Source organism: Parus major, chromosome 1 (genome assembly GCF_001522545.3).
Source record: "Parus major isolate Abel chromosome 1, Parus_major1.1, whole genome shotgun sequence".
NCBI lineage: Eukaryota > Metazoa > Chordata > Aves > Passeriformes > Paridae > Parus > Parus major.
In genome coordinates this window covers 39,406,196-39,478,284 of record NC_031768.1, presented here as the reverse complement: position 1 = coordinate 39,478,284, position 72,089 = coordinate 39,406,196, and the positions used below count along the sequence as shown (strand labels likewise).

Sequence of the window (72,089 nt, the reverse complement as noted above, 5' to 3'; positions counted from 1 at the left end):
TAACATCATGGTGGTGAAGGTGGAAAGATTTTGCACCACCCCTGTTGGTGCAAGAATTTTCAGTGAAATTAGTAAGGAGATGATTTGAACAAACAAGAGGAAGCAACTTTTCATCCAACACACAGTGAAACCATAGAACACTGCACCTATGATTGCAATGAAGTAAAAATAAAATTAGTTAATTAATTGATTGATAATTGCTCAAATTATAGAAGGATAGATTGGTCATGGTTTTGAGACTGGGTTTTTTTTCCTCGTGTTTATCAGTATTAAAAGCAATGTCTAAGATGGAAAAACCCTGTAGCATCTGTACATGGAACTAGTACAAAATGAAGGAGTGTATTTTCCCCTGGGCTTTAAGAGCATCTCAGTTCCCACTTGAGTCCAGCCCTACTTTGGGAACAGCTCTGCAGTGGCACGAAAGAGGCATGGTGCCACTATAGGAAATGTAATCAGAGCTTCCCTTCCAGACTGACCGAGGCTGATGGCTGCTGGGCAGGACAGGCTGGTGTCTCACTATACTTCAACCTTTAGAGGCAGCCCTTTGCAGGCAGGTCAAAGCATATCTGGTGTCACACATATTTGTGGACTCCCTCTGCCATTCCTCAGGGTACAGCTGGCTCTCTCTGGGTCACTGTAGCCAGCTTCTGCCATATGCCCAGAAACTCTGCCAAAAAGGTAGGCACAGCTTAACTGGGTTTCCACCAGGCAGCTTTTCTTGGTGAATACACACAAGAGACAGCTGGGGTTTAAGGATTTACCAGGCATTAGTATGCTCCCCATGCTGACAAGACCCTTCAGGGAGCCTTTGCCACCCCAGCAGGCATCAGGCAGGTGGGGAAGGGTCAGTCCTGCTGCTCCATGCTGTGACCTACCATCTCCTCACTACAGTTCTCCTTTAGGATTTCATACCTTCCCATGTTGCTCAGTTTTGCCTCCTAAATTGCTCTCAACAGCCCTATCTCAGCCTGCAATTCTGCCTTCCTTATGTTCCATGATTTTACTTGCCGCTTGGCCACACCGCTGGGTGCCTGAGCTGGGGCTGCGCAGATGGGATGAACCCAAGCTGGATTCTGGGTTTAGGAGCTCTTGTGGAGGTGGAGGGGCCCAGCACAAGGTAAAACAATACACGTGCCATCTCCAGGCAGTCCTAACACAAATTTAGCCTCCCTGGGACACTAGTGGGTACTTCTGCAGTCAAAAATAGTAGGGATGACGCACACCCTGCTGCTCGTCCCCTCCCCAGCTGCACACCCATGACAGCCGACCTGTGACAAGGGGATATAAAGCTGTTCTGTTCAGCTCCAAGTAAAAAGTGGAGTCTCTTTGTGAGACAAAAATTTTTGTTTGTGGTTAGAGAAACTTCTCTTTATGAGAAGAAAATTCTTCTGTGACCTTTTCCTCATGTTTTTGCTCCCATGTGGCTTGCACAAAACTTGGTATCAGAGTTGCACAAAACTTGGTATCAGAGAATTGCCTGCAGCACAGATTCAGTTTCTTTTGTGACCAGGAGTCACTAGTAGGATGTCATGGAAACAGCTTGAGCTCTTAAAATGAAGACTTTATTTACATTAGAAAATCATTTACACTGAGTTCAGGATAGAGTGAAGTGAAGCTGATAAAATACCTTCTCAGAGCTCTGAGGAAACCCAGTTCCCCACATTATGTCCTGGTTATTAATAATTTGGAAAAAAAATTATCTAATTTTAATGAAATCAAAAGAAAGGTTTCAAAGCATGGCCTCAAGACATACATTGGGCACACTTGAGAGCTTGTGCCTCAGCAGTCAGTCCACGTGACCTTGGACCCTTGACCCACAGGCACATTGGGACCTGACACCTGCCACATCATTTCTCCCCATTTTCCCAAGTGATGCAGGATTCCCTGTTCTCTTTTCTTCCCCTCTCCCCTCACATCCTTTTTCCAAGGAAGGATCCAGCATCCCCTCCCCTGCCTGATATTTTAGCCTAGTTTTTGTACTTTCTGCTTGCAGCGGTGAGCTAATGGGGAAAGGGACACTTCCATAATTAGCAATTTTTAAGAGTGGGAGTAGATGCTTCTGGGACACTGTGACTCTTGTGCAGCAGAGTTCAAAATTATAATCAGGGTGACTGACAGAGGCACAGCGTGCTTGGGGACTGTGGAGGACAGTTAGTAGGACAGAGAATGCAGCGCATGCTGGCACCATCCCAGAGGAAGCTTCTTAACCAAGGATGTGTTTCATTAGGGTGGTATCAAGAAGACAGGGCTTGTCAGCATGGAACAGGAATACACACAGTCATGAAGAAGAGACTTTTTTTTTCCAGAAAAGCTTTAAATGCTCATCTTAGTTTATAATTTTTTTTCCTTATCCCAGATCTGTTTCAACACAGATAAGGCTAATTCTCCTTTGACAAATATATATCACCTTCATCTATATATCAGCTCCCTGGTCTAACTTGGAAATCAGTCTTGGCCTGAGCATGTTGTTAGACTAGATGGTTCTTCAGAGACTCTTTTCCAGCTGAAATTATTTTGTGATTTGATATTTTAAATAGCTAGAAAGCACTGTTGTAGCCAACCAGTTGGCTTTTAACACTGTTTTTTCACTCGTAGTGTCTCCATACAAATGATAAACGTAAGGCCAAGCAGTCAGAAAGCACTCTTCAGGCGTTTCACCATAGGCTTTGACAGCTCAGATCACTCCCTAGCAGTTATCCCGGCTGGGTCTGTCTAATAGGGGCAAAGGGCAGGATCAGGGGCTGTCATCTCCAAAGGGATGATGGCTGCCTCTCATTTGACCTATCTTCCTTTTATAACAGCTGCGAGTAACCTGAACTGTGTTTCAGCTCAGATACTTTCTCTTAGCTGCTTCAAAAAAAAACAGCAGGTAAAGAAGAAAAGAATCTTACAAAACAGCTAGAATACTCTATTTACCAGGATGCTTTTTTTTGCAGTGAGACATAATTAACTTTTAATACTACTTACAATTTTTGAAATTTATTCAGTTTGGTCAGTAATTCCAGTTTTGCACTCAAAGGAAGTGCCTTTAAGAGAACTGCTCTTAAAGGAAGAATGCAAAGTATTTTCAATATCTTAATGCCAGCCAACAAAGCACTGATACACATTGGTTTGGAAGCTATGGGGTGAGGTGCAAAATAATTGTCATGAAGAATAAGAAGAAATTCTAATTAAAAGTAAAATTGTAAAATACATCCAATCAAATGATGCAAATGACAGAGAAATAGAGTCATATATTTTACCTGAGACAGTGACTGTGACAGCAAGAGTGACAAAACAATTTTTCACATTTTGAAATAGCTCTGAGAGAAAAGCTTTGCAGCTTTATTTTAAAAGTATTCAGAGGTGCTCCTGGTGATTAGCTGCTTTGAAAATTTCAGTTATGACAATAAGCAGAGGTACCTTCAATTTTAATTTTACCCATTAAATAAGTGCACACAAGAACTAACTTAGAATAAGCAGAGCAAACAGATTCACGTGTACTTTGTGGATAGGTACATGTGATTTTTATCTTACTGAAGAGGATTTTACAACACAGAAAAAGAAAACATTCTTTGCAATGGAGTAGAATAATGTAAAACTGAGAGGAAATGGTTGATCTTGAAGGCTCTTAGAAGGATCTGCTAATTTCAACTCAAGTTCATGTTACCTTTTAAGCACTGATGAGGGCAATCCAACAGTATTCAATTTCAGAGTGGAAAAAAAAAGTGCAACTAATCCTGCAACGAATTCACCTCTCCTGTGACCTCAATAGGACTCCAGGCCTACAGGTTCCAAAAGAAGCAAGGAGCACAACACATTAACTAAGTATCAGCTTAACTTCAGAAAAAACACTAAATGTTGTGGTTACCAGTTCTGGACAACTGGTGCCCATGTACTGCTCTATCACTCTCCTTGTCACCTGGACAGAGTAGAGAGAATACAACGAAAGACTCGTGGGTCAAGATAAGGACTGGGAGAGATCATTCACCAATCATTGTCTTGGGTAAAACAGACTTGGGAAAATTTGTTTCATTTATTACCAGTCAAATCAGAGTGGGGTGATGAAAAATAAAACCACCTGCTGCAGCATGGGATCTTCCACAAGCTGTAGGTGGATCTCTGTTCCACTGTGGACTTTCTTGGCTGCCAGAGCACAGCTGCCTCACCATGGTCTTCACAACAAGCTGCAGGGGAATCTCTGCTCTACTGCCTGGAGCATCTCCTGGCCCTATTCACTCTCCTGTGGGACCTGCCTGCACGGAATAAATTGCAAAGGTAAAGACAACTGCCCATAAATAATTACCAATAATAATTACCTGCTGTCAGAGAGATCTTTATTTTGGCGAGCTGCTGTTGATACAAGAGGCAGAATGGTACCTCCTTAAACATCCTCTCAGTTGCTTCTTCTTTCTCAAAGAATTTAAGTGCCTCTGGAGATGGCAGTGGTTTTTCCACTAGACAAAAAGCATCCTTTCCCCCTTTTCATTGCTTAGATGAAGGAAAATATCTGTGACTCAAAGCCTATAATTTCATGCAGGTATATAGAAAGGGTAAGGACAGATTTGATTTATTAATGGTCTCTTGTCCTTTGCCCAGATATGCAGTAGGCGCCAAATTAATCTGCTTTCATTATATGCTTCTTCCAGGAGACTTACTTCATTGGAAGAAGGGGGAGGAGACTTGCAAAAAGTTCTTAGCATGCAACCACAACTACTGCATCTCAGTCCATGGAGAATACAGAAGAGCCTGGTTAGCAGGACGTCTTTCTTCCTTTCTGGCAAGTTACATCAAAAACTATGCTGGGAGAATTCTTTAACATTTTATCTGGTTATTTCAATTGAGTTAACTTTACCAGACCACTTTACAAACTGATGTCCAAACAGGCTTCTCTGCAGCATCTCATACAGAGACAAGCACTAGACACGGGCTCTCGGTGCTCTGCATGGAGTCTATGCACTGATTCCTGCAGCACTCCACTTGCAAGATCCATTGATTCCTGCAGTCTCTCTGCCAGATTTCTGAAATTTCTAGCACGGAGGCAAAGGTATGTGACTTCAGTCAGCAACTTCTCCAAATGCCCAGCCAAAGGTTCTGCCAAATCTCTCACACTCAGTTTCCCAGTCCACCAATTTTTCAAGACTATTGGTAGAATAAACAAGCAGGGAGGAAAGCAGTCCTCCTCCCAGCTCCCATACAATGTGACAGAGGATCTAGACCCATCCTACCTAAATGGCATAATTACACTGGAAATCTCATCATCCTAGGCTTTGACAACAGAAAGAAGAGAGGAACATCCTGGAATAATCGCAGAGCCAAGTGAACTGAACTGTCCTTGGGTGGCAGCTACTGCTCTTCTTTAAATAGATAGTAAGCCTGCAGTAACTAAACACCAAAGAGATGCCTTATGGGGAGATCTGCCATGGTAAGTACAGAAAGGGATTAGAAAGGAAGGAAAACACGGGCACTGCAGGACACAGATATGTGAGAGTTCTTGAATACATTCAGGATAGGACAGCAAAGCTGGTGAAAGGGTTGGAAGCCATGTCCTGCGAGGAAGACTTTGTACTTGTCTAGTTTGGAGAAAAGGAGGCTAAGGAGTGCTCTTTGCAACATCATTTGGAGGGAAATGGAGAGGGAGATGCTGATCTCTTCTCCCTGGAATCAGGCAATAGGATGTGTGGGAATGATTCAAAACTGTGTCAACAAAAGGTTTGGACGGGATATTAGGAAGCACTTCTCTACAGAGAGGGCAGTCAAACCATGAAAGAGGCTTCCTAGAGAGGTGGTTGATGCCCCAAGCCTGGCAGTATTTACAAGACATTTGGACATACCCTTAACAACATCCTTTAACTTCTTGTCAGCCCTTAAGTGTCAGGTAGTTGGACTAGATGATCAACACAGGTCCCTTCTATCTAAAACTGTTCTATTCTTTTTCTACCCTTACACCTGCCTGAATTGGCTTTTACTTTGATTTTTCAGATAGCATTTTGATAGTTAAGACCACTAATTTTCTTTTTGTAAAGAATTGGCCACCTCCAGCTCATTGATATTAAATTTGTGTTAGTGTGAATGTGTGGGTTTAATTACACTGTTTATCTAACCACAGCTTGTTGTCATCTTAACTCTAAAGTTTTTTCAAGCATGATGAAACTGCAAGCAATCCACACAAGCCAGTAAAACCATGCCAAATAAAACTATCACAGAATCACAGAATATCAAGTTTGGAAGAGACCTTCAAGATCATCATCCAATCATCAACCTAGCACCACCATTAAGAAATGCTGCCAAATAGAGAGATTTACACATTATATTGAGTGTATAAAATTGATACTTCATTTGGCAAATAAATCAACAATCAGACAATGCAAATAAAGTTAATCTGGCAGGTGATGTTCATATCCTCACCCCAGGAAATTTGAACACTTGCCACACCATCAGTTACCCACCATCACTAGCCCCCAAAAGAACCTCACATATATTTCATGCTATTTAATCTCAAAGCAGCACATACATTTCTCAGTGCAATTTGTACATGTGGCATGGATACGTGCATAGACTACAGTGTTTTACTGTAGTGATTTCCACTAGTGCAAATTCATTGTTTGTGGTTCATGCTGTAAGAGAGAAAAAAAAAACAAAAAAAAACCCAAAAAAACCAAACAAACCAAACAAACAAAAAAAAAAAAACCAAAAAAAAACCCAAAAAAAAAACCCAAAAAAACCCCCACAACATAAAAAAACCCCAAACTCCTGGCATCAGAAAAGTTTCCTTAAAAATTTTGGCTAAACTCAAAAGTAGTATTTCCTGTAAAGAATCTTTTTCATCAGGGAATCATTAACAAAAAATTATTTACCCATGTTTTTTCATCATTTAGAAGCCAAATTAATCAACCTCATATCTGTCTCACTTCTTAAAGATTCTTTTACTGATTCATTCCCAAACTTATTTCTGCTGTTTCTCTCCTCTGGGAGGCTCAGTTAAGTGAGGAAGTGAACCTTGCTTAAGCATCCTGAATATCTCAGGCCAGTTCTCCTGGGCAATCTTTCTCTGTTCCATTAACAGTGTCTCTGCTGTGCTGCCTGGCTGACATGTTCCATGATGTGCCAGTGGTCTGCTTCAGATGTGGCTCCATTTATCTGGTACAAGGCTGCCTCACTGAAGGCTCCTTTTTCCAGAGTCTTGATGTTGCATCTTTCTCCTCCTAGCAGGAAAGTTGTTCTTTCCCATCATGAGTCCCCCCTAACATGAACCTGTGCTGGCAGCTCTACCTGTGCAACGTACAGCATTTCCCACAAGTAAAAGAACATGGACTCTGTTGGCAAAGGCACATTCAGGATGGTTCAGGATTTCTCCATGTAAGTTCCCAACCCGCAGGGAAGGTACTTGTCATCAGGCCTGCCGTGCACTACAAACAAGTGAGCAGACTGCTGACAATCACAGGCATGTGAGGAAACTGGTGACATTGCTGGAGGGAAGAATAAGCCAGCTGTATGGACTCTGAGTGGCTTGGCATGGAAATAAATCTTACACAGCATAAGATCTCTGAAAACACAGATGAAGCATGGAGCTGCTCCTGCTGCAAATGCTGCATGTGTGAGAGAGGCAATGCTGACAGCCCTCAGAGCCTGATGATTTGAATCCAGATGGTTGGTAGTCCCAGAGGCTGTGCACATTTCTTAGAATCAGCTAACCCTCAAGATAATCACAACCATTTCCTTGCCTAAAACATCAAGATGTGCTCTTAGTCAAAGCAACCACACCTTGACTATAATGTCTGCAAAGCTTCCTGCTATCCCACAAATTAAACTGTGTTTTACCTGAGAAATTTAATTACTACCTGCCACAAGACTCTTCTAGTCCTTGGTGTAGCAGGAAAATAAGTATCTCTTCACTGCACCCTCACACTTTCCTAGATCTAACCATTGAAAAAATTCTTGAAACACAATTCACAAGCAAATGCTTTCATCAGACAACCCACTTGCTCTGCAGCAGGTAAGTCACTTCTGAGACATGCAGAAACACTACTCAATATAACTAAGGTAGAGCTGCTGGTTGGCTGAGCAATGCTACCTACTATGTAAGATGCTGTTGCATCAGCGTGCTGGTTTCTTGCCTATCATTGAGGACAAGAAGAGGTTCATTTCACTTCATAATCTGTTTTGGGGAAGGAGTGTTTCCTTCTGAGAAAGAACTGGGATACCCTCCAGTTGCTATATTCTGTAATTGATAGACAACCAACTCACCATGTTAACAGTTTTCACAATAATATCAAAATTTGCCATATTTGGTCCAGTTTAAAATCTTTTTAACCTAGCAGCCTCTCTGGAATTGAAAGTACATCTAGACATTTCATGGGAAATCAGAAGGTTGGAAGAAATACTCAAGATTCTATTGTAATGGTCTTAATACCTCCAGTTTAATATCTCAGGTATTTTATCTTCTATTCATAGATATTCCAGATGGGAATGTGGCAGATGCTTAATATTAAAGGATGATGTGCCCAGGGATAGGATATGTATTTTAACATTAGGACCAAAGCATGCAGGCAAGAAGGCAGAAGTGAGGACCTGCATATTCACAGACAGAACCCTAATGCAAGTTTTTACCTGCCACTTCCATCACTGAATGTTCCTAGGGGTATTTGATTACTATATTTTTATTCTGAATCTTTGTTAGTATTTTCCAAAACAGAATTATATCCTCCCAAGGAAACACATTTATTTATGACTGTGGTGCCAAAGGAGACCAAATATAGCAAGAGTTGTGAAGATTGTTCTCTTCCTGTCCCTATTTCCAAACAACCTACTTTCCAAGCTAGGCATGACTTGCCTAGGAAGACTTCTACAATTATAACTCATCTAAGACCTGGAACCTGGGCTACAGCAGACAAAAATTTGCTGAAATTTGCCCAGCATCCAAATAACAAGCGCATAAAACATAGAGATAAAGAATCACACATCCATTTTTTCCATAGATTTTCTCTTTATATTGTACAATATGCCTAAGGGAAAAACCTGAGGCAGAGTTTTTTGCTGGTCCAGTGTATCATTGATTTCCTCTGAGAATTTTTAAGAATGACAGAATGTGTCTGTCCCTGTATTTTTGAAGTATTTGCATCAGCAAGTTAAAAAAAAAGAAAAGAAAAGAAAAATTTTAAAAAAGTAGAAAAAAGTGATCTAAGGAAAACAGAAAACAAGGAAAAACCCTGCAGGAGCTTTTTCTACAAATTTATCATGCTTTCCTGCAGGTCTTTTTTTATTCCATTTTCTTACATTAATCTTAAAAAACCCAACAGATGTTCATCAGTTTTTTTCCCAACTATTTTATTAGGCCATTGCCATGGCTGGACTTTAGAACAATAGAAATGCTGTGAGGAAACAAAAAATCAATTGGACCTTATTTACCAAAACTAACAGAACTTAAATAACCTGATCCACAAAAAGCTTTCATTATATAAATGTGATCTTCCCTGAAAGATCTTAATTTACGTATACTGAGATTCTGTCAATATCAAGCAAATATTGCTCTCTTAAGGCTAATCAGAGGTGTGGTGATTTCTAAACCTTCTGTTTAGATGGCTGTTACTGTTTGCCAGTATTTATTACCTGCAATAGAGCTCACTTGAAAGAGATAAACCATCCATCAATAGGACATGCCCCTTCAGCAGTTATTTTATCAACTGCTTCAAGTATCATTCTTTTTCATTAACTGTCTCATCAAACATCTGTCTTTCATCTTTTTATAAAAAATCTGCCACAGCAAACTACCATTGACATGTCACCCCTTGCAAGGGTGACATTGTATTTTTTAGTTTGCATTACACTTTTCAATCTCCCCCATAGAAAGAAGACAAGCAAAGTATGTTTTACTGAACCATAGGAAAAAAGCCCAGTTCAGCATGCATTTTCAGACATCCAGCTCTTTAACACATTGGTTAAAAAAGAGCAAAGTCCTTTTTTTATTTACATTTATTTACATATTATATTAAAATATGTGTTAGAATACTAATATAATACTAACAAGAGAATACTACTGAAAGTGTGCTTCTACAGTTGCTGTAGAAACTGATCTTGATTTTTTTTGTGCTACATCAGTGAGAAGTAATAGAATTCAAATCAGTATCTTGGCACCTTAACATTTTAGGATAATTAAGATGTAAGGCACAACAAAAAGGTATTTTAAATACTTCTGTTAAAAAAATACATCAGAAAAGGTTTACAGATACAGCTGGAGGTAGAGAAGCTGTTAAAAAGGACAGAAACAATGTTTAGAATCACAGAATTAATAAAGGTTTGAAAAGACCTCCAAGATCATCAAGACGAACTTTTGGCTGAATATCACCTTGTCAACTGAACCATAGCACTAAGTCCCATGTCCAATTGTTTCTTGAACTCTTCCAGGGATGATAAATGTTTGTCTGAGCAGGCCATTTAAATGCTTGATGACCCTTTCAGTGAAGAAAATCTATCTGATGTCCAACCTGAACCTCCCCTGGCACTGGTTGAGGCCACATCCTCTTGTCCTGTCACTGGTTGCCTGGGAGAACAGATCCATCTCCACCTGGCTACACTCTCCTCTCAGGCAGTTGTAGAGAGGGATAAGGTTTCCCCTGCACCTCCTTTTCTCCAGGCTAAACACCCTCAGCCCCCTCAGCTGCTCCTCATAAGACTTCCTCTCAGGAGTCTTCCCCAGCTCCATTGCCCCTCTCTGGACACGCTCCAGCTCCTCAATGTCCTTCTTGCAGTGAGGGGCCCAGAACTGGGGTGTGGCCTCAGCAGTGCTGAGCACAGAGGGACAATCACTGCCCTGGTCCTGCTGGCCACACTAGTTTTGATACAAGCCAGGATGACATTTGCCTTCTTGAGCACACACTGGCTCGTATTCAGTGGTTGTTGATCAGCACACCCAGGTCCTTTTCCACCTGGCAGTTTTCCAGACATTCTGTCCCAGCCTGTAGCACTGTATGGAGTTGTTGTGACCCAAGTGCAGGACCCAGCACTTCACCTTATAGAACCTCTGACCTCTGACCTCAGCCCATCTGTCTAGATCCCTCTGCAGAGTCTTCCTACCCTCCTGCAAATTGGCATTCCTTCCTGACTTATTGAGGATACACTCCAGCCTCTCATCTAGTTTACCAATAAAGAATCTTTATGGACCCAATACTGAGCCCTGGGGAGCTCCACTGAGGGGTGATCTCCTGCCACATGGATCTAACTCCATTCACCACCACTCTCTGGTCCTGGCCATCCAGCCAGTTCTGAACCCAGCAAAGAGAGCACCCCTCCAAGCTGTGGGCTGCCAGCTTTTCCAGAGGAATGCTGTGGGAAACAGTACCAAAGGCTTTACTGAAGTCCAGGTAGGCAATATCCACAGTCTTTTCCTCATTCATAAAAAGGAGGTGATAAAAGGAGACCAAATTGGTCAAGCAGGACCTGTCTTTCTTTAACCCATGCTGGCTGGGCCTGATGCTCTGGCTGTGCTGTGCCTGCCAAGTGATCATATTCCAGGTGATCTGTTCCATGACCTTCCCAGGCACTGAGGTCAGAATGACTGGCCTGTAGTTCCCCACATCCTCCTTCTAACCCTTTCTTTATCCAAGCATCACATTGGCCAACCTCCTGTCACCTGGAGCTGCCTCAGTGAACCAGGACTGATGATAAATGGTTGAGTGGCTTGGTGAACTCCTCCACCAGCTCCCTCAGTGCCCCAGGATGGGTCCTGTCAGCCCCATGGAGCTGTGGGTGTCTCAGTGGCACAGCAGGTCACAAACTGCTTCCTCCTGGACTGCGGGGCTCTGCTCTGCTCCCTGTCCCTGACTGCCAGCTGAGGCAAGAAAGCTATTAAGTACCTCAGCCTTTTCCTCAGCCTTGGTTACAGTGTTCCCCTCTGCATCCAATAAAGGATGGAGATTTTCCTTGACCCAGCTAGAATACATTTCTTCCCCCATAAATTTCTTCCCTCATAAATGATCTAACTATTGTTTCAATTTTGATATAGAATCATAGAATCATAGAATATTAAGAGGTTGAAATGGACTTTAAAGATCATCTAGTCCCAGCCTCCCCTGCCATGGGCAGGCACACCTCCCGCTAGAACAGGCTTCTCAGGGCCTAATCCAGCTTGGCTTTGGATATCACAAGTGTTGGGCCATTCAAAACCTTCCTGGGCAGCCTGTTCCAGCATCTCACTGTCCTCACAGTAAAAAAATTCTAATATCTAACCTAAATTTCTGCTTTTTCAATTTTCAGCCATCACTCCGTGTCCCATCACGACAGTTCCAGACAGAGTCCCTCTTGGGCTTCCCCGTAGGCCCCCTTCAGATACTGGAAGGCTGCTCTGAGATCTTCACACAACCTTCTCTTCTCCAGGCTGAACAGCCCTGACTTCCTCAGCCTGTCTTCAGTAGGGGAGATGCTCCAGTCCTCTTATCCACTTCATGCCCTTCTCTGGACTTGCTCCAGCAGCTCCATGTCCTTCCTGTGTTGGTGGTACCGGTGCTGGATGCAGTGCTCCAGGGGGAGCCTCACAGGAGCAGAGCAGAAGGCAAGAATCACCTTCTTTGACCCACTGGCCACGCTGCTTTTGATGCAGCCCAGGATTTACTTGGCTTTCTGGGCTGTGAGCTCACACTGCTGGTTTATGGTGAGTTTCTCATCAACCACCACCCCCAAGTCTTTCTCTGCAGGGCTGCTCTCAATCACTTCTCCACTTTATCTTTGGCATAGAAAAGAATCACAGGCTCCAAACAAATAAATTCAGTGAGAGCACAATGAACAGAGATACCTGAATTACAGATAGCTTATGTAAGATTTATTTGATGAAAGACAGCTAGAGAAATGTAATGTTAGAAAGCCGTAAGAGACAAAAAGAAAAACAAAAGACTTCCTAGACTTCTAAGATAAGTTTGGTATTCAGGGCAATTAAAACTAAATTAAACTAGATTAAACTGAAACTCTTTGGAGCTCAATATATCTTGCCAACTGTTCTCAGTCTCTCTCCCTATTAAAAAAAAAATCAAATCTTCTTTTAATTAAACAATCTGACCTTCATTTTTCTTAGGGAACAACTTTCAGTTTCTTCAGGATAATGAAAAACAAATGAGTAGAACCTATGCCATTTTATGTCTAAAAACCCCAGGAGCTACAACCAAGAATGCAATTTAATACCTGGAAGATATCACAATTATTTGAGATGAGAGAACTACGTAACTTACAAATAAGAAGGTAAAGATGATGATATAAACTCAGCTGGTAAACTACTTTAGTTTAAACTACTGTTTAAATTTCTTTGAACTTTACAACCTGGACTAAACCTTGCCATGTTTGTATCAAACACTTTTAGTTTGATTTCATGCAGAGGTGTTAGGCATTTCCAAGAATGGAACTAAAGGACAGTATTTTCATTTTCTCACATCAAGAAATTTTCACAAGCTTTTCTTTGAGATGTACCTGGTTGAAAGGTCTTGAAATTTTATCTGACGAGTACTTTGATGACATAAAACGTCCCCGGAAAAAGTAACTTTAATTCAGCACACTCTCAAAATATTGCTCAACCTTCAAAAAAAAGTCACAATACATACATGCTGAATAGAGAATTGTTATTAACTTTTCCAAGAACATTTCAGCAAAATGTTGATTAAAGTGAGACTCCTGTGGGCCACTGTTGAGCTGGATTTTTATTCTGCAGGACCACATCTGAGCAGACTTTGCCCAGGTTAACACCTGGAAGCAATCTGTAGTACCTGAGAATTACAGGTTCAAATGCTCACTCACTGGAAAGCCAGGCCAGAGGGAAGACCATACATTTGCAAAGTTCTGTCTTAATGCTATATGATAGATGGCTTTATTGTCTTTTTTCTTTTTTTAAATAATAGTGTTGAATATTATTTAAATTTACAAAGCTAAGCACTTAGAGTTTGGAAAATACTTAGGTTTTCTGTGCAAAGACATTTTTTGGAAATCTTTTTCCATTACTGCAATTACTTACATGTGACCTCATATGACCAGGGAAGTCCAAGGAAAATTTTCCAAAAATACAGCCAAAGGATTTTTTTCCCCTTAATTTAGCTCGTTTGTAAAGATATGTAATACTTCATATAACTCTCAACAGCATAATTTGTGTTTGTAGAATCTATCACAGTAATTGCTGATTATCACTTCTAGCTTTTCCTTTTAAATGCATCCTCCCAGACTCCAAATTCTAGGTTAGAGCCTTTCCTGTGATAAGCACATTCAGTTTTCATCAAAGGGAATGGAAATGCCACATGCACAACTTGTAATCTGCACTTGCGCTTCCTACTTTGCTCTGATCACAAGAGGTGATGTTTGCATAGCAATGAGCATCTCCCCAAGCTGGGAAGCCATGCTTCTGTTGAGCAACCCTAAACTACGTTGGTGGTTTTGCCACACTATTATTTTACCAAATCAAACCTAATTTTCTACCTGTCTTGTCTCCGTATGTCCTTCCTTTTACTTACCAAAGATTATGACTTAATTTTTTTTTCCCTACAGATTACTTAACAGTTAATTTACAATGAGTCATATTTTCATGTTTTTCTTAGTCTCTTATTAAAACTGTCCCTATTAAATTTGCAGTTAACCTTTTCTTTAATCTAAAGATATGAAAGTGTTCTTTCAGAAAGTGTGTTGAAACAGGTTGACAGTAGGTAAGCTTTTATAAAGGTGTCACAAATGTGGGACATTATATGCAAAACTTTAGCAAGTGATTTATGAGTTAAACCATAAATAAATTAAATCTGACATTCAACTCATGTTTTGGCACACCAATCTTTGTAATTCGGAAACATACTTTGTTATAATTATGTACTTCCAGACAATGCTTCCTTCCAATGGATTTGCCAGTTATAAGCCAACTAATACGCCAAATCAATCGATGCTCTCTCTAATGCACAAACAAATTACAAATTTTATTCCAGCTGAAAGGGCTATTTTTCTACCAATAAAGCAAAATTAATTGTTGAATTGTGACTATTTAGCCATTTCTTTTCTTCCATACATATGGAAGCTGGAATTAGAAAGGAAGTTGTGCAACATCAAGGCAGAACCAGTTCTGGAGGGAGCAGGAACCTTGAATTTTGACAAGATGACCTAGATATAGCAGTATGGCATTTCCATAGTGGTTTCCATGATTTTACATTATTTCTGAATAATACTTGATGACATGTCAAACCAGCTGAGAGCAAGGAGGCTTTTACCATCTTAATACAGCAGACAGCTTTCAATTTTTTCAGTAGGAACAGCAAAATTTTTTGTGGGAGCTCAGCAGGTATTCTACAGCATCTTGTTCATTGCTTTCAGAAAAAATATGACTTTGCTATCGTTCTGTGTGCTCATAAATCATGCTATACAATAAAAAATGTTATTGAGTAACTAATAAAAAGTTCTGAAAATGGTTGAGAATCTGCCTATTTCCTTGCAGCTTGGCAACATGCTTGGAGCAGAGGGACTTGCCAAAGAAATAAATGTGGAACCAGACCTGCCAACATTCACTCATTCAAAACTACATTCTTTCATACTGAATTCATTTTAATGTCATCAAGTTTTTCCCTTTTGGGATAAAGGACATTTACCATGAATATTATGAGACATTGACAAAAATGTCACTGCTATTTATTCCCTGCAGACACTGAATTTGTGAGTGAGGAAATGGTATTTCACCTAATAGCCCACACAGTGGCAATGTACTCATTCTGGAGTAATTCTGTTCATATCTTGCTTTTAAAGGCAATACTCCCCTTCCATCTCAAGAAAAGCATCCTCCATAGACCTGCATCTGAAACACTGACAGGATCATTCATTTATTTCCTGTGGCTAACGCAGGGAGGGTCAGAAAGCTTCTTTAATCTGCTCAAAGGCTCTGTTCAGATCACCTTGTCAGATGGATGCTTTTGACAAACTGCCTTAATAAAAGCAACAATACCACTGAAGCCATCTACAAATCTTCAATAATAATTGAATTCTATAACATTGAATTCTATTCTAAGAAAGAAACTCTATGAATGTTCAATTTATTTTTTTTAATTTTTTTTTTTGGTACAAGCTAATCCCATGTTTTTATATTGGTCTTTCAGAGATCGGTTACATCTCTCCCTACCACTTCTTGCTGGTATTGACTACAATAAAATTATTTTTTCATAATTTATCCTTTTTTTTTCAATATAAACCCCACAGGTTTTGCACTCTTCTCAGCCTCTGTGCTGTCAATACATCAAATCATGCAGTTCTTTGAACACTGGGTTTATAAGTGTCAGAAAATTGCCTCCTAAATTAACAAAACCCCAGTATTGTCTGGAGCTCAAAGGCCTACATTCATGATGCATGCAAACTACTATCTTTTTAAGTGCATGTGCAGCTTTGTGAAGTTTGGCAGGTTGTAGAACTTGGCATTGCTCAGGCTGCTCAGTAAATTATCTGCCTTGTCTTCTGACACAGCAGGCACAGCCTCAGTGTAGTATTATCTGTAATCCACATAAAAGCCTTGTCTCCTTCCACTGTATCACTCTTTGGTAAAATAACCTGGGACAGAGCCCTGTTCAAGAAGTCACTTATCTCCACAGGTTATCCCAGCCCTGTACATTTCATTATTCTGCACTCTCTGGCAGTCCTGGCAAGGTTGGAGTGAACTTTTTTATCAGGTATACTTGTTCAGAAAATACTCCTAGACATATATACAAGTCATTCTGCTGTCTGGGAGTAGCAAAATTTCATGTCAGTTCCTCAGTCTGATGTCCTCCAAGGGATATCTGACTTCAGTGAGAAGATCTGGCAGGAGGGAAATATGGGATGCCTCTTTGCAGCTCTACAGGATGTTCAAAGCTTCTTCACAACAAAAGCTTTTCAAGTCTGCAGTGTTAGGACGTATGGTATAACCTGCACGGGAAGCTTTCCTGCTTTGTCATTAAGCTTATTAGCCATTTCAATGGCTTCAGAAAGTTCCCAACCAAGAATTCTGCATGTCATTACTGGTTGATGGCTATTCTAAGACTCCCAGCATCCTCCTCAGCCTAATAGACCCCTCAGCTTGTGACTAGATGTGGTTGTATCACCTCCCATCTCTGTCTTACCAACACAGAAGACCAATAAGAAGCCACAGGTCAGGGTTTCTTGGGGTAGAACTGAAAAAGCAGCATGTGTCTCAGCACCCTTTACAGCTGCAGGCATCCTATCCCCATGCTTTAGGCATGGGAACTGACCACTATGCCTTTTCTGAGCACCGAGCACAAGAAATGGATGAACAGATGAACAATTTCTGAAAACTATAGTCCACGACTGATAGTCATTACTGACAGGATTGTAATTCTTTGCCTCACCCCACATTTTGTACAGAGCAATTGTCACTGTTTGTTCTTTACAGATAGCTCGCTCTGCCAAGATAGCTTCAGAGAGCCCCCGCTAGAGCATAGCTTCCCACTGACATCAACTTACTCTGTTTGCTTGATTTTTGCTGGAAATCTGCCCTCATGCACTTTCTAACTCTTCTCTGGCCTCTGAGGCTGTCATGGTTGCACTTTTTTGTGATATGTAGAGTATATGGAATCCGTACAGACCATCAGTAGTCTCTTTAAATTCATGGTAGAGCTCATATGACAGAGCTGACCTGTTATTTTGCTTCACAAATTCATTTGAATTTATTTTGATATATCTTCTTTTCAGTATCTTTCTTTACCTTCATCTCATTCTTTGCTTCTGAATATTGAAACACATCAAACATGAAATATGTCAAACCCTTCACCTGTAAGTCAGCATCAGAAAGTATTTTACAAGAATCTGAGACACCCTTCCTCATTATGTTTGTCCTTTCACATCTCCTATTACTCTGTAAGAAACATTATAGCATTCCTCAAGTATAATAGTTTCCTATATCTCCCTCTCCTTATAATCTGTATGTATGTAGAGTTGTGAAGTTTAATAAATACTAAACTAAAGCTTCTGCTTTTCGAAGATTTGAATTTTCCATTTCAGAGTCCATCCAAGTTTTAAAACATCAATAAAATTCCATTGGATAAGCTACATTTCAACACATGTCTTGGGCATTAACTGTTTAGAAGAGGTCAAGGTAATTCTTCTCTTTTCTGCTATCATACTTACTCCTGTCTTTTGTTGTTGTTGTTGTTGTTTTAAACAGACTGCAGGAATCAGGCAATATCCAGCAATACCAACATTGCTGCTGGCTGCTTCCCACACTTCAAAACTGTCCCAAGTGGGAATGAGCACCTGATGTGGCAGACTCTGATCACATTGCATTACTGACAACTTTGTTTCCTTGGGATTCTTTCCAATATCTTAACTGCTTTTTACCTAGGTGAAGTTTTTAATCTGCTTTTCCCAAACTGTCAGCATTTGAAGTGGAATAGCATTAATCAACTGAGTTTACCAGCAGGTTCTTCTGAACCCAGTATAGATGCTCCCTTCTATGTTTTGCATACCAGGGTGGAATGTATTAAAATGTATTCCTAGAGCATTACACCATAAGTTTATTGATCATTACACACACAGAAGCAAAAACTCACACACACGTAGAGAGACACTCTTGCTTGGCTTGCTCTAATGAACTGCATCAGGTCACTCCTGCCTTCCCTACCTTCCCTTTCCAAGGGAGTTCTAGTGGAATCTGATGTTCCATCCCTGGTACTCCGAAGATAATTTAACAACTGTTTTTCAGGTCTTAGGCAAATTACACATACCTCACTCTTTCTCAAAGACAAATAGGCAATTTTTATATAACAACTCACTCCCTGCATCTACAGACGCAAGAACCAGCAGGAGTAAGAAAACAATTTTCCATATCCTGTGGTTTACATTCTCTCCCCAACCCCCTTCAGATATTGTATTCTTTAGATAACAATCCTACTACAGATTTATAGCGAAATCACCATTAAGACAAGTCAAGATGAAAGCAAATACATTTATTTGTTTATGCATGGAAAGCAGACAGCAGTGTTACTGAAGTTCATACAAACCCATTTACAGGTGATAAAAAGGCAGGAAAATCATGCCTATTTCAAGAACACATCCAAAAGGCCCTCCAGAACCTGTAACAACCTGTACACACCTAATCCACATAGCTGAGGTCTGAGGACATTTACAGGAGTGCACTTCACACTAGAAGTCATGCTTGGTTTTATATTGCATCTTCACTTACAGCCCTTCTGAGATTCTTGTCAGCTTAAAATCATTCTTTACCCCTGCCTGCAATTCTTTCTTGATGCAGTCAAGATCCTTCCTTCCTTCCTTCCTTCCTGCCTTCCTTCCTGCCTGCCTGCCTGCCTTCCTTCCATCGTTCCATCGTTCCATCCCTCCATCCCTCCATCCCTCCATCCTCCACCAGCTCACTGGCTGACCCCTCCTACTTTTAAAGCACTGGCATTCCCTGGGCACAGCCGAGGCACATTAGAAGGAGGTACTTGACCTGGCCAGTCACTGCCCCACAGCTACATCCCAAACAGCTTGTTGGTGCAGAACCCTCCACCAATGAGCAGGGTAATGCTCAAAGCCTCTTGCCAGGCCCATTATTGAAGCTGTGATATCCACTGTGATCGAAGGGAATACTCATTAAGTTTTATTCAACCCAATAAAAACTTGATGTGTTGGAGAGACGGGTAGAGAAGAACATTCTGAAATTCAACAAGGAAAAATACAAGGTCCTGCAGGTGGGGAAGAATAAACCTCAGGCTGGGGGCTGATCTGCTGAGAAACAGCTCTGCAAAGAAGGACCTGGCAGTGCTGGTGGACAACGAGCTGTCCATGAGCCAGTAGCGCCCTTGTGGACAGGAAGGCCAATGGTATCCTAGGGTGCATTAGGAAGAGAATGCCTTGGTGAGGCCACATCTGGAGTGCTGTGTCCAGTTCTGGCCTCCTCAGTACAGGAGAAATACGCAGCTCCTGGCATGGGTCCAGCAGAGGGGGATGAGAGGACTGGAGCAACTCTCTTACAAGGAAAGGCTGAGGGAGCTGGGCCTACTTGGTCTGGAGATGGCTGAGAGGAAACCTCATCAATGTCTATCAGTATCTGAAAAGAGGGTGCCAAGATGGAGCCAGGCTCTGCTCGGTGGTGCAGAGCGATGAACAAGAGACAACGGGCAGAGACTGATGCACAGGAAGTTCCACCTGAATATGATGGTGAACTTCGTTACTGTGCAAGTGATTGAGCCATGGAACAGACTGCCCAGAGAGACTGTGGATTATCTGTCACTGGAAATATTCAAGAACTGTCTCCACGCAATCCTGTGCCATGTGCTCTAGGACAGCCCTGCCTGAGCAGAGGGTTAGGACCAGACATCCCCGTGGTCCCTGCCAATCGGACCCATTCTGTGACTCACTGCTTCCCTGTGGCGGGACAGCTGCACGACGTCACCGAGCGCCCGGAGGCGTCGCCCCGCGATCTCCCGCGCTTTCCGCCCCTCCCCTTCCCTTCCCTTCCCTGCCCTCCCCCCGGCCCGGCCCGGCCCGGCCCCAGCTCCGCGTCCCGGCGCGACCCCTCCCTGCCCGCACCGCCCGACCGCGGCTCCGGCCAATCCCGCCGAGGCTGCCGGAGCCGTTCGCCAATCAGAGCGCTCTGCCGCCTCTGCCTCCCGCCCCGGCGCGGCGGCGCACCAATGACACGCGAGGAGACAAACCCCCATTGAGGGTCGGTTGAGCCGCCGCTCCCCGCTGCCCGCCTCGCCCCGAGTCGCCGGACGTCAAAGGGAGGCAGGGCCAATCGGGGGCGAGGCTCCGTGCGCCGCGGCCAATGGGAGCGCGGCTGGCGTTGCGGCCCCGCCCCTTGCTCCCCCGCCGGCGGCGCGGCCGGCGCTCCCCCTTCCTCCCTCTCCTTCCCTCTCGCAGCAATGGCGGCGACGGAGCAGGAGCAGTTCTACGCCCTCCTCGGCAACCTGCTCAGCCCGGACAATGCAGTCCGCAAGCAGGCCGAGGTAACGGGGCCGCCGCGTCAGCAGCCGCGGAGACGGCCTGTCAGACCTGTCGGGCCTCGCTGGAGGGCGGGAGGGAGGGAGGAAGGGAAGGGGGGCAGGGAGGCGGCGGGGCCGGCCGAGCCCCACGTGTGAGCAGCGGCACCAGCTGCCGCCGGGGCGGCCCGGGCCTTCCCCCGGTTGGGGCGGCGGGGCCGGGCGGTGGCGGCCGTTTTGCCTGGCGGGCGCAGGGCCCGCGCCGGCCCTTGGCCCGTGAGGGCGCGAAGGGTCCCGTTACTCCCCTCGGCGCCCGCCCCGGCGTGTCCGGCACCGCTCTCGCTTCTCGCCCGCCTCGAGACTGCCCCGCCCGTGGCCCGCGTGGCACCGTCCCTGGGGGCTGCTTGTCCCCGTTGCCCATGGCTGATTCCGCCTGAGCCGCCCGGCGCGACGGAGCGCGGCCCCGGCCCCGCCGCGCAGGGTGGGGGGGGGCACAAGCCGGTGGCGGCTGCGGCGTGTGGGGCCGGCTGTCGGTGGCTCGGGAGCGGAGGCGTTTCCCGAAGGAGGTCGGAGCGGGTGCCTGGCGCGATGGAAGCGCTCTTGTGAGCGCTCCCGAAACGCCCCTCGCAGGGGCTCCGTGCCCCCGCCCCAGCTTGGCCGGCAGGAGCTGGACCGAGGTCCTTCTCTGTTGCCGCACAGTAGTTTGGTTTTTTAACTTTTCGGAGCGGCCCCGTGTGTATTCAAGTGTTTCGTCAGCTAAGAAGTATTTCACCCAAAAGAAGTGTTTCCAATATGCTGAGTTTCTCTTGTTATCAGCAAAAAGTTTTCAGACGTGTTGTTTCAGCTGAAATTCTTTGTGGCGGCTAAGCCACGTTAATTCTTTCTCTCTGTCATGCTTAAGGCTCCATTGTCAAGCCTGGTGGGGAATCTCTCCCGTTGAATTAAATACCAGCGTCTAGGTTTAGCATGAATTCCCGCTGCATGGCTGCATCGGGTCTTTTATCGCTCTCATCACTCCAGCGGTCAGCAGAGTTCAGCGCATTGTTTGCTGAAGAATAAAAAGCATTATTCCTGATGCTGCACTGAAAATTCCTCAAATATGAATCCAGAGTGAGAAGGAGGGAAGATACACATTTTTAGAAAGCTAGTGCAGTTCGATGTTAACTGCACTTTCTCGAGAGTCAGCAAGAATTATTCCCACGTTCCTGAACATAGAGCTTCAATGGAGGCCATTCCCTGGGAGCTGAATTTCTTTCTCTTCTCAACTGCCTACATATAACCTAAAAACATTTCTAAAAAATTTTGGACTTTATTGGAATTGTAACAAAGCAAGTTCTCATTGTGCAGCTGTGTCACGATGCCTATGAAGTAAAACACTGGATAAGAACTATAAAGCTTAGATTCTCTAAACTGGCATGTTTTGTCAGAAACTTGCTTGAAACTGACTTGGAGTTCTTTTTAATCTTAATAGACACATATGCACTATGGTCAATCAGAATAAAAAACTCCAGTTGGCATGATAGATACCAAGCTTTTCAAGTCAGTTACTTTCCTATAAAAATACAAGGAGTAGTATAACTTTTTACTTACTTAACTGCACTGAATTTGTCATTAGTTTCTGAATATTTCCAAGGTGTGCTGCAAATACTTTTAGGGTTAGGATCATTCAGAATGGAAGGCTCCTCAGGAGGTCTGACATGCTCAAAGCAGTGTCAGCTATCAGGTCAGATCAGGTCATTCGGGGCTTTGTCCTGCTGACTCTTGAAAACCTCTAAGAATGGAGACTGCACAAGCTCTTTGAGTTACTCACTCCTGCTTGACTTGTCTTCATTAGGACAGAGATATCTGGACCTCTTCAGTCTGAACCTCCTTTTTTCGGTTTATGCCTGTTGTCTTTCATTTTTCCATCATGCATGGCTGTGAAGAACCCCCCTTAGTCTTCATGGTGGGTTAATGAACTTTCACCTAGAAACACAAAACTGGCTCTCTACAGTGTAGCTACTGACTTAATTTGTCTATTTCTTGAAGTAAGATTTATTTGGATAAAAATATTGTGAATATTGGAAGCCTTTAAAGTATTTTCTTCCTAAAAATCATGCAGGACTTGTACTTGGTTTTAAACATTGGCATAGTCCAGTCAGTTCTTCAGAGTGTACTTACTGTTGGAAGGTAATATTGAATTCATAAAGAATTCAAATAATTGCAGGTAAATTTAATAGCAGGTTTTCATTTGTATCCACTGAAAACGAGTCAGAATGAGGAATGGATAGACAGACCAGACTCAGGTTATTTCAAATAGGTTTGGTCATTGAAATGAGAATGAGGCATGTTCAGTTGAAGACTAAACTTGGTGGAGATCATATCTATGACTTCATAGAGTCATATCCTGTTTGGGAGGATTGAAGTAAAAGGTGCTTAAAAAAAAAAAAAGGGTGAAGAAGGCCTGATGACTCTAAATTCAGTTCATGTGTATGGATTTATATGTGTATAGTCTGCTCTCGTGAGACCCCACCGGAGTACTGTGTCCACCTCTGTGGCCCCTGACACAGAGGGCCGTGGCTGTTGGAGTGGGTCCAGAGGAGGGTCACAAAGATGGTCAGTGGGACTGAACAGCTCTCCTGTGAGAGGCTAAGACAGTTGGGGTTGTTCAGCATGGAGAAGACTGGAGACATCTTAGAGCAGCCTTCTAGCACCTAAAGAGGACCTGCAAGAAAGGTGGAGAGGGGCTTTTACACAAGAGCATGCTGTGATAGGACAAGGGGCAATGGCTTTAAACTTGAGGAGGACAGGTTTAGATTAGATATATGGAATAAATTATTTACTTGTGAGGGTGTTGAGACACTGGAACAGGCTGCCCAGAGAAGCTATAATGCCCCATTCTTGGACGTATTTAAGTCTAGCTTGGCTGGGGCTTTGAGTAACCTCATCCAGTGGAAGGTGACCCTGCCCATGGCAGTGGGTTTGGAACTAGATGGTCTTTAATGTCCCTTCCAACCCAAAACATTCTGTGATTATGTGTATGAGCTAGCATGCTAATAACTTAACCTGACTAGTTGGCTGAAATCCGGTTGGTTTATTTTATCATCCATCCTGGAATGTTGTCTGTTGAAGCCTATCTTCCTCTTACTTGTGTGTCTGTTTTCTAATAGAGAAACTTTCATTTACTTTGTTTTGGTGATTTTATACTCTTTTTCAAACTGCATTTCTCAGGTTTGGGAGAACATGAGTAGAAAGTGTAGACAATAGATACTTTCTTGCATGTGTTGTGAAAGTTGGTCTTGTGTGAGAAATTTGTACTTCTGTGAGAAGTAATTGTGGGAACTAATTGTAAACTTAAAGAAGACAGTAAGATGTAGTAGGATCCAGGTAAATAAAGTGTAGGCAAGACTGGTAGTAAGATGGGTAGGGCCAGCAAAGAAGTTTTCCACCAGCCCAAAGGGAAGGTTCTGTGTTTGGCCATGTATTCCTTGTGCCCCTTTGCTTTAGCATCCTCTGAATCCAGTTTACTGAATTGACAGAGTTATACTGTTGAACAACTGCTTAGATTGCTGACATTTTTAGTGAGTTAAACAACTCAAAATAGAATTTTATGGTTATAAGAATTGACATGAGGGAAACTGTCTTTTACTGTGCTTCAGCTGTCTGTGGGAGCATAACTTCAAGTCCATGCTGGGCCTGGGTTTAGGGAACCATCGTGTTTCTGTATTAGTTTTTGGATTTGTAGATGACAATGCAATGTAAATATATACATTCATGGAAGCAGTTAACCTGAGAAGACTTTCTGTTCTGACCCTAAACCTCTTTTAATTTTGCAGTCTCCATGAAATGATTAGATTAAATTCAGGGATTCACTGGGGATTCAGAGTCTCATTGACTGTGAGTGTATGTTGGCAACTAGATAGAATATGAAATGAGAATTGACTTTTAGAAGAAGACCTACTAGGAAGCAGGTACAGAAAGGGAGGAAGATGATGTCTGATATTAAATGCAAAACTGCTTAATTTGCAATAGCAGGTCAAGGTGTGCAAGAGTTAGAATATTAGAAGGGGCTACTGCAGTGTTGGAAGTGGTAAGCAGGCAGGCAGAGAACTGATAGAAATGAACCTGAGGTTTGCAGAATAGACTCATTCCTAGAGTTCAGGACGGGATAATGAGTATTTGGAAAGGGTGAAGTCATTCATCTTCAAGATTGTCCGCAAAAAGTAGCTCATTAGAACTATTTCTGAATGTTATGAGGGATTGCTAATTAGCTTGTGATTCTCCTACTCCTACCTACACAGGTTTAGTATATTAAAAAAACCCAAAAACATTTTGTTTTGAAATGCTCTCATATACTGTGTTTTGGATAGCAAAAGTTGTTTTGCTGTGTTTTCACTCTAGCTTCTAAGTAACAATGTAATTTAAAAAGGAGACATGTATAAAATGCATGCTGGAAGCATGTAAGACAATGTAACTGAACTTCTTACTAAAATTTTCATTTTGTTAAGAGGGTTTTCCTAAGGGGGAGACTAAATTGCCTGTCTTACTGAAATTCAGGCAGGAGTTTAAAAATAAGACATTCTTATTTAGAATATGTGGTTGAGATGTGTGGCTGTCACATAACATTGTAGACATTTTACAAAGGTTCAAAACCAGAACTGATCCAATTTTTGGACTATACTTTTGTCTATGATTATTAACCTGTTGGGCACAGCTTGATCTCAGGCTTCCAAAGTTCTTAATTCTTTGATATGATAAAAGTTATGATGGATTCCCTGTGGGATATGTTTGGTGTATGTTGTATTACTATGAGTTTATGTTCTATTTATGTTTTGTAACTAATCTCCTAAGTGGCCAGTCATGTATATGTAGATCATTCCAATATGGCAGATCTTTCTAGATAACTTAAGATTTTACTCATAATTTTAGAATAGGTCATACATTTTTATCTTGATAAGGTAATTTTTTTTTTCTGCTATTTTTTAAAGTTGGATGGATACTGATGTTGTCGTAAAAGGAAAGTCAGTTCATATTAATGTTTAACACATGCTTTCTAATAAACGTTTACAATATGCTGCATCTCTTTTTATGCAGGAGACCTACGAGACTATCCCAGGCCCATCAAAGATCACTTACCTCCTGCAGGCAATCAGGAACAATGCTACTCCCGAGGAGGTATGGCTCAAGAACCTTGGGTTTGTGCAGACTTTCAATGGGATTTGGAGAAGAAGGGAAGAAATCAGTGTTGATCATTTGGGGATAAATTAACAAGTTTGGTGTGAACTGAGGCATCTTCATTTACTGCATGTTTGTAGAGGGCTCACTTGTCTTCTCATCTTGTTTGTTGCATGCCCAATTCACTAGCTGAGACTTTTTGGTGTAGGATATTTAGTTTCAGGAATAGTTTTTCATAAGCAACTGCTTGGATCTCCATTGTCTTCTGTTGTGTGCTTTGCTTAATGAGTGTTATTTTCCATTAAATGTGTAACTAATACTTGACTTACTGTCATGTTTCTTCAAGTTATAGTTGAGAAATTATTTTTACCTAGGGTTGTGTACCTAAACATATTAAACTTCCGTGTTGTTTGAAATTTATAGTGCTTCTTAAGTTATCTAGTAGTATTATGGAATGAGTGAAGAGTAGTCTAAACATTATACATATTTTTTAATCTGGGCATAAAGTAAGGGTGCCTTTTAGTTACTGCTTAGTTTTGTAAGGCTCACAACTTTAGCAATCAGTTGCAGTACTTAGTGGTAAAACCATTGTTCACTTGGATGAGCAAAGACCTACTAAACTTTCAAGATACGACAAATTTTAGAGTCACCTAAGCAATTTCTGAACAATATTATAAGAGCAGAAGTGTGCTGTTTTTCTTGTTTGGATAATAATCTCTTCTGGCAGACTGTATTCAATTTAGAGCTTTTTAATGCTAAGAAAGTATCACCTTACCCATTCTGATGCTTATCAATCTACAATGTTGTGTTCTTCTGATGGACTCTTTCAATATTATACTAGCAACTGGTTGCATAAGAGGTATCTAGTTTTCCTTTCTGCTCCTCTGAGATGTCTCAGATGATAGAAAAGTGTAGAGCAGTGTGACTACAAAATGTAAATAAATACTTGTTTCATGTGTTTACTGCTTTTATTCCCTGTTACATCAGCTAAGGAAATAGTGTAAAACTTAGGAATCTTGCCAATTACTTGGATTCCAACTTGCAAAGAACAAAAAGAAAACTTTTCACCTATAGAAGTTACTCTTGCCAAAGACATCAAAGGCTAACATTTGTAGAATAACTTGACATTTAACTCCACCAATAGATTAATCAAAGAAAGGTTTAAGTGTTAGCTCTTAACGTAAGTAAGCATTAGGTACTGGACTCAAAAAATCCTGATTAATAAAACCTGCAACCTCTTCCCTGTAAATCCAACTACTTAGTAGCCTAATTAGAGCCTAAGTGAAGTAATCCCCATGCTCAATCTTAACACTGCATATAAACATGCTTGGAAACACTCTGTGCATGTTTAATACGGTGCTGGTATCAACAGGTAGTTTCTGCATATGTTTTATAGAGATCCAAATGCTCAGCAGAATATTGCATGTCACCAGTGGATAGAGCTTTGGGCCTGGTATGTGTCCTCTGAGCACGCTGAATGTACCAGTGCCTCCAAAGACAGGATGCTGGAAGGAGGTTCAGAACTTAAACCATACCTTGTCCAGGCCATGTGAAAGCTGGGTTCAGATCCCTCTTCAACTTGAAACCTCTGTATTGTTTTACCTCCTTGCAGGAAAACTAGGCTGAGGAAAATACCCCATCCTGTTTGCATGAGTTTGGTGTCTGTGTTGTAGAGAGTACAAGATTTGTAGGACTATTCAGACAGCAGTTGGGGAAATCCTGCCTCTGCAACCCAGTAGTTTTTGGCATTTAAGTGGAGCAACAGGAATGCAGATCTTGCTCCCAGTACCCCTTGCATTTGACATAGAAAACACCATTAAACTAGATTTTGAATAACTCCTTTAACTAACTGTGTAACAGTTAAACATCAGGTATTCTCCTAACCAGATGCTTATGGAAATATTCACCTCTTTCCTCTGTTCTTTTCATACTTTCCTAATAGCAAAGTAACACTATTCACAGAAGTGGAGGGAAGCATCTGACTTAGCAGTAAGAACACTTCTGTGCCAGGTGATGTGCAAGTTTGTACACCTCAGTCTGAGAAGGGGTTTGTCCTTACTTCCTGCACTTGTAGTCTCACTGTTATGAACTTAAGACTCTACTTTCTATGCAACTGCATTTTGAAGGGATGTACAAAGAGGTGATATATATTCACATTTTATTTGATTCTTTTTTTCCCCTAGGACTTTTCTTGGATATTTTAGGCTGTTACTTTGCAGTTTTGATTTACCACGTACATCTTTGAGAGGAGCAGAAGTTCTGCATTTTCTCCTGCATTTCTTTTTTCTTGGTTAACTCTGGATTGGCAAATTTTGATTGTGTCCTAATTTACAGATGACTGATAAAATAACAAATGCTCTGTAAATCTGTTTCTGCTGTACTCACCGCCTTTTTGGAAGGCTCTGACCTCTCCCTGACCTCTGCCCATATTGTCACACAAAGGGATGCATTTCTTAATTGGAAAACTGCTGTTGTGGACAGCTTCCTGTTCAGCCTTTAGGAATGAAGGCAGCCCAAGGGTGCACCACAGTTCTGCCTTTGTCTGTGGACATTGGGCACTCTGTGCTTTGAATTCCACATAGGACTAGATCTCTGAATTAAATTGTGCAGGTCCATCTTTGGACCATGTGCTAAATGTTTTTTACTTCCATCCCTGCACGTTTTCCTTCTTGAGGACTTGAAAGGGACAGTAAAACAAAAGCAAAATTCAGTATGACTGTGCTACACCAAGATTGTCAGATCACCTTACAAAATATGTAGGGTCATGCAGATGCTTTGAATATCAGTGGAGAGCATGGCATCCCAGACTGCTATTCATAATTCTGCTGCTGCCCTACTCAGCAAATGGATTTTCTTCTTGTGCCTTGTTTCCATCATCCTTAAAATACTAAAATATTTTAACACCCTATAAATTCTACTAATCAGAAGCAGTATGTTGAAATTTTAGTATTATGACTGCTTTTTATATTAATAACTTAAACACTTCAGTTGTGTGTGAGCATTTCAGTAATTAAGACATGCAGAAGACCCAATGCTGGGGAAAAAAATATGCTGTCTTTATGCTTCATTGGTAGCTGGAATGCCTTCTTTTGGGATGTACACTTTATATTGTTCCTCTCTGCATTAAAAGCTATTGCCACTAATTTGCAGGATTTTAAAATGCTTATTTGAGTACATATCTTGAAATACTTAAATATAAAAAAACCTTTGGGGTGTATGAAAAATACATACATTCTCTTAGAAGAGACAGCCCTGGAGGTGCCATTAATTCAGCCATGTTTGTCATAATTAAATTGACGGTGATAGTTTTCATATGTAAGTGAATATCTGCTGAGGAAAAGATGCCATTTTTTTATTATTAGAAGTCAGTTGCTCATTTGTCACTCCTTAAATTTACTTGAATTTTCTTTAGGGATTTTGGGGATTGTTTTTTTCATAAGCTAGGAACTACAACTGGGAGATAATTCATGTAGTGCTGATCTTGTGTCTTTCAGTATGCATTACTATGTCTGTTTTTACTTTGCCATCAGTTTGTTTATCAGGCTTCTAATATTTTAAATTCATCAGAGTTGGAAGTTCTTATCCTTGTTTTCATAAACATGTAGACTCCACCTCTATTCCCTGTCTGTCCACCTGTTATTACTTCATGAAAGAATATAATATAGTGTGAGTTCAGTCATTATCAGATGTCAGGAAATACACACTGAAACACGATGCCTTGAGTAAGGGAAGATGTAACACCAGAGTTTGCGCTGTGTTTAGTCCCAGTGAACTTGCTCCCCACTCAAGGCATTTCTATACAAGTTTACCATACTAATGAGGAAAAATTGAATATTTCCCAATATTGGTGCTCCAAGGGATGGGAGAAGGAAAGATACCATTATACTGTGGTACCATGATAGTTTTTTGGACAAATTGTTAGTGAGATTACCACAGACAGTGAGGGAAGAATGTCCTGAACTCATGTTCCCCGTGTGATAGCCTATTGCTGGAGAATCTTGGCTTCTGATGGGAACTACAGCATAGATGGTGGGCATTGTGACTGTTCACCTGCTGCCTTCCTTACATCTGCAAGGGAGGAGCTAATTCTCCATATGTGGTGGCCTTAGTCCACACTGAAGATGGTGAGGAAGAGATAAGGAATGATAGAGTTGGGTCCAGTTCTACTCCTTCTACTGGTACAAAGACACTTGGTGTGCACTACTCTTTAACTGTACAGAAGAGAGCTGGGTAGATTAGAAAAAGACACAGTGAGTCTGGAGACTGCAGAATATAAGAATAGTATCTTGGATGATGTTCTAGCAGTACCTGATATTTACAGGGTATGTTAGAAGTCGACACTTTGCAGCAGTTTGTGATTCACATCTATCGGTTATGCCATAGTAACATTGGAGAAATTGGAATTGATTACTTTTGCTGCTCATTGAACATTTTTGAATTTCAAAGGCATATAAATAAAACTCATTCAAGTATGCATTAAATAAGAATATCTTGGGGAAAAAATTGAGTTTGAATTATTTTTTGTGAGAATTTAGCATACATAAGGTTTTATATGTGTTATACTTTAGAAGTTTGGGTGGTGATTTTTGATTACTGTGTGTCCTTGAACACCAGTTGGTGAACATTCTATTAAGTTATTCAGAGACTTTCATGTGTATTTTTGCCTTTACTGCATGTGTTGCTCTATTAATTTTGAATTACTAATCCATGATTTTTGCTTCTAGTTCTTGTACAATTGTAAATAAATAAGGATATGTAAATGATATTATTGTAAAATAGGTGTACGCATACAGGAAACAAGATTGTAATATGTGATATTGAGGTGCCTATGCTTAAGTTCAAGTTTAAAGAAAAAAAGTTACATCATAGGCCTGAAAGATGCTGAAAGCTTTGTTTTGACTTGGATTTGGGTTTTCTTTTTGTGTGTGTGGCTTTTTTATTGTTCAGAGAAGACTTTTATTTGCCAAATTCTAACTGTAGGTTCATGAGTCTTTAGCCTTAAGTTTAGTTGTTTGAGAAGGTAAAGGAGGGTTTTTGTTAATTATCTGATAAAGTTGCCCCAGTAAGTCACTTTTTAATCCAGAAAAACCTGTCTGGATTACAATGACCTCATTAGGCCATTTAAAATAGAAAGAGTTCATGCTATAAAGGTCTTTCAATAACACGGCGAAGTTCTTACCTTGCCACAAAATATGTCTGGAGTTCAGTTGTAGAAAAAAACTGAATACTTCAGTTCTGTGATTATTTCTTTGAAGGGCTGTAATTGTCAGAAACATAGTTGTAAGCTGATGTTTCTTTACTATGTTGTTTGGGTTTTTTTAACTATCATATTTGTCATCTTTGACAAGTTGCTTGAGAGGTATTTCATTCACCAAAGAAGTGTACACAATGGAAGTGCCATTTGGAAGCATGGTATTGATGTTCCCTTGTAAGGGCATGATTGTCATATCAAACACTCTAACACACACTTCTCCTTCAACAGGCTCGGCAGATGGCAGCCGTCCTTCTGCGCCGCCTGTTGTCATCTGCATTTGAAGAAGTTTATCCAGCTCTGTCACCTGAGGATCAGACGTTGGTCAAGAGTGAATTGCTGCTCTTTATCCAGTTAGAAATGCAGTCCACTATGAGAAAGAAAATATGTGACATAGTCGCTGAATTGGCCAGGAATTTAATAGGTACTTTATTTATACATGTTGATACTGTAGTAAAATGTTTATGGATTGATAGTAGTTGTATTTGTATCTCTAGTTCTCTAGTCCTGCTTAGGCATTTGCACATGATGTGCTAACTGATTCCATGGCTTATAATAGAACCTAATATTTGTTCACACTGTCCTTGACCAGATGAAAATAAGATTCTTCAACTCTGCTTCTTAAATTGCTAGAGTTTTATGAAATTGTATTAAGGTTTATAAATCCAGTTTTGTGTAAATTGGCATGAATTATGCTGAACACTGCATCAGTTTCTTCTTTTGAGTGCTGTTATATAGCAGTAAACAGAGATCATCTTCTGTTCTGGAATGTTTTTAGATTAAACATTTCACAATATTGTGACTTAGGCACCTCTTCAGACCAGGGAGTATGTGATGACTGCTTTTTCCTGCACAGTTGATATTTGACCATTCTGAAATTTGTTGTGTTTAATGTAGATGAAGATGGCAACAACCAGTGGCCAGAAGTTCTGAAATTCTTATTTGACTCTGTCAGCTCTCAGAATGTGGGACTGCGTGAGGCTGCTCTACATATTTTCTGGTAAGCTACATTTTTGTAGGATAGACAAATCATGTCTGAAAATAAAAGAAAAACTGTCACAACATAATAAACTAGCAATCATATTAATTTCATTTATTTTCTTGTATTGTGGCTCACTTAACTCAAACATGTACAGTTACAATCTGTAACTTAAACAATGGATAAGTTTGAAATAGTAGTTTAAGCTTAACTTGTGTGAATTTTTATTAATGTTTTGGTCTTATCCTTAGGAATTTTCCTGGGATTTTTGGGAATCAACAGCAACACTATTTGGAGGTCATTAAGAGAATGCTGGTTCAGTGTATGCAAGATCAGGAGCATCCCTCAGTAAGACCTTTATGTTCTTTGGGGATTTTAGTATGTTCTAAGCATAGAAACTCCATGCAGTAGTCTCAAACATAACGGTTAAACCATAGACTTCAACCAAAGAATTGCATTACCTGAAAGTGATGTACATAACAGTTTTGACTGTGCCTGCTCCAAAACCAAAGGCTCAGACCCTTTTGTGGTCCTAAAGCTGATTGGCTGCTCATATCTGCATTGCTTAGGCCCAGATTCTTCCCAGTTATTCTTGGAGAAACCCAGTTGCAGTGGCCCCAAGCAGATGGGGTTTTAGCCAGCAGCATTGAGGGGTCAGAAATTCCTTGTTAAATTCTCCTTCTGACCTTTGTTTAACAGTGTCTCTACATACAGTATCTGTACATGGTATGTCTCAAAATTCTGACTACGCGACAGCTCCTTGAACTGTTTGTGCGTGTTTTGCTCTAAGGGTGTGTAAGCAAGCCTTGCTTTTCTGGAAGGCTTCAGATTAATTGATTTGTGCAGAGAATTGTACTTTAAAAATGTTTCTCTTGTTGTGGAGAATGCCGGGCAAGGATAGGAAACCCTGCTGTGGTATATGGGTTCAGTTTGCTGCTCCCCGAAGGATTACTTTTTTTGACGTTTGAAAGTCAACTGAATAACATTTTCTAAAGTACCACAAGTCATGCCTTTAAAGAAGCATGTCTTAAACACTTAGATCACACTTCTTGAAAAATGAGACTGACACTTGCATGCACATTTGAAGTTTTGATGTAAGTTGAAAAGAATGGGTTTTTTTCCTCTTTTCTTTCATTAAATGAAAACCACCAAAACAAAAAGCAAAACTAGGGACTACTTGCCACCTCATATGATAAACTTTTTTTTTATTGTAGACAGCGTAGATGCTGAAGGTCTTCATTATCACTTTACCTTAATTTGAAGTAAAATTCAAAATCTCATGTTAAAAACTAACAGAGGCATGTTTCAGTGCTAGTTTCTCACATTTATTTCTCCAATCATGTCTTTTAGATCAAGACTTTGTCTGCTAGAGCTGCAGCTGCATTTGTACTTGCTAATGAGCTCAATGCTCCCCTTCTTAAACATTTTGCAGACTTGCTACCTGGAATCTTGCAGGTAAGAAACCAAACAAGTAACACTTAATGTGCCATTATGGTCTGTATTGACTATATCTAAATGTAAATTATTGGTCTACAAATTTGTGAATTTTGGCCAAGACCTGAATTAACAGTCTTTTAGCCAGACAGCAGTTGCCGGAAAGATGAAGTGAAGACTAATAAGGAATTTTGCAAACAGAGGATAATTTTTAGGGTTTTGAGGAAAATAGCTCAGTGCTGATCAGCTTAGGCAGTGTTACAGAGATAAATGAGTTAAAATTCTTTGTAAGGCATATAGGTCAAAAAAATATAGCTTTTAAATTACCCATGATATTGAAATATAGTTTAAATATGGGCTACCCTGAGATTTGATGTAGTCTGTAATTCATGGACTTGTGATATCCTGTATCTCCACTTTAGAGGAAAGCACAGAATTATTCTGAACATAGATTCTCAGACTGAGAACAAGAGTCTGTAGAAAAGATCTTTGTTGTTTGATAAATTAGGAAATTGCAAATAAAATGCCATTTTAAGCTTCATATAATTTTTAAGGCTGGATTAGATCTCTTGAATTTGAAGCAAAAGTCGAAATTCTTGTGTAAAGTTATTTACTTTTGCAGAGAAGCATACTGTAAATCAAACCAGAGACAGAAATGGTTTGAGCTCTGAAGGATGAAAATTTTACAGTACACTTCCCTTTCTATATCAAGAAACAGTGGAAGCAGCTAAGTTTGATATAAAACAGGAAGTGAATTTCTGGTGATTTTAAATTAGGCTAAATTTACATTAAAGACAGATTTCTCACTACAGTCAGAACAGCAGGTTCCTGTTGACAGTGTGAGCTGTAAACTGCGTGTGCTTTGTGGCAAGCCAGAGAAAAATTTTGCCAAATATACTGGCATCTGCAAATGATGGAATTCTTCTTGATCTTAAATGCAAACTGAGAGGAATTTGTTCAAATCATCTGAACTTGAAAATAGGCTATAGTGTGTATAAGTGTTTTGATATTGAGGTCTCTGTTTGGTGGTTAGTCCCTGTCCCTGCCTTTGTCAGTAATAGTTTTGTCGTTTAGAAGTTGTAACTGTCTGAGAGGACCTTGGCTACACAGTACATTGTGAGTGGGGGTGAGGTAGAGTTTGCTGTGGTCATACCATTTGTCTTGATGTGTGGTACTTAAATAGTGTGTGGGGTTTAGATTTCAGGCTAATAGCCCACTCTGTGCTATAACTTTCATTGCTACTGTTACACTATTTAGACACTGAGCAGCACATGCACTTGGCTCACATTTTCAAGCTTTCTTTTGCATATACAGAGCACAAAGCTGTGTTATGAAATCTGTCTTTTTTAAGTACTTACTGCAAGAAGAACTAGATTTTCTGGCTGTGGTAACACAAGATGGATATGAAGATCCGAGTTTATAAATAGGAATGTGTTAGAATAGTGGTGAGTGACCTTTGGAGACAGTTGGATGCTTTTTTTGTTGCTGCTGAAATTCATTTTGTTGAAATACTGACACAGTAAAAAAGCTAAAAATAAAATTCTGACTTGGCATATCAGTCTTTTCAGTACAAGATCTATAATGGTTATGCTGGAAGCCGAACTTTCAAAACTGACAGCTGAAACTTTTACCCAAAGCTTTCTCTTGCAAGGGAGGGTAAAAGCAGATAGAACTTCGCTGACTTCCTTGGATGTTGTTTGATACTTCAGAAAAGTGCCTCTGCCTTTTAAGGCTCAATTTTCACTTTGAGCTCCTTTCTTCAGAAAACCAGTCTTGCTTTAAAAAGCTGTCATTGTTGCAATGGGTATAAAATACAATTTTTCAAAAAATTCCAGTAAATCTTACATTGTCTGTTGAGAGAATCAGAGGATGTTGTAGCTATTAGACCAAAAGGCCTTAACCGTGACAGATTCAATTTTTTTTCCAGATTTTTCTGGAACGTTTCTTGTACTAGAAGATGCTGCTTCTGTGTTGAAAGTGTGGGTTATATAAATTCCATTATAAAAAATGTTGAATTCTAGACTTAAATGTTAAAAATCACTTAGTTACTTCAAAAATGTTTCAGCATTAGGAAGACATAAAATACTTTGCTAATGAAAATTCCTTTCAAAACCTCAGAAATGAGTGTAAAGACTTTTTTCTTTGGAGCTTTGTCTACTTCTAGATTCTAACACTTGAGTAACAGTGTTCTGTTTTGGCACTGAAATATCACCCTGATCAGTTAAAATTAAGTTTCAAATTACTTTTCAGAATGTGGATATAGATTAGGAAATATAGTTGCAAAAAGCTTGGTTTCTTTTTCTCTTTTCAATGTCTGTGACTGAAAGCTGAAAGGTCTGCTTTAATTTGATGGCTCTTGAGGGATGTCTGGAAGAAACCTCTTTAATCTTGTGGTTCCTGGTGTTTATAAGCATAAGTTATTCAAAACTTTTCTCATGTAACAGGCAAAAGAGGAGTTAGGCTCATTTTCCTTTTTTTGGGCAGAGTTACTTTCTTTTAAATGGATTTTTAAGTTGCTGGCAGAATTCAGTGTTTTTGCATGTTGGAGTCTCTGATGTGTGACCTTAATTCTTTCTGATTGTCTGCAGTGTTAGATTTGAACATTGTGAGCCATAACTTAATTGTAGAAGACTTGTAGTTTCGGACACTGCGTAGTATCCTGTTCCAGATTTATACACACAGGTCACCATAGCAGGGTCTGACTCTGAGATCCCGCTGAAAGTTGGAGTGAAGGCTTCTAATTAATTGTAATTATTGTATTGAGCTGGTGCCTCCAGAGAGGGACCCCTACCCCAATTAATGTCTCTCAATTGTACTGTGCCACTGATGCCCCAGTTCCCAGCCACTTACTTCTGGTTGGTGGTCTCTTGATTTCTTACTGGTTTTCACTGTTGCAGGGCTGATCTTCTGATGAAGTTACTTCATTCTCTTGGAATTGTCTGCTTGATTCTTATCTTCTTCATTGTGCTTGTATCTGCTGGAATCAGCTAGTTCATTGTTAGAAGCATTAATTTTAACAAAAAGTTTACTCTGGTCAGATCTTGTGGCCTCAGGCTTTGGCTACTTAGCTACTAATACTAAATGAGACTGTTTAGAGAAACAAGAATACAATTAACGAAATGAAATTAAATTCCTTCTATAGCACTAGTCCTATTCATAATAATGTTGTTCTGTCTTATCTTTTTATAGGCTCTAAATGATTCCTGCTACCAAAATGATGATTCTGTTCTGAAATCCCTTGTAGAAATTGCAGATTCTGTTCCTAAGTATTTACGACCACATTTAGAAGCTACTTTGCAACTAACTCTGAAGGTAAAGCTAGGAATGTTTTTTAAGAATCACTTTTTCCACCCCAAAACTTCTGTTCTAACCATTTACTCTCATCTTTTGGGTTGTAGCTGTGTGCAGATGCCAATCTCAGTAACATGCAGCGTCAGTTGGCACTTGAAGTAATTGTGGCCTTGTCAGAAACTGCTGCTGCTATGCTGAGGAGGCATACAAATATTATTGCACAAGCCAGTAAGTATTTTCCTCATTTTCTTTCTTGAAACACAAGAAAGTTGTCCTTTATAGTATTAAATTGACTTTGCTGTAGGTCAGTGGCAAAACTACATCTAACAGGGAGTTTGCTGGTGCTTGTAACTTAAGAAAACTCAATTCAGTGTCACCTAATAGAGTAACACTCTTCCAATTATGACTCTTCATAAATTAATCCGTGCCTATGCAACACCAAAAATTTGAATAAAGATACAGTGGACACTTTTGAGACATTTCCAAAGAAAACACTACTTGAATGCTTTTCTGCTGGCTTTGGAAATTTTTACTGTAACAGAAAAAAAGGCATTTAGTTCTGAAGTTCTACTCTTGGAGTTTGGTATGTAGGCCAGATACTCTGTGATGCTGGCAAGTCAAGAATGAAGGAATTCAGCATGCATGTTGAGCATCAGTGGTGAGTTAAAGCTGTGAATTAAAAAATCAGATGCTGGTATAAATATATAGAAATAATCTAATTAGTCTATTTAACATGTGGGTGGTAAAGTCTTTAAGAGGCACATTTTAAGTCATGCATTATTATTTGAAATGCTAAAAATAAATGTCTTTTGGGCACCCCCAGCATCAATGATGTTTGCACTGGTGCTTCTTTGCCTTTTAAACCTTTTCTTTGACTAGATCAGGGCACTGCCACAGCAGTGTAGCCTGCTTTTCCCTTCCTGTCATACTTGTGTTTGTGCAAGTTCTTGCTTGTTTTCTGAAGCATGCATAAAACACAAGTTTAGCTGTGTGCTCCACTCAAAAATACTACAATTTTGTGGTGTGCTCAGCCTGAGGAAAGTTATATAGATGTCACTAAAATTATAGAACTTCTGTTGGAAAATGTTGTAAACTGGATCTGCTTGGCTTAAGTGTTTAAAATATTGATGAGAAGTTTTGTTTGCTAGTAGAATAGTTTTTTAAAGAAGAGATTCTTTGGAACATATTTTGAAATCTGTAAATTTTCAAAACGCTATTTTCACTCCATCCTGTAGCTTGTTGGAATTATTAACACTTCACACTTGCTTATCCCACATCATTACAAGCTTGTTATTTGTTCAGAAGTGTCTCTTACCTCTTTAGAATGTATTCCTATTATTTTGGGTTGCTAGTTGCTCTTTAGGAATGAAATACTTCTATTAAGAAAAAGCACTGTATGGGAATGAAATGCATTTCATTTGCAATTCATCACAAAATTAGTCTTATCATTAATATATCATTAAAGAGGAAGACATTTATTTTGCAGAACTGGTGAAGCAGTTGTGTTCAGGGAATGATTAAAAAGTAGCAAGAAAGGATTGCTTTTGTCTTGGTTTTGTTTCTTAGTTTAAAAGGCTTTCTGTTTTCATTCAACTGAGAACTTCCTAGATCACTTGATACAACTAGAATTTGGGCAAAATTGTCATCTTGTGCTGGTTTTACTGAGCACAATGCTGCTTTAGGAGTGTGTGTCCTGTGTGCCAGTTAGCTGCTCAGGAATCCACTTGGATTAAGACTTCCCTTCTTGAGCTCACAGGATTGCAGAGAGTTTTATTGCTCTGCTAAGAGGCAGGCTTAGTAGGCTTATGCTTAACTTGTTTGTGAGAGTCTACATACTGGCAGTAATTAAATTTTGAGGGCTTGTTGGGACAATGTTGAAATCACTATGCGCGCTTTCCATTTTTTAAAAATACTTTGTGGAACTACACTTACTGGCAGCCACATTCAGGTAAAACATCAAGAAGAAACAAGATATTGTAGGTTCTAGGTATAATGATGTCCAGAGCACATTGGATGAGAATTTGTTCTCAGCCTTGTTTGTTAGTAGCAAAAAACACTGACATGACCTTTTGGAGTCACAGAGCATTTATGTTAGATGATGTTTGTCTTCCATATTCCATAGCTGTTGTGACAGTCCATGGCTCTTATGTGTGTATTTATGTGTGTCTGTGTCTGAAAATCTTCTGGACTGTAATACTTAGGCAGTTTTTTTGAGGTCTAATCAGTGTATACAAAACTGACATGTGGGCATCATGCTGGAGAAATCATAGTGCCTGTTAAATTATTTCCTAGTACATAAAAGCCCTCTTGAGAGAGGTTTTTGTAGAATATTCTCTGTCTGAAAATACATACCCACATCAAGCAAATAAATCCATAACCTGATCTTTTGATACTTGCCCTACAAGACTGTCAGTGAGCAATGTTTTTTTCTGGCATCAGTTGACCAGAAGTTTCTCATCTGTCCAGATACGTAGTGGTGAGTTTGCTTAGGGTGTTGTCTCTCTGGTAGATTACAATAGTGTAGGTATATTATGAAGTTGAGTAGTTGCGGTATACTGCAGTTCCAGTAAATCTCATTAGCAGCATGAACGGTTACTGGACGCCTCCTAGTTTTTAAGGCAGGTTGCTGTTATGGGCAGTTACCTGTGATAGCTGTCTTCAAGTGTGGTAGACTGTGCTAAAAAGATTGTTAAAGTTCAGAGGTTGAGTATTTGACTGAAACCTTTTGTTTCCAGGTCAAAGTGAAACTTTGTTGGATAAATGATACTAAATTCAAACAACTGCTCTGAGTGATTGGTGTCTAATGCAGAGTAAAGAAGTGTTTAAGAGCAGCTTACTTTGCTCTGAAAGTACAAGGTAGACTTTTCACCCCTTGTGCTTCTGAAGGACACAGGAACTGGCAGACTTAAAGCAAACAAACCACTCTGTTCCATCCTCATTTGAGAACTTGTAAGAATAGGTGATGCTTATTGCACAGTTTAATGGTGTGATAGTGATTGTGTAATAGTCTCTATGAAGACTTAGAATGAGAAGAATGGATGGAATCAATCTACAGAGGTAGAAGTAGAAAACTGGTGGATTATACAGAAGAAAAATTTGCATTAGGTGGGAAAAAGGAAATCTCGAGTTCTAAATCATGGCCTCATTGTAAGAGAAAACTTCATGCTAAGTGACCACTGTATCAATAGCTAACAAAATCTATTATGTTAATAAAACTAAGGCTTAAGTAGTATTCTTTCGTAATTAATCTCTTTCATTAGTAAATGTTCAAAGGATGATGTCAGAGTTTCAGAAAAACTAAGTATATCAGAGTTCTTACTGTTTTTAACTCTTTCAAGAATATAGACTTTATTAAGGGATTTGCTTTTTATAATTGTCATGATCTACAAAAAATTTTTGAGTCTTGTTGAGTTATACACTCAAGATTCTTTTACTTGATTTGAATGTTCTGGAAATACTTCCCTGGCAATCAGTTCTGGATTATTGGCTGATGCAGTCTGACAGACCTGGCTATCTGCTACTGGAAGAAAAGCTGGTTTTCTTCAAGAATTTTTGAAAGGAGAAAACTTGAAATTCATTTTGTTATTTAAGAATCTATTTTAAGAGATCAGACTGAGTTTAAAACTTTTTTTTTCAGTTCCTCAGATGTTAGCAATGATGGTTGACTTGGAAGAAGATGAAGATTGGGCAAATGCAGATGAGCTTGCAGATGACGATTTTGACAGGTAATTATGAAACCAGTTGTTTCAACGTGTTATTTAGGCTGTGGCTAAGTGTACATTTAAAGTGCAGAATGCAAATGCCTGTAGTGCATTACTTTTTCTTTATTCAAATAACTATTGTAATTTTGTTCCTGCAGTCATGAGCAGTTTATATTTAGCTTGCTTAGGTAGTGTTCAGCAAGGAGATGAATTATTTCACTTTTCATATTTGCTGTAATTAGACAAGTTGCATGTCCCTGTGTTTGCTGTTTTGTACTGTTGTAGCTTTTTAAAGCCTTTAGCTTTTGATTTTTCTGTCATTTATATTACTCAGTTCAGAAGTCCGTGCCTCCTAATCCTCTAAATTGAGGGCTAATCCTGAAGTTAGCTGGAAGCCAAGTTGAAGCATATTGACCTGTTTAATCATCCACAACCAATGTCTTTGTATTTTTCTGTTATCTATGCCCTTGAAAATGTGTTGTTTTAGAAAAAAGATGACTTTGGAAGGATGCATGGCAGAATTCCTTGTTGGATTTCACCTAGTCCAAAAATACCACAATTTTGCTATTATTTTACTTGGTATGGTTAGCAATAGCTTACCTTGTTGTGTCTTAGGCAAGAAAGATCTAAAGATGTCCAGTCATTTGTATTTGTTTATTCCTACATGCTTTGTAGCTTGCTCCAACTTTTTCCTAAAATAGTAGTTTGCATCCAGCATCGTTAGATTTGTTCTTGTCCAGCTATGGTTAGAGTGAAGTGGAAGGAAGCAGAAATAGGTGTAGGAGGTAACCATCTCTACGCTTCTATAAAGACATGGATGTTCATTTATCAGTCTAGACACTTCTTTGATATACCTGGCTCATCCAGACTCAGATGTAATTAGTGTTTTGAGACAATTTATCTCAGAACACTTAGAGACCTTCACAGGAAAATAGACAGTAGAAGAGATGTTCATTTTCCCTGAGCTGTAAAGCAACTTCTGACAGATAGCAGGCATGTAAGGAGACTTGTAGAAATTAGGCATAGGAATTTATGGAATAATCTGTTTAATCTTTGCCTTACTTGAAATTATCTTTTTAGTTCCCTTTGATTATGAAATTGAAAGTGAGCTGTCCTCTCTTCTCTCCCTCAACTAGTAGACCATACCCTTTTAACCTGTTTTCTCAGTGCTGAAATTTTGCTATACAGGTGTCAGACATCACCACTACATTCAGGTTTGTTAAATATATGAATATTTTCAGTCAGTTTCAAGGGGGAATAGAATATTCAAGTTCATATCCTTATCAAGCTTTTCAGGGTGTGGAAATTTATTCAGATGGCTTGCTTTAGGCAGCTTAGTTAGGATGCTGAATCATGCACTTGAGGCATGCCATTTTCTCTTTATTGTCAGCAGAGTAACTTTGTTCTTCTAAATACCGCCTATGAATTTTGTAATGAAAATTTTCCTTTTCCTTGTTACAAGTCACAAGTAGAGTGAGCACAGATGAGAAAACAAGTTATGCTCAATAACCTTAGCCTGAAGGAGCTCCTTTGGCCCTCAAAGTAAAAGGAGAGCTTGAGGCTTAGACACAAACTACTGGACATGAGCTAGTCTCTGGTGATTGTGTGTGTGAGGGCAATTTTTCTTTCAGCAGGGTCACTCCTAGTGCTGCTCTGTGCTTCCCACCACTGAAGCTCACCTTTGTGTAGAGCTCAGTGGCTGATGTGTGTGTTAACTTCTCCTGGTGCTTCAGTCTTTGTATCTTCCTAAAAAGACTGAAATTTTTGTGCAGCCCCAGGAGCAAGCTAATGATCATCAAGCTTCACCCTAGTTAGGGTGTGTTGGGATCTGATGAAGGGGGATATGAGTCAGCCCACACGAAAGCAACAGGGAATACTTAAGCATTTCCAGTTTTTTGTTGCTCCAACTTCACAAAGGAGTGAAATTCTAAAGGAGGAAAAGATTAATCCGACTTCCTCTTTTCTTGGCAAAAGCCTTGCAAGCATTAGCGGGAGATGTGTGGTCATTTTTCTGAGATAAACTATCTTTATTTCTTGAAACTGAATGTGAGAATTAATGGTGGGAAGAGGGCTTAAGGAGTAGAATTTCAGATGAAGGTTGCTCTTAGCTTTAGTGAGTTTGCTCCAGTTTAACCCTGTATGTCCATGCTCCATTGTCCTGCTGGTGATGTCTCTGTTTATCTGAACATGACTAATCTGAGGAACAAATACAATGCTGTCAATATCTTTTCACAATCACCTTTGTTCACAACATGTGAGTTTATAGACTATTTATGATTTGTAATGAGACTTGGGGATTCAAGCACAGTAATTTGAAGACCTGTTTCTGACCCAGCTGACTGAAACTTTAAAGAAGACAGGGAGATTGATCCCTTTCTCAACCATTACTCAGCTTTTTCATCATCGTGGGTGTCTAGAATGGACTGTAATAACCTGGAGTTAATGCACTACCCAGACTGCAACAGTAGTTATCTGTGTCCTGGAAACTCCCTTGTTTTTTTGTAGGGAATAATTCCCTTGGGTGGGACAAAGCACTTTGCACAGATAATGTTGGGCTATTCTAAGTTCTCTAACTGGACAAGAGTCACAAATTCCTCACCTGGACTGGATGTTTTCTGCCTGAGTCATTGACAAGAGACCATGCTACTTAGTACAGCCATACAAGAAAGGTCTTCTGTGTGCCACAGTTTGAATTCTGCTGGTTTACCTGAATCATAGGAAGTCTGAACTGATTTATGTTCTTGTGACAAAAAGGCTAAGACAAATATTACTACTTTATTCATTGCAAATTTAGTTTCAGCTTTCTTGGTGTGTGTAACTGCTGTGAAATTCAGTCTGTACCTTCCAACCTAGTGCTAGTAAGACTCAAGTTTCTCTGGTAGTAGCCTTAATCAGTGGTCTGCAGATAACAAATGTTTCAGTAAATAGTAAATAACTATTTTGTGACTGGCATGTGTGTGTTTTTAAATCTAGGTTGGTTTATTTACTTAAAGAGGCTCATGTTTTCAGATGGCAAAAGTTTGAAGACTAGAATGCAGGGAAGAGCACTCTGTTGGACTGCTTGTTTTATTTTAGACATCAAACCACTGATATTTGTGTAATCAATATTTAGCAATGCAGTGGCTGGTGAGAGTGCGCTGGACAGGATGGCATGTGGCCTTGGAGGGAAACTTGTTTTGCCTATGATTAAAGAACATATTATGCAAATGCTTCAGAATCGTAAGTACCTGCATTTTCTTTTATTATTTTTTAACAATTCTATCCTTTCCAGGAACTTCAATACCTCTTAAGTCTTCATGTTTCTCTACTTGATATGTTATGATACATTTCCGCTTTTGATGTCAGCAGCAAAAACTGTAAATACTGTGAACTTGAAAGTTTATACCTGCTCTTTGTTAAACTTATGTAGAATGCATTACAACATTTTTTCTGGTATGATGACAGCTGAGCAGAGATGTCATAAAAAAAGATACAATTTTTTTTTAAACACTGGGAATTACATAAAAATAAGGGAAGGCTGGGTTTTTTTCTATTTCAACATATTCTCTCAAAATCCTTAAACAGATCCTCACAGTACTTTGTCTAAAGTGCCACCTGTTTTTCTGTTGCTCAGCATTTTTGCTTCTTCAGAAGTGCAGAAATGTTACAGTTCATAGAGGAAAACTTGTTTTTTCCCCCCTGGAATTTGATGAACAGAGGTCATTGGTAGGCTGTCTGTCTACCATTTGGTATGCTGATTTTAGTACTTGTTTCATGAGGTGTTTCTCTATATTCTTATCATTTGTTTTGTATGCTTCTTTTCCTCTTAAAATACCTGTAATGCCTGCTCAGCCAATGATTAAAAAAAATACTGTGCATTGCTTTCATGCACTTTCACTTGACCTGTGGTTTGAACCTGTGGAGTAAAAGATAACACAGAAGTTCTGCACCCTGTTTCTGCCTTTATGGTTAAAAACCCGGTCCAGAAAGGCTGTTAGCATTTTGAGTATGGAACAGAGGCCTACTCAAGGTAGCACCTGCTGTGTGTAAACACTCACAAAGTCTATTTGGAATTAAAGGATTTTTTTTATAAAGAAAGTTTTATTAATTAAATGAGCTGTCCTGACCCAGTGTTGGTAGCTTCTAGGCTAGCAACTAGCTAATTTCGTGGTATATTCAGAGAAGTGTGGAGTCTAATCACTGAAAGAACTGACTCCTTTGAATGGGTGGTCATACAATTCATGCCTGATGCTTATTTTCTTGTGGGTCAGAGTTGTCTATAGCCATTAATACTCTTTGGAGAGGGGAAATGCAGAAGATGTTGTTTAGATTGGAAGCTCTCACTGGTAGGTACTTGGGAGGAAAGATGACACTTAGATTAAAATATTGACAGTACTCTCAGAAGTCAAACTTTTCCTTCTCCTATCTCCTTTTTCTTACAAATATTTATTGAAATAATAATTCAAGACTTTGGAGTTTCAATTGGGTGGCCAGGTAGTCCAAAGAAGATTCTGTTTCATTTTGTAGATTCATTAATTTCAAGTTTGGAATACATGCTAACAATAATGCATGGGGTCATGAGGTGTAGGCTTAACTAGGAACATTTAATGAACTGAAATGGCACAAAATAAACTGCTGCTTTTCTGTTGTACCTTCTGTCAAGATGATACTTCATCGCATCCTAGTTAGACAGAAGCTTGAGTGTCAGGATTCTACTGCTCTGGACTATAATGTTCTTCATTCCAGGAATGTTAATATATTACTAGCAATAATACTGCACTATTTTGGGAGACAAGTTCTGTAACATGCCTTTTCCACAAGTCATTTGGTAAACCTGTTTATTCCTTTGGTTTTCTCTTCTGTAATCCCAATGATTTCTAGCGCAGAGAAAGATTTTTGTAAAACATAAATAAAAAAACCTGGAGTTTCTCACATGTTGCTCAAAAAACAAAAAAAGAGGGGCATGAAAGATTCATTTAAACAATACCCACTATCCTGAGAATAAGCTAATACGACTTGGAGGTGGGTGGGGAAGTTTACACTGTAAGTGGAATGTTACTGTTCTTACAGCCTTGAAGACTGCTGAAAAGTTTAGTGCCAATCACTTATTTGTTTTAACTCAGACATTGTTTGTGTCCTTAGACCTTTTTCTTGAGCTCTTCTGATGATACTAGAACAGAAAAAAGATGGAGGAAGGGGAACTAAAAATACACAAATACTGTCCTGATGTCTGCCTGGTCAGCTCATTTAATTAAAATGCAGTTTCCAGGTATTAGTACTATGTATGTACTTGTATCAGCAGTTAAGAATTCTTTTTTCTAGGTCTTTGATTTCTTTGGCCTGGATTAGACACTTAATTTTTTTGTGCATCTCTGGAAGTATATATGAGGAAAATGGAAAAGTATTTAACAAATCAAGTAGTAGATGCATTAACTTCCTTTCAATTTTCTGTTCTTCACTGTGCCTCCTCTCATGTCCCCCAGCCCCTGCAAAGAAAAGGTGATTCATCTTTGTGGTTCTTGGTAGTTTCCAAAATGAGTAACACTTCATTTTCACTCTTTTGTAGCTGACTGGAAGTACAGGCATGCTGGCTTGATGGCACTCTCTGCCATCGGAGAAGGCTGCCACCAACAGATGGAGGGAATTTTAAATGAAATAGTTAATTTTGTTTTGCTATTTCTCCAGGATCCTGTGAGTATATATATCTAGTAATTATTTCAAAATGTTTTCATTTCTGCTGTTACAACTGGTTGTTAATTGTTTGAGGGAAATACTCTTTCAGCATCCCAGAGTAAGATACGCCGCTTGTAATGCTGTTGGACAAATGGCAACTGACTTTGCACCTGGGTTTCAAAAGAAATTTCATGAGAAGGCAAGTATTAGAGTAGTAGGAAAAAAAAGTGGTAAAATTATGTCTCCTTCAGAAACTTGTTTCTGAAAAGGTGTATTTTCTTTTTCAGGTGATAGGAGCTCTTCTACAAACCATGGAGGATCAAGGCAGCCAGCGTGTTCAAGCCCATGCAGCTGCAGCACTCATAAACTTCACTGAAGATTGTCCCAAGTCACTGCTTATTCCGTATTTGGATAATCTAGTGAAGCATCTTCATTCCATTATGGTGATAAAATTACAAGAGGTATAATACACTGAACAAATTGTTTGATGGAGGGTAACCTTGTCACATTGGCAGAATGAGTATAGCTGAACTAGGACCTCAGAAATGAGCCAGTATGCGTATCTGCTAATGTTGGTCTAAACTGATGAGAATTAGCCTATGTGCAAGAGCAGATTTTTGCATTTGGCATGCTTTTAAGTAAAATGTGTGCTTTAGAAATGTAACACTTTATTCTTCCTCTTTCCAAGTTGATACAGAAAGGCACTAAGCTAGTTTTGGAGCAAGTCGTGACTTCAATTGCATCAGTTGCAGATACAGTAGAGGAGAAGTTTGTTCCCTACTATGATTTATTTATGCCCTCCTTAAAACACATTGTTGAAAATGCTGTTCAGAAGGAATTGAGACTTTTACGAGGAAAGACTATTGAATGCATCAGTCTAATTGGTCTTGCTGTTGGCAAAGAGAAGGTAAGCTTATATTTTATATAATGGTGTAATTATATTTTAATGCCTTTGTTTTTCCGGTATTAGCCCGGAATTAATATAATCACTTGTTAAACATTCAGCTATATTGTTGCTGCTTTCTATGCTTGTCTTTATGTTTCAGTTTCTGAGGTGACTGTGTTGCTGCTTAGGTTCACAAATCAAATTTGCAATCGAATCTTATTGTAGCTTAAGTAATTCTTGTCACACTGAAAAATGTTGAAAGCAGATATTTTTTTCTACTTCTGAGGTTTGTTTTTTTTTTTCCTTAAGAGAAATGACATGGCATCACATTTAGGCAGTGTCAGGAGCAAATGTATGCAGTTCAAAGGAAACTTAGTATAGTTTTGTATGTGGATGCCTAAAAAAGTTTCATTTAAGAGGGCATTTAAGTCTCTGAGAAGTAGCATCTTAATTTGCCTTTAAAAACATAGTTGTTTCCTGTATCTAGTTTATGCAGGATGCATCAGATGTAATGCAGCTATTACTGAAGACACAGACAGACTTCAGTGACCTAGAAGATGATGATCCACAGGTATTTTAAAATTGTGTCTCTACAGCTCACTGGTATTAAAAACATTCCTTGTATACATGATGCTTCTGCTCCCTGGCCCTTCAGGCTAATTGTCCAGCCTGTCTTACAAAACTTGACACTGAGATGGTCCTAGAATCTTTCACAGAAGCGTGGTTAGGAAATGAGACTTCCAGGACCTATATTTGCAGAAGAAATTTGAGCTTACTGTCACCTTCTTATAAATAGATCAACAAGACTTGTTAAGCAGCTGTTCTAATGAGCAGAGAGCTATTTTAACTTGTACATTTGAAAACAAATACTCCTCTGAAAACATAGTACTGCACCCTTTTTTTACTTTTTGCTCTTTTTTACCATTTTCAGGAATGTGGCTTGATAGTATTGTTTAAATCTGGGAATATTTCAGAAAAAATATTTCAGAAATATTTCAGAAAAAAAAAATTTTGAACAGGCACTTGGAATGCAGTCATGGATCTTAGTGTCCCATTTTTACATGTATAGCATTCCATCAGAGGTGCTGTCAGGGTGTGTTGCTAGACTTGGGATATCTTCTGAAGATGCATTTTTATGTGGATTGCATATTGGATCACTTCTCTTTGAAACAAGCTTTATGGACTGCTGACAAATTCTTTTCAAAAATCCTATTGTGTAATGTATTTCCTTTATACTTTGCTTTTAAGTATGCATTAAAATAAAATGTGGGACATGAAAATTCTGCCTTCTCTTTTCTAGATTTCTTACATGATCTCTGCATGGGCCAGAATGTGTAAAATTCTTGGAAAGGAATTTCAGCAGTATCTTCCTGTTGTCATGGGACCTTTAATGAAGACTGCATCCATTAAACCTGAAGTAGCTCTTTTAGACAGTAGGTTTAAGATGATGTTTTATTTGAAAAGTATAGTGAAATAAATGATTTTGTTGCATTTTTAGATGATTTTTCCTCCCCTTTGTATAACAGCGCAAGATATGGAGAATATGAGTGATGATGATGGTTGGGAATTTGTAAGCATAGGCGATCAGCAGAGTTTTGGAATTAAAACTGCAGGCCTTGAAGAAAAAGCAACTGCATGCCAAATGCTGGTGAGTAATAAAACTGTTCTGGCAGTCTGTGTTTCTGGTCAATTGAGTCTGAAGCCAAAATCTGTAACCAAAATACTCTTTCTTTGTCACACATGAAAGAGTTTTTTGGGTGATACTGCTTAGTTTGGATTACAGGCACTTAATGCATGTGGTTTACTTGATTAAAGATAGTTAGGAGCTTAAAATTTTTAAAATGAACAGATGGTTTTGCTTTAAGGAATTTGCTATGTGAAAAGCAGTTCCTTTTTGCAAATAATGCTGTTTTGGAATTCAGTTGGAAAAATGCATGCATGCCCTAAGAGTGAGAACTCATGCTGCTATCGGGGTTTCTCAAATTACCACAGTTGAGGGGGAAGGTCAATGGATTATTACATGTCTTTTAAAAATAAACTAAAAAACCCTTGCAATTTTATTAATCTCCTTCTCACCTTTACATAGTTGAAAAGTGTGTTTTCCCTTAAAAGAGGCATATCTGTACTTTATTTTTCAGGTTTGCTATGCAAAAGAGCTAAAAGAAGGATTTGTGGAATACACAGAGCAAGTTGTAAAGCTGATGGTTCCATTGCTGAAGTTCTATTTTCATGATGATATCCTATTAAGAAATTCCACTGTGAAAATGGAAATTTGGAATCAAAATTGTGCTTGCTGTTTTCCTAAATGAATCGAAAGTGTTAATGTTAAAATAGTCTGTGACTTGATAGCAGAAATGGTTTCAGAGAAGTTTGGTTTCCACACCCTGTTTTAGACAATGTGTTCCTACTTTTCCCCCTAGTTTCTTTTAAAAAAAAGCAATCAGTAGAAAAAGTGATGTTTGTGTAACAGAGCAGAAGAGAACTTGAACAGTTTTTCTATCATGGCCTGAAACAGGCTTAAAGCCACTTATAAATAGCATCTGTATAATTTTTCTATGATTTAATCTCTATCTAATTAAGAAATCAAATGCATGGCTCATAATGGAGTGAGTTTTGGGTAGAAAACAAAAGAACTTCCTTATGCAGGTGGGGTCTTAAATTCTAAGCACCTTGTTGGTGTTGATTGCTGTATTTCCTTAATAATGACACGTGTCCGAGTGGCAGCAGCAGAGTCGATGCCCCTCCTTCTTGAATGTGCCAGGGTTCGTGGGCCGGATTACCTCACACAGATGTGGCACTTCATGTGTGATGCTCTCATCAAAGCCATTGGAACAGAGCCAGAGTCCGATGTCCTCTCAGAAATAATGCATTCTTTTGCAAAGGTAACGTTCTTATGAATTTCATAGCTTTACTGTTTGGAGCTTTTTGAAATAAGAATGGAGACGTTTGGTGTTCCTTTAAATGGCTTGAATAAATGCAAGATTTCCTCTACAGGAAATTTGTTGTGACTATAAATGTTATAGCTGATGGAAAAAGTTGTATTTTGCTTTTCAAGAATACCAAAGTATTAACCTAAAACAGATACCAATTTTTTTCATTTTAACCATGAGCGACAAGAAATTATGGGTATGAAATGTACACTGGTACTATTGCACTACTTGTATAGTTTGAGCATTGATTACAGTATGGCTGTTATTCTAATATAATTCCTGCTAGTGATCAAGAACATGTTTTACTATTCTTTGTGTGCTTAGATTTTGTTAAGACTGCTCATGTTAAATTTTAAAGCTGAAAAACTGTTTGTTTTATTTCACAAGTGCGTTGAGGTAATGGGAGATGGATGCCTTAACAACGAACACTTTGAAGAACTTGGAGGAATACTGAAAGAAAAGCTAGAAGAGCACTTTAAAAATCAAGAATTAAGACAGGGTAAGTGAGCACAAGTCCTGTTAACATGTGATGTGGCTGTTCTTTAAATTTCTAATTATTTCTGAACACAGAGAAAAAACTGTTTAGATTTCATTGATTTTTATATTTATGTAAAGGAATTGGACTGTAAACCAACAAATTCATTAATTGTATTTGTAAGCTCTTGGAGGATGAAGGTAGCATCATTTTCAGCTCTACTGTAGTTTAATCAAAAGTTAATGAACAGATTTACTTGAAAGACAGTGCACATCTATGATGTTGTCATTTCCATGGGTTTTTTTTGTCTGAAGTCTTAGGAGTTTTCTCAAAGCAATAGTAGCTTCTCATTTCTAAGCTAAGACTTTATTTGTCTTTGTGGACAAGCTGGTGTGTTCATTTCTATTTTGTGTGCATTTTTACACATTCTTAAACTGAGCTGTCCTGGACTTCTTCCTTTTCTGTAAAAGTTCTTTGAAGCTTCTTAAAAATGGAAAATTCCTGTTGCATCTTCATCTACTGTTTCCTGTTTTCTAAATTTGTTTCTGCAGAATTTTTCCCTTTCACAGGCTTCTTATGCACTTATAGAAAGGTAATGGCTTAATTTTTTATTTTTTTTTTTTTTTTAGTGAAAAGACAAGATGAAGACTATGATGAACAAGTTGAAGAGTCATTACAAGATGAAGTAAGTTAGTTTGAAGAATTTTTCTACTCATCAAGCACCAGGATGGACATACTGTATAAATATGCTTTCTATTCATTTAGGACATAGTGAATCCTCAGAATTATTTCTTCATAGAAGAATCTTGTTACCACAGTCCTTCAAAACATTCAGTAAGAAATGGGTCACACTACATTTGTGAGTTAGAAAATATGGAAGGTTTCCTTGTCTGATATTGCTGAAGTAAGACGTTCAGGATATAGCTTTTTATTTTCTTCATCTGCTCAAACAATTATTGAATGACATTAATACTGATACAGATTTGACAGCAGACTATTTAATTACAGAATAAGCTGAGTTGGAAGGGACCCACAAGGATCATTGACTCCTGCCCCTGCGCAGGGCATACCAAGAAACACACTTGGGATGAGAGCATTGTCCAAATACTTACTGAGCTCTGTCAGGCTGGTGCTGTGATCACTTCCATGGGGAGGTTGTTCCTGTGCCCAAGCACGCTCTGAGGGAAGAATCTTTTATTAACAACCAACCAAAACCTTTCCTGACATAACTTGAGGCCATTCCTTTTGGTCCTGTCACTGGTCACCACAGAGAAGAAATCGGTGCCTGCCCCTCCTCTTCCCCCACTGAGGAAATTGTAGACTGCAATGAGGTTGTCCCTTGGTAGGTCTAGCCTTGCTGACTTGCTTTTTTTTTGAGCCTTGCAAGCTAGGTGGCTTTTAATCTTGGGCCTCTACACCTCCAATTCCAAGACATCTGGTGTGTCGTGTCAGGAGCCTATCTCAAAAATAATAGCCTAAAAACAGTATCAGAAAAGGACAGCAGGATAAACAGCTTCCATCATGTGTTTGCTTATGAGAGAATACTAAAGAGACTACTTAACTACTTACACACTAGGGTACCAAAGTGAGCTAATAGTTTAAAGTGGAGGTGATTGTAGAAGAGATACAATAATTTTATTAAATCATTATTGGTATAGAGAGAGAGAGAGTAATAATGAATGACTGCTGCTTATAACATGAGACAAAGGATGCTCAGTACATTCAAGAATTAAGAAATTTTTTTGCTGCACAATGCAGGTATGAAGCTTGATCACTTGAGGTTAACCTGTATACAGACTCCAGAAATCATACACCCATATGTAAATACTGTCTTAAATAACAGTGCGGTTCTTGTGCCTCTTTTTAGGCCAGCATTCAAGATGATAGATTTTTGTTGCCTCCAAGACGCTTTTATTTCCAGTGTGTCACTCTGTACTGAGAGAAAATGCAAGCAGGCAGCAGTTTCAGAAAAGCTGAGTCCTTACTCTGCGACAGAGTTGCAAGGCATTTTTAAAAATGTTCTAATGTTTGCTGATTTTTCTGTAAAGTCTGGAGAAAGACTTGTCTGCATTACTCTGTGAAAGAAGGGGTGGGATGAGGGCATCACTTGCCATATGGACAGAATTAACAAATGGGTAACATTAGGATATACACCTTTGGTCTCAGAGTATGTTTATGTAGCCCTTACCTCAGGCCAGCAGAAATATAAGCACAGAAGTCATGAAAGTTATTCAAAGAGTAGTTTTAGGTCCAGCCCTCACTTAGGCAATAACTAAATTGCTGATTTGGTAGAGAGCAGAAGGCATACACCAAGCAAGAGTTACACTCTCTTCCCCAAGCATATTATCAGCTATTGGTCAACAGGCAGTACCGGGCTAGGAGGACCTTGTGTGCTGCAGCAGTTCTCTACCTCTTAATTCATTGTATGCATGTTCCAGGGTTCCTGCTTGAGTTGTGCCTTGACGATGCAGAAGTTGGTTCACTAGGGAGGGTTTAAATATCCAGCTGTGGGAAGCTGCCTGTTGCACAAGAAATAGTTACTAGTTTGTCACCAGAGGGTGAGAAAGGTGAAGGTCACTAGGGAGCAGAAACTAGCTGTACTGTTCTCCCTGCCTGATAAAGTATAAACTGGTTAAAGGGAACATAATAAGTACAACAAAAGTTGCTGTGTAAGAAAGATAAAGCATAAGTGTGTCCAGGGAATAATCCTCACCTGTAGATATAACTTAAATTGATAGCTCTGAGGTAAGGCTCTTTATTTGACCAGTTTGATGTATTCACTGGGCAAGGTGAAAAATTAATTTAAACAACAAGAGAAGGAGAATAGTATTTGTTATATTTTTGCCGCAATCTTTATCCCAAAGGCAGTTATGCATTTACTTTTCTGTAAAAGCTTTTTTGGTATCTGTAAGGTATAGAAGAGGAAAATGGCCTTTTGCCTTCTGTAAAGGGAACCCATTGAAGCAGTAAATTTGCACAAGACAGTTTTGTCTTGATCAGATTTTTCTGTCCCTGAAACAAACCTGCAAGTCCTAGGCAACTGAGTTTTAGTGATTGACTTAGATTTTAAAGAAGGGTGAAAAGGAGGACTCCTGGAACTACCTGGAACTTCCTGAAAGTCAGTCTCACTGTGCCCATTGTGAACATTGTACACATTTTCTTGGCAGCTGTGGAAGACAGGGAGGTGATTAGAGACAGCTGGTGCAGCTTCCAGAATGCAAATTATGCCTCATTAATTTAGTGGGTTCTATGATGGAGTTGATTGTATTGATGGATTAAGGAAGAACAACTGATGTCATCTGTCTTGACTTCTGTAAGGCCTTTAAGAGGGTCCCACACAACATCTTTGTCACTAATTTGAGGAGATCCATATTTGATGAATTCAGCTGTTAAGGAATTGACTGGATGGCCATGTTAAAAAAGTTCCTTTCAGTGCCTCAATATCCACATGACAGTAACAAGTGATGTCCCTCAAGACATTGGAACATGTTGCTTAGAGAAGGATGTGGATACCCTATTCCTGGGAATTATCAGAGCCCTGGTTTGATGGAGCTCTGGTCTAGTGGGATATGTCCTTGCCCATGGCAGGGGGTTTGGAACTAGATGATTTTTAAGGTGCCTTCCAACCCAAACAATTTTGTTATTCTATCATTCTGCAATTAGACAAAGAATTGAAAATTAATGAACTTAAAAAAAATAGTTTTACAAAAAAAGTCATAAACCAGCTTTGTTCCATTAGAACAAAGAAATTAGAAGTTTAGACACCTTAGCACTTCATGTGAGTTCCACTCCATTAAAGATTGTTAGTCTTCATGTGAATTGTATCCTTTTCCTTTCAGGATGACAGTGACGTTTATATTTTGACAAAAGTATCAGACATTTTGCACGCAATATTCAGTAGTTACAAGGAGAAGGTACTGCCATGGTTTGAAAGGTTACTTCCACTAATTGTCAACCTAATTGTAAGTACTTTCTTTTCTTTTAATTTAAAGTTAGTTATTTTTTCTGATGCGTTAATATCTTCCGTGCTGATGTCTTAGAGAACTTCGCATAGAATGTAGCAATTACTGTTTTACAGAATGGGTTTATTCTAGATCAAGGATGAAGTTGTTATTACCCTATGCTTTTTGAGCAGGGTCGGTGCTATGCTACTTAAAATCTTTGTTGCAAGACCCAGGATCATTGACACACACAACTGTTTTGAGAAATTTCATTTCCTTGAGACTGTCCAGTATCTCAAAAATGGATTTCAAGAGGAGAGACAAAAAAGTGTTGCAGACTCATGGGGGAAAATTGAGACTGATATATGTAATGGAGTGTGAAAGAGAGGTGCAAAGATAGACACCTGGATTTTGTTTTGTTCATGGCATTGCTGGAACGATCAGTACTGCAAATTACGTGTTTTTAGGGTTGGATTTAATCCATGAAGATTTTAACAAAAGTATTAGATCAGTGTTGCTGTGATTCTCGTTGATCTAATCATTGGCTGTTCAGTGGTTTCAAGGTATCTCATCTGTTGGGTGTTTGTGCCGCAGTGTCCGCATCGGCCGTGGCCGGACCGGCAGTGGGGGCTGTGCATTTTTGACGATGTGGTGGAGCACTGCAGCCCCGCCTCCTTCAAGTACGCCGAGTACTTCCTGCGGCCCATGCTGGAGTCGGTGTGTGACAGCAGCCCCGAGGTTCGGCAGGCGGCTGCCTACGGAGTGGGAGTGATGGCACAGTTCGGCGGGGACAGCTACCGGCCCGTCTGCCCAGGTACAGACCCGCCGCCTGTGAAACTCGCTAAATGCAGGGGCTAGGGGAAGAAGAAATAAAAATGGCTCACCTTTTGGTTGGTGAGGTCTCTACCCCCTGGCAGTGAAATAGCTTGCCAGTATTACCTGTGTCATAGGCTGGTGATGGATTGATAAAGTACCCGAGTTTCGCAGGCTTTTATTGTTCTTCTGCTCAGCAGCATTTCTGTTGCAGCCCTGACGGCTTAGCAAATTTGATTTACATATTCTTTTTTAAAATATGATCTGGCATGCAAATGTTAATTTCATAAAAAGCATCTTTTTGAAACACAGCTGTCTCATAGATGCTTTCTACTAATATTGATGTAGTTATATAATAATGCAAAAGCCTTTGGATGTCTGGAGAAACTACACAAGAGACCTGTATTAAGGAATAGCCTAGAAAACAACTTACGTGGCTCTCTGCTTTCTGATTATATAAAGAGGAGTCTGATTTCTGTAAAGTAAGAAGTAAAATGAGTGTGATAGTACTTGTCAGAAACACTGTCTCCTTTCTTTCTGAATGTTTCAAATTTCTTTGAAACTTCAAACTCATCTAAAATTTAAAGAAATTCTTCTTGCACTCTTTCTTGCCTGTCACCAAAGGTAATTTTGCACACTACGTGTGCAAAACCACTTATCAAAGGATTTTTCCTTTTTTTTTTAAGGAAAATATTTAGTAATCTACGTATGTATTTAAAATATGTGTTTCACATTGATATTAAATGGAAGCTGAATTAGATGATGTAAGAAAATAATACTCATCTGATAGGGATTAACACAAATCTTGCCTACATCAATCAGGGCTGTAATTTTCATTGTTAATGTAAATGTAACTGTTACATGATAACAATCAGGATAAGATGTCTTTTTAAAAAAAAAGAAAAAGCAGTGTGGGAAGCCTCGCAATGAATCATTAAGAGTGTGAAAATTTAGAATTGTCTAGACAGTTCTGATTTTGAAATTTTTTGAGCTTTTTAGCATCTGTTGAAGTCTAATTTTATTTTTCATTAATTACACTTTATCATACTCCACTTAACTTTTTAACATCTTTGATTCTTCTCTCTGTATTTGATTATGCCCAGACACTTGGCTTCTCCTTAAGTTGAATTTTAGATAAAATAAACTTTCAGCTTTGCAGCATACAATTTATTAGCAGACACCTCGAAAGTATTCTAAATCATTTTGTGCATACATGAAAGAACTTTGTGATTTATTTGAATAAATGAAGGTATGCTGTGATTAGAAAGTAAATCCATGTCATGAGACATTTTCTACCCCACAGGTTTTGGTGTCTCTGAAAAACATCATGTTTATGAGCTTTTAATTTGTAACTTACTTTCTTTACTGGATGATATATAGCACTGGCATATTGTTCTTTTGCAAGTTTGAAGAGTATGTAAATACTCTTCAGAAAAATCAGAGGTATTGATACAGGCATTTTTGGCAGTCAGTTAAAAAAAGTCCAGGAATATAGCAAGAACTTGTAAATGGTATGTGAGCTACACTCATGAAACAAAAATCACTAAAACCAGATTTTGTTAGTAGCAAATAAGTAAGATGGAAGGAAAAAGTTCAGCAAATCAAGTCACTTTTTAAATGGGGATACAAGGTTACAATTGATGCAACTGGCAAGGTTGCTTCTGTTATGTTGGTGGAAGAATATTATTAGCTGTTCTCTATGAAAATTCTATCAATCAACTGCATGGATTTCTTCCTAAATCACATCAGTGGCCTCAAAACTGGGTGGTGCCAGATGTCAGAGCAGTCAGCCCTTGGCAAAAAGCTTAACATTATAGAAGATGGGTCTATTATTGTCAAAAGGCTTTTTTAAGGTTTATCTAAGACAATGTCTATGTGAGAATGGATCTGTTTTATAGACAAGATGAAAACTTGTCTGGTAGGCTGTAGGGAGAAAATTATGCTGATTCATTTTGATGCCCTCCTAGTTTTACAGTTGCAAGGACACATGTACCTACAGAGTCATCCATTAGTGTTAGTGAGTGAAGTACAGATGACATGAGATTTAGCTTCAGCAGCCATGAAAACCTGAGGTATAAAAGGCAGGCTCAGTTGTCTGGACATTGTAGACCCCTGTGAAACAAACTCTGCTTTGGGGAATAGTCCAGCATCATTATCCTGCATTTGATACATAAGCTAGCAGGTCTGGTATTTCTGTAGTTCTGTAATGTTTAACAGTTTTTCCATAGCTGCTTAATTCTCAAAAATCTAATGCAGTGGATGCATCTTAATGTAGAGAGAGTGATTGTGTATTCTTTAACTGCAGAGCTTCTACTTACTTATCAAAATTCAGAAGTGTGAGATCTCACTCTTCTTCAGTAATTAGAGTTATTTTGAAGTGTGGTTTCTGTACACAAAATTCCACAACCTGCTTACTGTGCTGATAAAGAATTTCACAGCTTTAGCATTTTATTTTTAGCAGAAGAACACAAGGATGATTGTTCCTGCTTGCATGTAGTGTGCTTGGAAGTCTGCATGGACACTAAAAGCTAAAATTATGACATTAATGTTCATTTAGAAGTGTGTGTGGGGTTACCCACATGACTGTTAAAAAAATAAAATTGCTATTAACCTAGGAAGAAAATTGGAATTTTTCCTCCATTGCAAGACATTTCCTTTCCTTAATTTTTATGATCTAAACTAGACCAAGTTGATTCACCAGGTGAGATTACTCCTATGAGCTTTTCCTAGGGCACCTTTTAGTGGTGGGAGGTACATCCATACATATTTTATATATACAGATGTGCCCACTAGCAGTAGATGCACAGCAGGCATACGCTGAGGATGTGAACTATAGTTCACATTGAATGAATGACTGACATTCACAGTGAATGTCACTGTAGCAGTGCTTTTCCTCCTGCTGTGTTTATAGAGTATATTCTATTAAAGAGATAGCAAGCATTATCTACAGTGTTTTGTGTCCTTTAGATTGCATAACTCCAATTGAGAGACATGGGAATATTATTTTCTTCTGAACTTCTAAAACAAATTCAAACTTCTACAGTAGCTGTTTGCTCCTGTTTCCTTGCAGAGCTTTATTTATCTGTTTGGTTTTCATATGGTAATTATTGAGCAGAGAAGAACCTAGAAGCAGTGGAACATTGGAGTGACTAGATTTTAGTGCTTGGATCACAAAAAATCCTGGTTTTAATACATACTCAAGTAGAATTTGTGTTGTTAATAAAAGTATAGCTTGATTGTGCATTAAAATTTATTCTTGTATTTTTAACAATTAGAGGCGCTTCCATTGCTGGTGAGAGTCATTCAGTCACCAGATGCCAAAGCCAAAGAGAATGTCAATGCGACAGAAAACTGCATTTCAGCAATAGGAAAGATAATGAAGTTCAAGCCTGACTGTATAAATGTTGAAGAAGTCCTTCCACACTGGTTATCATGGCTTCCACTTCATGAAGACAAAGAAGAAGCTGTTCATACTTTCAATTATCTGTGTGACCTACTTGAGAGGTAAGGCAAAGTTTTCACACTTATGCAGAAAGAAAGCCTGTTTGCATACCCTTTCCTTGCATTCTTTTTCCAAAACTGAGAAACTATGAGGTTAATCTACATATGGTTTAGAGAAGATAATTTGAAATGTCAGAACAGGGCCTTCCCTGATGTTGTTCCTGCTTTTTTAAACAGTTACTGTTCTTGTCCTAAATAGAGTCTGTATGGTGGGGAAAAAATCCTGGCTGCTTTATGTGTCCATAATGGGAAAGGATCTGCAGAATACCTGTACAGAAAATTTCAGGAAAATTTTTGATACTCTGCTTACATATCGGTAACTGATCAGGTCTTTTCTCTTAAAAGCAGCACACATGCTCTTTCAGCCTTCTTTGAAGTAGTTTTGCACCTTTTTGCTTTCCAACAAAGTACGAAGTAGAGAAATGCTATGGAAAAATTCATTGTGCAGTGCTATCTTCCTTAATAATTATTTCAGTCACTATTGAAAGTATCTTATCCCACAGTTTATTCTTTGGATTTGTGCTCCCTCCTGTAGGTAAATGAAGGAAAAAAGTAAAGTTATTTTAGTGTGGTGCACTTCATAAATGAGTGAAAGAATGTAGCCTCTGAGGTGTTATGTAGTAAGCACTGGCTGGCACTGTATTACATCTTAGGAGGAAAATATAAAGGAAGTAACTTAGATTTCTTACAGACTTTTCTAGTTTGTGAATACCGTGTATCTCTAGGTGCTTTATTAAGGCAGTCTCAAAATGACAGCTGAGGTCCCTAGACTGATTACAGAACAATTGTGTAGAGACACCATCATAATGCTGCCAAGTGTGCATGTTAACAGGAACACAGAAATTGAGAATTGCAGTACTAGCACACTCCTGTACCCAGATCTGTGCAGGTGGCTCAGCCTGGCTACCTGCTTCTCTGGAGCTCTGCCAATCCTACATTCAGCCTCTGCATTCCAGTACTGGTAGGTGGCAGGGCTGGAAGTAGATCGTGTTTTCCACACAGATTCTTGATTGCTTATACTCCTCCACTCCAGCTTTTGGCTGGGAAAGACAGAGCAGAACTGCTTGCTTGCTGTGTCATGGAGAGTGCTGGCAGAGAGCTGAAGTTACTGGTGCTCCTGATGCCAGTAACACAACGACTTGGGAGGCACAGAGAGAAGAATAAGTCCTTTTAGCCAGGGTATTTCTGTCACTATTTACAGATCCATCTGCATGGAACTCAGCCATTCTGTAAAGTTCAGAACTTCTTCCTGATAAAGTTAAGGCTGAGTAAAGAATCAGCTGGTTAAATATTAACAGAAGGGGAACATGCTGTCAGCAGGCAACAAAGCTGTGCATACTTATTCAGCTGTGTGAAACAAACCTAAATAAGCAGCTTTAGAATAAGGTCATTCAGAATCACTTCACTTACGTGTAAGGTGTTTACATTTTTTAGATAAGCATTAATTCCTGTTCAATATGTCTTTTGTAACAGCAATAACCCAGTTGTCCTCGGTCCCAACAATTCCAACCTTCCCAGAATACTTGGTATAATTGCGGATGGTGAAATCCATGAAGCTATCAAACATGAAGATCCATGTACCAAGCGGCTGGCTAACGTTGTTCGCCAAGTGCAGGTAAATAAATGCTTGCTTAAAGGTAAAGGGAGCATTTAGAATCTGTTTGCAGAAGGAACTAAACTGTTAAACCAGTTTTGAGAGCCTTATCTCCTCAGAGAATAATGACTTAAACAGTGGTCTTGGAGATCCTTGGATGTTCCTTTAATGATTAATGGTAAAACTTGGTGACATTTGCACTTGAATAAAATAACTAACTTTCATGCAGCAAGATGGTTAATGTGTGAGCCAGTATTAGTTTTTTATGGGGTTTTTTTCTGAGTCAGAAATTAGAATCTGGAGATAAATCTGCATGTCCTTTTATCAGTGAACTGTACTGCAGGATTTGATCCAACATGTGGTTCTTGTAAGGGTTGCCAGCGTCCTATGGTGACTTTCTAGTACAGTAGCAGCTCAGGTTCTTTGTTAGAGAATGAATGCCAAACCCAAGTTATTTTACTACTGCCCTTTTCAATCCAGTGCAAATATGGGTGGCTGTTGAATGTTTTCGCTGCCTTTGGGGAACTGCCTTAAGGTTCACTTCCTTTATGCCATGATGAGTCACTTAAAGATGATGGGGCTGTCCAGGTACTTACACAGCGCTTCTCTACAGTGCTGTAAATGATAGTGCTCATAGTGCAGATCTCCTTCAGGGCCAAATGTTGTTGGTTGGATGTAGTACTAATGAGGGAAAGCAATGTGCCTGGTAAGCATCTTGCTCACAAAAAAGCATGGAGGATTTTGAGCAGCAGATCTACAATTACTGGCTTTTCTGTCTGACCTGATTTGGCAACATTAAGGTTCAAGAATTTTAGGAAAACTTGGTTTTGGAGAGGATTCACCTGTGTGAGTGTATCAGCCTGAGAGATCCATTTTGTCTAATAGAAAAAGTTGTTAAAATTCAAGGCATAAAGAGAAGGAAATTGAGCCAAGTTTCAAATTGAAAGTGTAAGTGACTGCTCTAGGTTTTGCCTGATAGATACAAATCCTTGCTGTTAGTACTTGAAGTCTGGAAATGGACCTTTGTATTAGGGTTTACCTAATACATTTGTTCACTTTACCTCAAATCATCAAGGTTTATTTTTTTAACAATACAGTGGCACATACGTGTATAGATTAGCTGAGTACAGCAATGTCTGGTTTTAGCTAGGATTGATAGGAATATTAATATGAGACAAGACCTTCAGCACCAACTGAATGATTTATCTTCAGACTGAGGAGGGGAAAAAAAAAATCTTAAAAGACATTTATTTTAAAAAATACTTTTTTAGCACAGTGTTAGAATCCTATTTTTCTTCACACATAGTATTTTGACTCTAGTAAAGCTGTAAGACTTTTATACTTTTACTGACTGTAAGAGTTATACTACGATAGGAACTTTCAAGGTTGTGTGGTTGCTAACAAGCTCCTGTTTTCCAGATTCCAGGGGACTTTTTTTTCAATGATCTCAGTAAGCTGTTTCACTGCCAGTGTCTGACATGAGTAACATGGTCATTATTGGAATTGAATATTAACTTCTTTGCTTAGGTATTGTCAGGCCAGAAATATTTCAGTGTAAATTATCAAGTTAAATGTGCATCAGAAATGCTGGAAGAGTACATTTAATTCTGCAATATTTCATCATGCATTAAGAGTCTAAAATGCTTAATGGTATTTAAAACTAAATCCACAAACTTATACTTATTTTTTAATTTCTTAATCCATTTTTATATTTTTGAAACTTGTTAAATTTTGAGAAAAGGGCATTATAATAGAATTGAATGTAAAATATACCAAATATAAATTAAACTTTTTTTAAAATTTACTTTAGATTGGCTTTTGCAATAACAGTAAAATTTAAGACCTAAAGTCAGTCACCTGGAATTTTTTTCCCTGTCATTGTCCTAAAGAAAGCAGCATGCCAATTGCTTCCAGTTTCTTCTGATAAGTGAATAAAAACTTATTTCTCAATCTTGATTAATATTCAACACTTTCTGGTGCCATTAGAACAGTCCTTACTGATGGTGACTTAAAAAGCTAATGTCTCAGCTGAGGCCTGTGGTAGCATAGATGAAAGGTTTACATTTACCCAGACAGATGCAGTGCAGTTCTCTCTGGGAAGTAATTGACCTTTCCTTTCACTGAAGAGCCAAGCCCTGTGCTGGCAGCAGAATTTCGCACCCCTATGTGTAGCACATTGTGCTGTAATCCCAGTGCTCAGCTCGAAGCTCTGAGTGTGTTACTACTGCACCAGTGCCCAAAACACCCATGTGGAAGAGGCATGGTTCAGTTTTGCCTGAATATTGGTCTTTTAACTTCAGTGCAAAATGAGGAAATGATTTAGGCTGTGGTTAACACAGGAGTGTCCTTTGTCAACCCATATAGTTGTTACAGAGAGTTCTCAGGAGTTCCAAATCGATTACTCTGCTGCTGTTCAGCCTTTTGGAGCATCTCAAGTTGAACCTGAGTAGCACTGTGTATCACTGAAGATTTCAGTCTCTTTGACATGTATATTATGGGAATAAGCTGAGTGAATGTTGAGCTTTGTAAACATAACAGAGTTTAGGATGTACCTTGGACATTTTCAGCCTGCATAGAGACCACTTCTCATTTTTTTTCTAGACATCCGGAGGACTGTGGACAGAATGCATATCACAGCTCAATGCAGATCAACAGGCAGCCATACAGGAGCTCCTGAACTCTGCTTGAAGGGCCTTAATTATCATCTGCAAGAAAACTAACTCTAAATAAACGTTTACCCTATTGTTTAGGTTTCTTTTGTTTCTTTTCTGAGTAAAACCAGAACTGTAGTGCGTGTAGGCCATTCTTCTGCAACCTACAGGCAGTGGCAGCAGGAAGAAGCATTCTTTCAGAACGGTGTTTAAATCGGTTTCTATCCCACAACATGAAAGAAGTTTTCCTGTAAACCCTACAATAGCACTGAAGAGTATTTTTCTAACGGTATCAGCCATCCATACGATGGTGAAAGGGAAACAAGTTGAATTTTCTCATTAGACATAAGACCTTCAGCAGTAGATGTACGTTATAACAGATAAATGTTTCTCTACATCTAGTGTTAATTGTATTAATTGGAGTGTGAGTCTTTGCAGGGTAGAAGGTGTCCTTCTGCCCAACAAGGTAGTAGATCAAAAGATGAAAAACTGAAGACAAACATCGAGCATGAAGACCTCATTGATCACACTTTCGATTCCCAAAAACAACTTGTACAGTGACTCAATGAGGAAAGCTGTTCAGCTTCCAGCCCTTGAATGTGAAGTCTTTTTGGCATGTCTGACAGTATCTCATTCACTCCTCAATAAATGACATTGAAACACAAGAAGCTTGTGTAGAAGTTCAGTGATGTGTGGTTCTTTTAATTTACTCTTGTGAAAAGATGAAAATAACAAACTATACAAGTCACGATTTTATATTTGAAACTTTGTATATTGTTGCCTATTACAGATTTTATGCTTTTTTGTTTCTTGACTTTTTAACAAATTTTTCACCTGAGTGTGTAGAATGGAAACTTAATGGCATTCCTCGTGTGACAGTAAATATACATACCTTGACTTTAAAATGTTTTTCATGTTCAGACGCAATTGCATTTCTTAACTTATAAAATGTAGTGTTGTTCCAGCTGCAAACGTGCAACGTGATTTGGTAGACAGCAAAAAAGGTGTAGTAGCCTGTTTTGTTTAAAACAATCATGCCTGACCTGAAAGAATCAAAAAGGTTTCTCAGGTCTTCCTGGTACTTCAAGAGCAATACTTCATCTACCAGCAAACACAGGCATAGAGTATCTGATTTCTAACCAAGGTGAGTGAGGTTTTTCCACACTTACTTCAAAGCTGTTAATATATGCATTGATCTTTAAAAACTTAAGTTCTTACTGAAGTGTTCTTCAAGTTGATCTCAATTGTGTCTTGAAACAGATCTTTTCACAAAGAGGATGTAAGTTTTCTTCCTTTATAATAAGAAAAGGTAGAACTTTACATGTAATAAATGCCTCTCATACGAAATAAACTTAGTTTTGCCTTTGAAAGTGTTTTAGAACAGAAGATAAAGAATGAGGTATACCAAAACCAGCCCAGGACCATTATACCCAAAGGTTTGTGAGACAAACTGCCTTAACCATAGAACTTGACAATGTAGTTTGTTTTTAGAGGCAGCTGAAACAGTGCAACAAAGTACTGCTCCAGTTTTCATTTTGTTCAGTATTTATAATCTCTTATTTACAGAAATTCAAGCATTCATGCATCTGGAAGATGAATGCTAAGGACTAGATACCAGTACTGTGAGAGAACTAGTAAGTCATGTCAGTTATCTCAAGCACTGGTCCTAACAATAACAGTTTTGCTATACTCTATCCATCACCTTTCTTCTTTGTGGTGTTTGGTTTTTTAGGTATTTGTTATTTCAATTTTCCCTTCATCTAAAACATGTAAATTTTTCCCTGCAGCAAACTTTTTGTACTTTTTCTCAGATCTTAAAGCTTAGATTTTTCTCCCTTTGGACTGTGTGCTGAGAATCGTAGCACATTTGGCATTTCCCAGAAACAACATCAGCTTTGGCTCTCTGTAACATAAGCAACATTTGAATTGCTCTCCTACTGGACCAGCTGTAATCCTCTTGCCTTCCTTTCAGTCAAAGTAACTGAGAACAAATAGAACCAGGAGATGGGGTTGCTCAGTGTGCCAGAGCCAGCACAGAACAACTTTGCGCAGTTGCTTTTACCTTGTTAATCGTTTTATCAAAGCAAAGGGCACTGAGTGAATCACTCTCAGACTGACAAGTACGTTGGTTCTGGGTCCTACCTGGAGATCTGTTCTTGCCTGACTGGACTTGTCAGGTTAATCCAAAAAAGCTTCTGTGACATTTTCTCAATTTGCACAAGCTTTAAAAACTTTATGCCTATTTAAAAACTGTCTGGATCACTAATCTTGGATTTTCTTGTTCCTTAATACAGAATTTTTAAGCAGTAAACTGTTCCTGTTCTTCATTGCACTTAAGTACTGTTGCCCAAAGAAAGTATTGTAGTAGAACAGTAGCTTTATCTGCAGCTATCTTTTATGAAGGAGCCAAAGTAATCTTCAACTGTGGTACTGATTTGGGAAAGGTAGTTTTGATTCAACCATTTTTTCTGGGTATAACTCCAGTCTTGCTTTAACAAACAGCTCAGCTGTTGTGTGGGTTGAGAGATGTACCTAGTATAGCATAAAGAGCACTGCAAACAATAGCATTGTTTTGCTTTGCCTGAACAAAGAGGTACCAAATCCACCCTAGACATCCACACAAAAGTGCTCAAAGTTGTACTCGGTAACAGCACAGCTAGAGAACACCATGCAGGTGTTCCCGTACTGGAGGCCCATTAGCCTGTTTAATAAGCATATGATAGCAAGTAGCATTCGTGAGCACTGGTTTCAAAAGTAGCTCATCTCCCTGAAGTGTGGCTGAGTTCCCATCTAAACTCTCACCTGTTCTTACTGTTCTGAAGACGAAGCTACTTGCTTTGTGTTTGCAGCTCTGGGTTGGTCACGACAGATAATAATCCAAATGAATGTCAAGTCTCCTTTACCTGGCTTTGTCTACAAGATTTCCCAGAGAATCCTGTGCAAAATCTATGTACGAAAGTGACTTGTAGCCTTCACGCTTTCAGCATGGGCTTTGTGTACTGCTGAGGCATTCTGTCATTGCTTTTTCCCTGCAGAGACTTCAAAGTGTTGCTGAGTGCAAGGGCTGGTATTTCCCAGCATAGAACAGTTGTTGTTATGCCAAATGTTGTCTGTTCTCTACACATTTAGATCTGTCAGTCTCATGTATGGGAGTACATGTGGGAGAGTAAGATGTGTTGCACAGTTGGAATTTTTGATGAAATAAAGAATTAAGGAAGGTGAATTTCCTATTGACTCTGTGTATGCTTGTCTGTATTGGCTATGCAGCTGCCTGAGGCTCTTGAAGCGGAGCTTTGTTGTTGCCTTAGTGGTATCTGTAGGGGTGCACACATACACTGAGTCTTCAAAACACAATGAGAGTCCTATTAAAAGTAATACAAAAGTCAAGTACTTGCCACCGCAAGTACTCAGCTTCAAAGTATTTTGTTGGGCATCTGTGGGAGAGCCTTTGCTATTCAATCATTTGGTTTGGTCTTCTTCTGCTAGCTTAGACAATACTACTTCCTTTTATGGGGCTCAATGGTAGCTTAAATTCTAAGAAATGCATTTGTTGTATTCCAAGAAGCAATAAATGGGATTGAAGTGTCTGTCTAGTACAGGTCCTTTCCCTTCTTGGTTATCATGAAGATGTTTGTGTTGCCTCAAGGAGGAACATCTCTCAGAACAGCTTTAACCTCTGTTGAGACCCGGAGGTATGGGCTCAGTACTGAATAGAAGTCATGGGATTTGTTCAGGAGAAGGCTTCAGCATCTTCTCTGATGCAAAAGAGAAGTGAGGAATGGAGGCCTGCTCAGAACATGAACACTGTGTTTCCTATCATTGAGTACAAAATGCTAACCTCAGCCACAGTAGTTATTCCTGTAGAAATCTGGGTTTTTCTCTTGAGTTTACAACCATTTTTGTGTATCAGAGTATTTGATTTTCAAAGGCTGTTCCTCACAGCCCACGAGGCCTAAATGTTTGGTCTTTACATTTGTCACAAATTCACAGATTTTGCTCACTGAATTGACTCTGATCTTTTTAATTACCTGATAGAGAAGCCACATCATCTCTCAGTTCTTTTGAGTCTGTGGTGTGGAATATCCCTTTGGTTAGTTTGGGTCACCTGTCCCAGCTATGGTCCCTCCCAGTTTCTTTTGTGTACCTCATTGGCAGAGTGTGAGACAAAGAGGGGAGAAATAGTCCTTGACTTAGGATAAACACGACTTAGCAAAAACCAAAACATCAGTGTTTTATCAAGAACATTCTCATTCCAAATCCAAAACACAGCACTGTCACAGCTACTGAAAAGAAATTTATGCTACCCTACCTGAAACCAGGACATCCTGCAAGGCTGGAGTTAGTGTGAAATTAATTTCTTTGGTTGGGAGATAAGGAATTGCAGCTTCTGCTGTGGGGAGACCGTTTCTACAACCTCTGCAACAGATTATTTCCTATCATTCAGTTTCAGACCAGTGATAAACTTTCTGTGCGTTATAAGGGAGGAAAGGCAGGACCTAGGAGGTACAAGTAAGTTTTGACTTTCATGATTTTCCTTTATCACTTCAAAGGCTGCCCATGACCTCAGATCAGGTGCAGGAAATTTTTGTGGCTGCTAAACCATGAAATCAGAATGTCTTTTGAGTTTAGTATTATTACCACTCTAGGCTTAAGAGTAACTTTTGCTGATGTAACACTAGATGCAGACAGGTATGTGTAGTGGAATTTCACTTACTTAAGGAGGTTTGTTGTTTTTTTTCAGGGTTCGTTTTTGGTGTTGTTTTCTTTTTGTTTTTGTGGGGGGTTTTTTTGTGTGTGTTTTGCTAGCAGAAGAGATTCAAAGCTTCCCTGAGGTACCAGATGAGCCAAACTGATTGATGGAATGGAATTTTCTTCCAGAAGAGTGGGAAGGGAGGGTACATACTGGCAGAACTTTCTCAAGCAACCACTACCCAGGAGGATATAGCGAAGTATTCCCAACTTAATGGTGACTGGTGGGAATTACAAGTTAACTTCAGTCAGTTTTGCTCTGAAAGTTGTTACTCATCTCTCATTTTGCCAACACCATTACCACTGCTAGCTACCTGCTGTAGGTGGCCAGTGTCTTCTGATGGTGGGCAAGAAGCAAAAAAGAAAGGGGATATTTCTTCAATTTACTATCTCTGCACTAAATGTATGGCTGCTTTTATTTCCTATGAAGCAACAGAAAGTTTTATTTTAAATATATCTGAAGTACAGTTTTTCACATAATATGGGCTGTTAACAAAATGCTGTTCCTCAATAACTGTACAAGCCTATCTTGTGTATGGTGGTAATAGGATTTGCTGTAAATTAATTAAAAGGTTTAATATTCAATTCATGTACTGTCTTAAAAACCAATGCTAATCATTCAACCAAAAAAAAAAATAAATATGGAATAAAATGCACATTTTGAATTCAGATTGGTGAGAAATAATGTAACACAGGATATTGACTCAGGGGAACTAACCTTGCCTATATTGAACTAAATTGTGCAACATTACTATTTTTAAATACCTGAGAATAAAATGCCAAGAGACATGTTTTACCGTGAAGTTTTGTCAGTTAAGAGTTGTTATCCCTGGAAAATAAACAAACCAAAAGAAACACCAAACCCCCCAAAACTGCCAATTTTTGGTGAATAGTGCGAAGAAGTGCATGGATGCAGTGGTTGTATTTCATTCGTTCTGTGCTCCAGCTAAAGCTGCTTCTGGCCAGTAGATGGAGATGAAAGAAAAGAGTAAGTGAAGTGTTGAGTCAGTACAGGTTTAGCCACTTATCCCTCTTTGTCCCATCATTAAAGAGTGTGAATGTATGAAATGTGTGAAAGTATGTGCCCATAGATACATGCCTTCTTGTAAAACGAGACAGCCATAGCAACTTTCTCCTTGCAGCTACAAAGCCAAAAACTCTGTTTGGAACTTGCCACCTCTCCTAGTCAGTCAGTCTCTGGGAGCAAGTGAAAAGGAAGGGCAGCTCTGTAGGTGAGCTCCTGAGGCTCTATATTAACATCAACAAGTGTGGATTCCTGTCCTTAAAACGAGTACAAGCTTAAAGACAGCTGGAAGTGGCAGTGTGGTGAGAAAACACATTTCAAGTACAAAGCTAAAAAGGGTTAACTGGTAAAGAAGTTATGTTAAATTTTAAGAGAGGATCTTCATCTCATCTGATTGTTATTAAAATACTGACACATCGTATTTATTATCATTGGGGGAAAACAAACAAATAGACAAAAGACTAACACAACCTCAACCTCCAAGCTGTTGGAATTGGACTCTTCTCACCATTCTTATGCCTGATCACCAAACTGAGTGGTTGCAGTACAGACAGAAGCAGGGGAGTAGGTGAGCCAGGAACAATTCAGAGTTCCTCATAAGAAAGACTGCAAGAATGCCCAAATAAAGGATTAGCTAGGATGTTTGAAACCAACAAATGTTTCTTCAAGCCATGTAATTTCTAATGGATGTGTCTGGAAGTCAAAAATAGAATATTACAACCAATTATTCAAGGTTGTGTGAATGGTTAATAAGCAAGGTGCTCCTGAGGAAACTACTTGCTCAAGAAGTCCATAAATAATTGGCTGTCAGAAGCTGGAAGAGTAGGCTAGGAAAAGGATTACCTTTTCCATTACTCCATCTTCTGTTAGACACCCAGTTCTCTGATCAGGCTTCACACAACCCTTTGTAAACATCCTTCTCTACTCACTTTCCCCTCACTGATTTCATTTATACAGATCAAAACTCACTCTCTTTGCATGGGGCCTTGGGAGATGTAAATACTTGTTCACCCAGCTCATACAGGATCAACTAGAGTAAGAAACACTTTGTATAAAACACATCTCAGTGCTAGTATTAATGGAGACGCTCTGGGGCCTGAGAAGAAAAAACAAAGTGTTTTCGTACCTTGACATCGTTACATGGATTCTAAATAAAAGACACAAGAGAAATCTATAATTAAATACAAACAATAAAATCTCTACCCTTTTACTCTGCACCATTTTGAAGGAGATAATGGATTGTTTTTAGGTATTCAAATATGGCAGATCTGAAATGCTATATATCTGTAGCTTACACAAAAGATCAAAGTGCAGTAGAATCTAAGGCATGTGGTGAGACTCTCTGGCTTTCTCTAGTAGAAGATTAAACCATTTTAATATTTGGGCAGTTTTATGAGAACTGCAGCTCCTTTGTCACTGATCTGCCTCTTTAGGATGAGAGATGACAGCAGGAAATAGGGATTAAGATTTCCTCTCCAGTGCCAGAGGGAGATATGGCACAGAACAGATGTGTGATACCCAATGTTATCAACTGCAGAGAGAATGTGGAGGGAAGAAATTAAACACTCAGGGTTGAAGCAATTGGAAATAGTGAAGAAAAAACTGCATTTCAGAATTTAAAATCATAACATAATAGGCAGGGTTTTTTTTTGTTTTGGTTTTTTTTTAATAAATAACCAGTTAAATTTAGTATGGACTATTATTATAACTCCTGGTGCTTTAATAGAGTTCCTGGGAACTATTCTGGTTAAGCCTGTCCCATTTCAGCAGAGTGAATTAAATTCAATTCTATATTAAGCTCATGTCCATTATGAAATCTAGTATTTAAAAAAAAAAATTATTTGTGTTTTTTTTCTTTTGGTTCACTTGCAAATACCAAATGGTCACTAGAGAAAGCAAAGATATATTTAAAGGACAATTGTATCCTAAAGATTACTGATAAACCAAAAGTGATTGCTTTCTGTATTTCATTGTCAGAGTAAACCATGAATCTCACGTTCAAAACATTTATAGAGTGGAAGACTGCACAATAAACTGGAATCCTATGGAACACCAAAATGCTGAGGGGAATGAGACATACATGGCATGCAGGCCACTAACTGAGAAAACAGAAAACCACACTAGTACTAACACACATAAGGGAATTTTTTTTCCTCTTAAGTAGGGTGGGAAAATTATCTAATTGGAAATAGTGGTAATGAATTTTGACTGATTATATTAGGTAGAAAAAAACAGGCATGGGAAAAACTCATACCCTCTGTGCCTCCAATCTGCATCTCAGAAAATGAAGATGCCGTAAAAAAAAAACTTTTCTACGTCTCTCTTCAGCATCAGAATCTAGGAAACAGGACAGCACTCATCACTCATGCCTAGAAGCTACAGGCAGAGACAAAGAACAGGTAAAAGAGCATCTTTAAGAGCGACAGACCAGCACCAACAGTTCTGGGCATCTTTGTCAGCAAGTTGATGGGAGCTGATGGGAGAAAAAGTGTATATTCAATATAACTGACCTTTCAGGAAAAATTTCCTTCCTGATTTGAAAGGAATCTGTAGTAGAAAATAGACTATATCATTGTAGATGATTTTTCTCATCAGTAAAATGGAAATGATGCTTCATATTTTTTCATCTAAGTTCTACTTTCTAGATCAGTTGTTTTGCTTACATTCAATGAAATTTTATTTCTGAGAAAAAAATAAAAAATATAAAAAACAAGAAAAAATGTTTTTCCTAGTTTCTAATAATTTGATTTTATTAAATGCAGATTATGCAGATCTTGCTAAGCTTTCTACAGTGAAACGTTACTTCTGTAAATTATTTAATGCTTTTCACTTTCAGAACAGAAAGTTTCACAGATCCCTTTTGAAGAAGGAATTTCACTAATTATGTTAAGCACAGATAGAAAATTGATGGTCTTGTTTCTCTTCATTCTGTTATGTTTTTCATATGGGATGCATAAAAATTACTACCCTGAGAAAACCGGGCTTCTGGTCTGACATTCAGGAATGGGCTGCTTTTAGAGGCTGTGTTCTGAAATAGCAAAATCATACACTGAATTGATGTTTGCTTTGACAGGTTTTACAGTTGCTCCCCACAGCCAGATTTAGATGTTCTAAACATTAAAACAGGAGAATATGACAATGGAGAAGACAATAGCTAAGCCACCTGTTGTAACTACCC

At 39.1% G+C, this 72,089-nt stretch overlaps 1 protein-coding gene across 1 annotated transcript; it reads left to right on the top strand.

Annotated features, from left to right (window-relative positions):
* The first annotated feature begins 20,776 nt into the window (after nucleotides 1–20,776).
* IPO5 (importin 5) lies at nucleotides 20,777–66,361 on the top strand. Its single transcript, XM_015638585.3, has 26 exons — nucleotides 20,777–20,912; nucleotides 25,959–26,039; nucleotides 31,522–31,714; nucleotides 32,188–32,290; nucleotides 32,521–32,617; nucleotides 33,620–33,724; nucleotides 36,893–37,015; nucleotides 37,102–37,222; nucleotides 40,632–40,719; nucleotides 43,808–43,914; nucleotides 46,241–46,365; nucleotides 46,457–46,546; nucleotides 46,635–46,808; nucleotides 47,036–47,254; nucleotides 47,721–47,804; nucleotides 48,534–48,666; nucleotides 48,760–48,881; nucleotides 49,372–49,468; nucleotides 49,943–50,115; nucleotides 50,551–50,662; nucleotides 51,268–51,323; nucleotides 54,478–54,600; nucleotides 55,174–55,393; nucleotides 58,668–58,896; nucleotides 60,367–60,508; nucleotides 63,089–66,361. The coding sequence occupies exons 1-26, from the start codon at nucleotides 20,829–20,831 to the stop codon at nucleotides 63,173–63,175; spliced, it is 3,288 nt and encodes a 1,095-aa protein (XP_015494071.1). The 5' UTR covers nucleotides 20,777–20,828; the 3' UTR covers nucleotides 63,176–66,361.
* Nucleotides 66,362–72,089: the final 5,728 nt, after the last annotated feature.

What these genes read in the sequence shown, in the direction of transcription:
- IPO5 (XM_015638585.3), top strand. Translation starts at nt 20,829, where the DNA reads ATGGCGGCGACGGAGCAGGAGCAGTTCTACGCCCTCCTCGGCAACCTG. An exon ending in ACAATGCTACTCCCGAGGAG is followed by an intron (nt 26,040 to 31,521) that starts GTATGGCTCAAG and finishes CTCCTTCAACAG; the next exon opens with GCTCGGCAGATGGCAGCCGT. An exon ending in TTGCTGTTGGCAAAGAGAAG is followed by an intron (nt 47,255 to 47,720) that starts GTAAGCTTATAT and finishes TCCTGTATCTAG; the next exon opens with TTTATGCAGGATGCATCAGA.